The sequence below is a fragment of the Miniopterus natalensis genome, chromosome 10 (genome assembly GCF_054644295.1).
Source record: "Miniopterus natalensis isolate mMinNat1 chromosome 10, mMinNat1.hap1, whole genome shotgun sequence".
Classification (NCBI taxonomy): domain Eukaryota; kingdom Metazoa; phylum Chordata; class Mammalia; order Chiroptera; family Miniopteridae; genus Miniopterus; species Miniopterus natalensis.
In genome coordinates, this window is record NC_142090.1 from 11,774,751 (window position 1) to 11,835,814 (window position 61,064).

Consider the following 61,064-nt stretch of genomic DNA (forward strand, 5'->3'; position numbering starts at 1 on the left):
CTATTTCCAAATAAAATCACTTTCATGGGAACTAGGGGTTAGGACTTCAAAATATCTTCTTGGGGGACCAATTTTAATCTATAAAAAGTAGTAACAGCCTCCCACCGTGGCTAGTCCCTGGATTAGTCCCTTAACCCTTTCACTCCTTGATAAATAGTCCCTTCATTAGATTCCTTCCAATTCCTTTTTAGAATGTGCCACCTGTTTCCCGCTGGGACCTTGGCCAAGAGCCCTGCCACCTGGCTGCCTTGCTGGTAGAGCACTACTAAATGCCAGAAGGTACTAACTAGCACAGCTCCTGCTTTCACGGGGCTTGCAGTCTACAGTTTAATCAAAATATCACAAAGTTAAGTGGCAAGTGGGATGAGCTACAGAGGATAAGTGCACAGTGCTATGCACACGCTTAATTGGGGGAATCTCTCTAGTCAGGGGGACCATGAAAAGGAACATCTGAGCCAGAATGTGAAGGATGAATGAAGTCAACCAGATAAAGAAGAATCTGAAGGCCCCCTCTGGACTAAGGGATAGGACCCAGAAGAGCTAAGTCACAATGTCCTCCAAGGGGGTATCTGTTTTCATTCCTATCCCAACCCATCCATGAGTGATGCTTCTCTCCAGAAGCAACTGACACCATCTCCCATCCCCACAGCTGCAGATCACAGCAGAGAACCCAAATCAAAGCAATCAAATTTGAGAACAAGAAGCCGTCCCCAGGCCATCTAGTAAAGAGAAGTAGCAGGTGACAGAGGGCACGGCAGGGAGCAAGTGAGACAGAACCCGGGGAACAGCGACAACTGGCACACACCTCAGGCCCAATACCTCCAGCACTGAAGTCACAATGTCCATGAACCCAGCGCCTCCTCTTCTGTGCTCGGTCCTGATGGCAAGCCTCCCTGACTCCCTCTTCCCAGTGGGGTGTGGTCTAAGCGTGGCCCACAGGCTCTCCATGACTGGCCCTGCCTCCCACCACTGCCCGGCTCTGCCCGGCTCACCCTCGACCTTCTCATAGGACCAGACCCCTTTTCCTTCCTCATGCCCACCAGGTCGCCTCTCCCCTCTGTACCATTTTTCACCCTACCTTCTCCCAGGATCTAATGAAATACCACTCATCCCTAAAAGCTTAACGCAGGTGCCAACCCCTCTGAGAAGCCTTCCCCAATACCCCTCCCCTCTCATTTCCTACATAGGATCCCCATCATTAAATCTAACACGCACTCTAAGCATGTGTGGAGGCGCTATGTCCCCATTCGAATGATGATTCTTGATGGCAGGAGCTGTGTCTTATTTGGCTTTAATATACCTATTGCCTGGCACAGAGAAGATGCCCAAAAACTAGCTGAATGGATGAGCAGAGGACACACAAATGGGTGTTGACTATACCACTTCTGTGCTGGGGCCTCAGAATGAGCAGAATGTCCCCCACGCCTATTGCTATTAAGAATCTTCCCCCCGTGACTATTACGTGGGGCCAGCCCAGCGCTCCTTCGCTCCTTCTGTGTCAGGCTCGCAGTGTATAGAACAGGCTCTATTGTTCTGGTTGCGTCTCAGCCCCTGCTAGGCAGTCCGTGGATGTGTTTACCACTTAGGAGGTAGTTATCCTTTCTAAGCTTCTGTTGGCCACATGGAAAGTGGACTCTGTTATGGTATCTGCTGAACAAAATTGCTGTGAAAATTGAATGAAATAAAGTAAGGTCAGAACTCAGTAAATGGTAGATGTGTCTCAGCTGGAAAATGACTGGCTCTGACGAGAGATACACACGTAGGCGCTGTGGGAGTTCAGAGGTGGAAGTGAACTTGACAACTGCTGCCTTAAGTAGCACATCCCTGCTAAAGTATTCTTTAAATAAGCAGGAGATCTGGGAAGCTCCACAGTCATGGTTTTGCTGTGATCTGTTACAAAAGACAGTGCTTTCCATTTGCTTGCCAGTCTTCAACCAGAGTGTGTAAAATGTCAGCAAGAACAAAAAAAAAAAACATGGGGAAAGGGAGACGGAAAGGGAGGGAGGGAGGGAGGGGGAGGGGGAGGGAGGGGGAGGGGGAGGGGGAGGGGGGAGGGGAGGGGGAGGAGGAGGGGGAGGGGAGAGGGAGAGGGAGAGGGAAAATATATATATCAGCGCACCAGGCCAGGGTTTCCCAAGACTCCTTGAGAACTGTAGGCATCTGCCTCTGCCTGCCAAGCTGCAGTGGTGGCTTATTAGCTTATGATATGAAATTAGTTACAAACACATTTGTTCCCAACCCAAATTCAGAAGCTAGTTGGCGTCCCAGCTTAGTATTTAGTAGGTGACAGTTTGGTGATTTGAGCCTGCAGATGAAAAGTCCAGGACTGGCAGCCAAGACTGTAACTTCTGGTCCTGGTTTCCCGTGGCCGGGCAAGTCAGGTCTCTCTTCCCCTCTTAGCTCCTCCCTCCCTCACTGGAGTTTTAGCAAAAGAGCAGGGAATCGGGAGCTTTCTCAGCGTCAGCACCAATCAACAAATGTCCAGTGGGCAACTACAGGGCACCCAGTCACCTTCCAGGTCCTCTGGGCAATCCTTGCAGGTTTAAACTAGAAGTACACTGCACAGCAGAGGCAATGAAATGAAAAGGCAGCCTACAGAATGGGAGAAAATATTTGCAAATCATATCTGATAAGGGATTCATTTCCAGAAGATATAAAGAACTCATATAACCCAATAGCAAAAATACAATCATTTGAAAAACGGGCAGAGAAACTGAACAGACATTTTTCCAAGGAAGATGTACAGATGGCCAACATGTACATGAAAAGGTGCTCAACATCGCTAGTCATCAGGGAAATGCAAACTAAAACCACAATGAGATTTCACTTCCCATCTGTTGGAATGACTGTCATCAAAATGACAAGAGATAAGAGTTGGCAAGAGCGTGGAGAAAAGGGAACCCTTGTGCACTGTTGGTGTGAATGTAAATTGATGCGGCCACTACAGAAAACAGTACGGAGGTCCCTCGAGAAATTAAAAATAGAACTACCATATGATCCAGCAATTCTACTTTGGGGCATAAATCCAAAGGAATCAAAATCACTGTCCAGAAGACACACCTGCCCCCATGTTCCTTGCAGCATTATTTACTATAGCCAAGATATGGAAACAACCTCAGTGCCCAGCAATGGATGAGTGGATTTTAAAAATGTGATAGTCCGGCCAGGTGCGGCTCAGCGACTGAGGCCTCAGTTCGATTCCCGGTCAGGGCACATGCCCGGGTTGCGGGCTCGATCCCCAGTCAGGGGCGTACAGGAGGCAGCCGATCAATGACTCTCTCATCACTGGTGTTTCTCTCTCTCTCCTTCTCCCTTCCTCTCTCTGAAATCAATAAATATATTTTTTAAATGTGATAAATATGTACACACATACACACATACACTGGAATATTAGTCAGCCATAAAAAAGAAGGAAATTTTGCCATTAGGGACAACATGGATGAAACTGGAGGACATTATACTAAATCAAATAAGTCAGAGAAAGACAAATACTGTACGACCTCACTTACATGTAGAACCAAAAACAAAACAAAACACCAAACTCATCCAAACAGAGACCAGATTGGTGGTTGCCAGGGGCAGGAGATGGGGGTAACGGGTAAAGGTGGTCAAAGGATACAAACTCCCAGTTATAAGATAAGTAACTTCTGTGGATGTAATGCGCAGCACGGTGACTATAGTTAATAATACTGTATGTACATTTGAAGGTTGCTAAGAGAATAGAACTTAAAAGCTCTCATCACAGGAAAAAAATGTATAACTGTATGAGGTGATGGATGTTAACTAGACTTATTGTGGTGATCGTTTCACAATATGCACCATGTATCAAATCATTATATTATATATCAATTATATCTGAGTAGAACTGGAAAAAATAATAAAGAATTAAAATGTTTAAAAATATTTTTTAAAAAAGAGAGAATACAGCAGAAGCAGAGGAGTGGTGAGAGCCTGCGGAACTGACCTGTAAGGGGAGTGGTGCACTGGACCAGCTCATCTGGGCTTCCAGAGAGCCAACTATTATTTAGAAAGTTTGCAAACCATTTCTTAAACCATCAGTAGCTTGAAATCAGCCATGGTGGGAGTATTTTCACCAGGAAAATTGGCAAATGCTACAAATCAGGGTTTCCCCCACCCCTCCAGAACTGGTTTACCAGCACTCTGCTAAGGGGTTCAGATGTAAAGCTTCAAGGCAGGCTAAGGGAGCAGGCCTGTAGGCTATAGAACCACACAGACCTAGATTAAAATCCCAGCTCCATCATTTCCTAGCTGGGCGCCCTTGGGCAGATTACTCAACCCCTCTGAGCCCACCTCTTTGCCTGTATGTAGCACACATGTACGGGCCAGATATAGTTCTCAGCACTTCATACATATTAATCCATTGATTCCTCACAACGGCCCTATGAAGAAGAAACTGTTATTAGTCCCATTCTATAGATGAGGAAAATTCAGGCAAAAAGAGATTAAGGAATTCAGCCACGACCCCACAGCTAGTAAGGGGCAGAGCCAGGCTACGAGACAGGCAGTCTGGCCTCAGAGCCTGCCCTCTCACCTTCCAGCCCTGCGCGGCCCACACGGCAGCCACTGGCCACATGTGGCGACCAAGTACTCGAAAGTGACTGGTCTGAACTGAGCTGTGCTCTAAGGTGAAATACATACTGATTTCAAAGACTTAGCATAAAAAAAGAATAGAAAATATCTCATTAATACTTAAACTGATCACATGGAGAAATGATAATGTTTTGGGTATATTGGGCTGAATCAAATATATTACTACAATTAATTTACCTGTTGCTTTTTACTTTTTTAACGTGGCTACTAGAAAACTTTAAATTACATTTGTGACTCACGTTATCCTTCTGCTGGAGAGTACTGCCCTATACTGATCTCATAGCTTGGTGTGAGTATTAAATCAATTAACACAAGGAGAGCGCCAAACACGGTGCCTGGAAAAATTAACACCCACTAGTTATTATTAATATTAGTGATATCAATGGCTTTCAATTTTTTTAAATATATTTTCTTGATTTCAGAGAGAAGAAAGGAAAGAGAGAGTGAGAGAGAGAAGCATCAATGATGAGAGTCATTGATCGGCTGCCTCCTGCACGCCCCCTGCTGGGGATCGAGCCTGAAACCCGGGCCTGTGCCCTGACCAGGAATCGAACCTCGATCTCCTGCATCATAGGCTGATGCTCAACCACTGAGCCACACCAGCCTGGCAGTTTTCAAATTTTATAGTCACTTTTTTTTCAAGCAACTTCTTGTAACAGATGAAAGAGGAGTGGCCTATTCACACTGGCCACCACTTCCACAGGTTCGAAACCCACCAGGTCCATCAGCTGCAAATGCCCTTCAAGCTTTAGCATCACATCCATAACTTCAGAGGGGGTGAGGAAGCGGTATCGGACAAAATCATGGTGTCTGTGACAGTACTTTGAAAATGATCATAGATCTTAAATGTTGTTACCTCAAAAAAGAAGAAATGACAATTCTGTGGTGTGACACAGGTGTTCACTAACACGACACTGGTGAGCACACTGCAAATATACACATGTACCAAACCAACACATTGTGCACCTTGACCTCGCACAATCTTATATGTCAATTACATCTCCATAAAAATAATTTGTTGATTAATTAAATACCCAAAACAAAATTATCACAGAAAAACACTACATTTTGCTTGGGAGAATCAAAGTGGTTTGGTCCCAGGTCTAGACAGTCCAGCAAGCAGGGTGTCATGAATGTGAAGGGGGAAAGGGGGTCACCTGTGGGCACCTGCACAGACAATACCACTTCTGCTCCTCGCAACCTACCAACTGCCATCCCTGCAGGCCCTGGGGAAGGCTCTAGCCCCGGCTGAGGGTGCCAATATCCCTAAGTCTAGCTCCAGAGAAGGACATGACACTCAGCCCAGACACTGCAATGACTTTGCTGTCCTCAAGGCAACTCTGGGCTCCACCAGCCGGGCGTCTGCGAGCCAAGCCCCAGCTCCCCCCGCGGCCCTCGCCTGGCTCTGGTGTGTGTGCACAGGGCCAGCAGCCAGCCCTTCGCCGGGCTCTCTAACAAGTTCCACGAGTCTGTTTGTTAAAGAAAAATTCCAGTGGGCGCATCCAACACATGGAACTCAAGTACAGAATTTATATTTATCCACCCCACTGCCAAGGAGATCACATGCCCCGTGAGTCACTCCAGATGTGCTCAAAAACAGAGTCTCTCTGTGGCAGCCCAGTCCCCCAATCCCAGAGAGAGTCGCAAGAAGACGGGTCCCCACTCCCGTGCCCCCAGGAGGCAGCCTCTGCCTCCACCTCCCGAGGCGGGACAGGGCGTCTGCTCCCGGGGAAGGGAAGGGTGGGAAGAGCTGTACCTACTCCCAGGGGCACCGGGACGGGCACACCTGGGGCTCCTGGGGTCCCGCCGGGGCTGAGGGCAGCTTCTCCCCTTGGTGGAGGAGAAGATGTGCTGGAAGACGCTGCTGCTGCTGCTGCTGTGCTACGATGCTCAGGCCACTGTGTCCCGCAGGTGGAGCAGGGGTGAGTTGCTTTTTATTTATTCGTCTGATGTTCATCATTCTTTCTTAAGTACAATTAGGAATTGGGGGGCGGGGGGGAGAGGAAATTAGAAGCCCAAAGCCCTCCTTTAATCTCATCTCTGCAGATTGCTTCATGCTCCTTGGCACATTAGAAGGTGCTAGAAGGTGACAGGGAAAATGCCACTGGAAAAAAATCAAAGCAGCTAAGGGGACTTGAGCAAGGTGGGGCACGCAGAGGGCACCCCTCTCTGACACGCCAGAACGAGGTCACCTTTGCTTCACAGAATGTGGACACACTCCCCGCAGTTCCCTCCCCCAGGCTTCTGCAGCTGGGCCCGGCGTGCGCAGAGCAGGTGCCCAGGTCCGATGCCAACAGGATGGGAGTGTGGGCACCCAGGTGCTACCTGGAGAGCCTGTCCGGGGGTGGACACGTCTTTCCAGCCTGGCAGAGCAGGCCCAGTGGCAGGAGAGGAAGGGTGATTCTTCAGCATCCTCGAGTCTACCTGCCAGCTGCCCCCACTGGCCACCAGTCCCCCTCTTCAAGGGATGAGCCAGCATGGTCTTGACCCTCATGGTCAACTTCCTTGCCCTCGTGGTGCAGTTCCTCAGAGCTGGCATGTCATCTTTTCTCTGTGCCCCAGACCAGCTCCAGGTGGCAGACGGTGACAGCACCTCCAGCCTGTTAGAGTTTATCACCGTCAGGAAGTGAGGGACCAAGAGTGCTGACCACTCGTGCCAATCTGAACCGGAATCTTCCCGCCCACCACCTAAAGTCAACTGAGGTCTCTCTCTCCGGGAAAGAACTGGAAAGAGAAGCCAGGCTCATAGGTGTTTCTGGAGATCAGAACTAGACTGAAGACTGGCACAGGGGCGGAAGGATGAGCCTCCTGGGTCCCAAGGAGAGTGTCAGGGATGAAGGACCAGCCGGTGGGAACAAAGGGCACAGGGCAGATGGAGCTGAGATGGAGGAGGGTTGGGCACTGTGCTTATTTGGGATTTTAGTCCCTCATTTTTAAGCCTGAGCTTAGGGACTTGCCAGTTCTCTGAGATGAGCTGTGAAATGATTATTGCCCTGGGGCAAATAATTAATGTATAGCATTTTCCTTTATTTCTGGAAAGACCACCATCTCACACACACACCTCCCTACTCAACATGTGCACAAACTTTAGGGGCCACACTTGGAAGCAGAGAGCAAAGAGACATGGGAGTTATGTCTTGCCACTTACCCTGTGTGACACTGGGGGCCTTACTTATTTAGCCTATAAAGAAGAGATGATAAAATCCGCTGTTCCTAACGCACAGGCTGTTAGAAAGCCAGATGAGATGATTTGGTTTGTAACAAGGCTTGTAAACACGACCACAGCATCACGAGCTACGCTGCAAGGAACTCAAAGATTTGAGTTCTGCCTCTAATGGGGCTGTGTGACCTCTGACAAGTCTCTTAACCTCTCTGAGCTTTAGTTCACTAACAAATACCATATTAACAATACTAAAACTTACCTTCGCTGTGCTGTTGTGAGGGTCAGATTAAAAATGTAAATAAAATGCTTTGTAAATGATGAAGCACTATATAAATGTTAGCCACTTAAAAAATGAAATAATTTCATTAAAGAGAGTTTGAGATTCTCAACAGCCGGTCCTATAGCAACACCCTGGGAGCAACTGCTCTGGCCCCACGGGGTCCTCACGGGGGAAGGTCTGCCCCCAACAACAGTAACAACCAGGACGCACTCGGCTGAACCCGAGGCCTGGGTGCGGCAGCGAGTGTTAAGCTAGATTCGTGGTTCACGTCAGTGTGGAGTCAACAAACAATACGGAGTCCTTCCAGCCACCATCGGAAGTCCTCTGCATAGTGGATCCTTTCTCACTTTTAACATTTTTTTTTTTTTTTTTCTAATTATAAAAGGACTACTCAATTGCCATCTTTCCTTAAAGATGGCTGGGCGTCACACCCAAATAAAAACAGTTTTTCCAAATGTATTTACTGTTCCTTTCATCTTCATTCTTATCCCATCCCCACCCCAAACCCAGGCCTAATTTTGGAGAATTCCCTTTGGAAACAGTGTCAGGGTGACCACCCCCAAGAGTTCCTCTTTCTCCAAACCTCACCCCCCCCTCCCTCCACCACCACTGGCCTCCACCCTCCCCCACCCAGTCCTGCGCCCACACATAGAAATGTAGAGAGAAACCCAACGGCAACACACCCTGTTGTCGGGCCATCCCTTTTCCTACCGGTAATATTCTCCCTAAGAGGCGCTGTCTAGGATTCTGCCCTGGGAGGTAGCTTTCCCCAGGCCAGGATCACTGTTCCAGCCCCGCCAGCCTGATTAAGGCCAAATGACTCCCCTGTGGTTAGGTGGCCACACCTGGCTCACGTCCCAGCGGGCCCAGCTCCTGCCAGGGCAGTGCTAGGGGGCCTGGAGGGAAAGAGCCGGTCTTGAGAAAAAACATCGATGCATTAACTACTATATAATAGCTGTTTTTATTAAATACACACAAATTATTTCTTTTGAAAGCAATGTAATAGGGAAGGCAATTCAAGTGGAACTAAAGTGGAATTTAAGTCATTTTCAGGTGTCCATTTCAGTGTTATGTGAGTTTTCAGTCGTAAGTGAAGCAAAGGGCCATCGGTCAGTAAAGTGCTAAGGGACTAGGAGGAGCATTCCTGAGGACACCTCGTTTACTCTAGTCACTCCAGGAGGCAGATGCTATTCTGACGACATACAGGTAAGAAAGCTGGAGTGAGGCAAAGAGGGAATGTGTCCCAAATCACTCAGCAGCAAGGACAGAACTGGATTTTGACCCCCACCCCAGGTCCCTGGCAGCAGAGCCTCCCTGTCATTCACCCCTCTCCATTCCTCCCAGCAGCCGGGAGCTTCCCCTGGGTGGTGGGACCATCTGGCCAAGGGGAGCCGACTCACAGAAGCCCTTCCAGAAGCACTCCCATTGGACCCCAGCGCCCAGGCCAAGATCCTGGCTCGCTCAGAATATCACTGTGTTTCTAAAGGGCTGGCCCAGGAGCAGAAAAGTTAATGACATCAGTAGGATCTGGCAAAAGATCTTTTATAAACCAGAGCGTTTCCTTTCCACACCCACTGGCCTTTTCCATAGAGCTGCTTCAACTGATTCATTAAAAATATGGTTGTGTTTTGGCTCGAAGCGGCCTGCAGTCGGAATCCTTTCCAACAAGCTCTTTGGTGCAGACGCTGCTCGCAGCTCAGTGGAAACCGTGGTGAGCCTCGGTGCTGCTCTGTTATATTGAACCTCCTGGCGGAGGGGAGGGGAGAAGGGGTGGTTTTTATCCCAGATTATAAAAACTCAAAGGAAAGAAAGGCTCCTTCATTCAGAGAGCCTTCTACCTATACGTCTGAGCAAGAGAACTTGGACGGACTGAGGGCTGGAGCAGACAGGTGCCAGCCTTGACCGAGATCATTAAAAGTAGCCTCTCCCAGGCCAGAATAGGGGCTCCTCAGAGATAAAGACAGAGCATGGCAGACAGGAGACAACATCTACTTTCTGACGATTAACCAGGTCCTAGGACTGCGAATAAGTTCTAAAATCACCCTGTTTAGAAAGAGAAAGATTTAGTGAAGCACTCTGTTTGGAAAGAACAGAGCTTAGTGACAAAGGTAGTTAATGTGTTTCTATGGAATCGTTCATTCCTTTAACAAACAGCCCTGGGCAGGATGCTAGGCACTGGGAATACAGTAGTGACCAAAAGGGACAGCATCCCACGCCTTCGTGGAGCTGACATTCTAGGGAGGGGAAATGGACAACAAACATATAGAAACAACGCATCTGGTTTGTCGGATGGCAATACAGTCAGGACAGGTTAGAGGGTATCAAGGATTATGATTTTCAATAAGGTAATCAGGGAGGGCCTCCCTGAGGTGGTGACTAAAGACCTGAAGGAAACGGGTATTCCAGGCAGAAGGAACAGAAGGACAAAAGCCTGCGGTGGAAGCATGTGTGGTGTGCCCAAGGAACAGCGAGAAGGCCTGTGGCTGGGGAAGCATGCGCCAGGGGAAGAGCAGATGAGTTCAGATGGAGCGAGAAGTCTAGTTGTGTAGTTCCTGGCGGCCATCTGAAGAACTCTGGCTTTTACTAAGTGAGACGGAAAGCCATCGAGGGCTCTGGGCAGAGGAATGACATCATCTGACCTGTGTTTGCACAGAATCACTTTAGTTTCTGTAAGAAGAGAATAGGGGCAGGAGCCCAGGATGGGAGCAGAGACACCATCAGAGAGGGGCTCAAGGCTTGGACCAGGGAGCTAGCAAGGATGTGGCAGGAAGTAGCCAGAGTCCAGTTCTATTTTGAAGGTACAGCCAACAAGACTGACCGGTTAGTTGGATGTGGAATGAGAAAAAGTCAAGGATGGCTCCCAGGTTTGGGGCCCGAGCAACTGAGAGAGATGGGAAGACAGTTAGAGAAGTAGATCTGTGCGTGCATGTGTGTGTGCGTTGGGGCTTGGGACTGGGCTGGGGATCAGGAGAGATCACTGCTCCATGTCCGCAAGGAGACTCCTGTAGGCAGCTGGATATAAAAGTCTGGCCTGGAAATAAAAAGCTGAAAACCAGTAGGGAAGTGAGGAGGGCAGGAGAGAGGAGACAGCCCAAGATGAGGCCAGAACTGTGCAATCTGAAGGCGGGGGGGGGGGGGGGGAGCAGACAGGGAGGAGGGATTTTTTTTAATAGAAGAAGTGACATGTTTTCATGTTGATGTGAACGATCCAGTGGAGAGGGGGAAAGTAGCCACATAGGAGAGAAGGTGGAGAGGTGAGCCGCATTTTTCTTGGAGACTTCACATACCTGGGACAGTCGGCTGTAGACAGGGGCATGCACAGTGACAGGAGTCGGTATCTGGGCAGGAGGCGGTGACTGGCTTAGGGAGGAAGCAGAGGGGCTAAAGTCATCGTCTGTTCCACAGAGAAATAGAGAGGAACTGGGAAATAAGGGGAAGGGTCGGGCAGCATGTAAGGGCCGCGTGAGAATAACGACCTGAATTTCCAGTGAGACAACAGCTGTGTTTTGCTCCAGCCACACTCGGGTGCGCAGGTGCAGCTGCGGGTCGGGAAGGAGGCGGTGGGACTTCATGCCAAGTGACTGCACAGGAGCAGAGGGAGCAAAGGGGGTGAGGATCTGTGTAAGAGCGAGCATTGGGTTGTAGTCATACGACCTTTTATATCACATTATAAATCAAAGTTAGAGATCTTTTAAAATACATGTGCTCCATTTAAGAATATGTTTTAGACCATATCCATTCATCCATTCACAATTAACATTTTCCTTCCTATAGTTATTCATAACTGAGGAACATCCAGACTTTGGGCGGCTGTGCCTACAAAAAGATAGCATTGTTCACCCTGTTGGCGAGGGTGGGTTTGGAGTCTGTGAGATCTGGGTTTTAATCTCAGCCCTATAGCAAGCAAATCGGATGGCCCAGGACAAGTTTCTTAACCTCCACGTTTCTGCATCTCTAACATGGGATAGGAATACTTACCTCACAAGGTGCACCTGGAAAGCACAAAGCACGTTGCTGGGCACACAGTGGGCTCCTGAGCCGCTGTTACACCTGAGCTCCGCAATTTAACGACTTGGGTCTGAGGTCTAAACGTGTCTTTCAACAGGAGACATGGACAGAACATGCTGGGACACGTGGTTCCTGCATGTCCGGGTCCAATTTCTGCACTAACTCAGTACACGCGGCATGACCTTCGGCAAGTGAATCGTTTGTTCTGGTCTGTGCTGGTTTGTCCAACAGAATCGTAAACACTCAATTTCTCCCCAAGGCTCATCTGTCGGCGAGTGCAGGGAGAGCTCACAGCTCCCTGCCCCAAAGCCAGCCCGTGCAGCAGACTGGCATACAAGGACACTGGGAGTCTCTCTTGTCCCCTTACACTGAGTGGCCCTCGTGGCTCATTTACACCCTAAAGAAATAGCTGGAGAGTGAGCTGGGTGTGGAGCATTGAGTGAAACACATTGGCCCAGTTTTACACCAAAAAAGTACACAAGGTCAGCGATTTTGACAAAACTGTGCCAGCAGTCTTCTTGCCCAAAGCTCAGTGCTCAGGTGGTGCCGAGGCGGGTGCGGGGTCCTTCTGCCAGTCAGTCCCTGGTCTCCCCAGCCCATGCCCCTCTCCCTCCTCCCTCAGAGGTGCCCTTGCTAATGGCAGTCCAGGAGGAGCACTCAGGTCTCTTCCGATCAGCCCTGCAAAGACTGTGCTGCCCAATGGCTGGCAGTGAGGCGGGAGCTGAACTTAAAATGACCTCCATAAATTTGGGAGATGGGACGGAAGGGAAAGGAAGAAAGCCCAGCAAAGCCTGAGTGGGAGAGTCTCCAGGGATGTTCTGTTTTGTTGTTCTTTTTTATTTTTAACAGCTGTTTGGGTTTTTATACTATCACTCCAAAATATAGGCACTGGGCCTGCACTCAGCGCCCAGCTTCACGCAGGCACTGAGGTCAAGCAGAGCAAGTGTGGAGCCCATTTCTGCCCTGGGAGCTGGGTAGCGGGCAAGATGTGAGCTGTGTGGGGGGGATGCAGAAGCCACAGGACAGAGAGGGGACCACAGTGTGCGGCAGGCTCCCGGGGAAGGCTTCCTGGGGGAACAGGGCTGGCTTTCTCACCAAGTGGGAGCAAGTCTAGTTTCAAGCTTTGCACACATACCTCTGGAAGCCCTTGTTTTGGGCACTTACATTTCTTGCAGGGTCCAGACTTCACCTTTATGGACAAAAACATCTGGAGTGACTGTATGGAGCAGACATAACATGCAGCATCTCCATTCATGCAGAGTGAGGCCTGGGCAGCCGCTGAGATGCAGGCCCAGAGCTGGATGCTCCCCTCCTTTCCGCTTCGCCTGCAGGGGGGTGAATGTTTTTAAGGCAACCAGTACCTTTAATTTCATAATAAGAGAGAAATTCTGGAAGAAGAATTAGAGAAGTAAAGTTGCTCTCAGATCCTAGCCCGAGAAGAGGGTTCATCTACACTTTCATAGGAACAGGTCACACCTTAGTCTAGGGCCAGGTCTGGCCCTGGTGTCATCTCCCACCAAGGAGAAAGCAGTCAAAGCACACACCCTCTTTGTGTCTCTACTCGTTTGCCTTGGCCTCCAGATGATCCTGTAAGGCCTCAGGTGGGAGTGAGCTTTGCACTTTGGTGCCGTGTGCTTGGCTGTGGATCTGGATGCCCAGTGGTTATCAACCCTGCCTGCCCGTTATAGTCACCTGGGCGCCATAAAAAGTTCTGATGCCTTCATCCACCCCAGAGGTGCCCAGGAACTGGCCTGGGAGTGGCCTTGGGCATTTGGGTTTTTTTAACTCCCAGGTGATTCTCATGTATAGTCAAGGTTGAGAGCCACTGGGCCAACCTGAGAGAGGCCGTATGGCCGAGGGAGCATCTTCTCCACAACCGTGGTCACGCACCCTCTGGTCCTCAGCCCTGGCTGCCATTAGAGGCACCTAGGAAGCTTCTAAAAATCTTACTGCCTCAGTTGCACCCTACTTCGATTAAGTCAGAACCTCTGGACCTGGGACCCAGGCACCAGTATTTTGTTGTTGTTAATCCTCAGCTGAGGATATTTTTTCATTGATTTTTTTTTTTTTTTAGAGGTGGGTTGGAGAGAGAGAAACATCAGTTGGTTGCCTCCCATATGTGCCCCAACCAGGGCCGGGGATCAAACCTGCAACCCAGCCCGGCCGGGTGTGGCTCAGCGGTTGAGCATCGCCCTAGGATCCAGGCGATCGGGGTTCGATTCCCTGTCAGGGCACATGCCCGGGTTGTGGGTTCGACCCCCAGTCAGGGGCATGCAGGGGAGAGCCTATCGATGACTCGCTCATCATTAATGTTTCTATCTCTCTCTCCCTCTTCCTTCCTCTCTCTGAAATCAATCAAGATATATTAAAAACAACAACAACAGAAAACCCTGCAACCCAGGTATGTGCCCTTGACCAGGAATCCAACCTGCGACCCTTCGGTGCACGGGCCAGCGCTCTAACCACTGAGAACCCCGGCCAGGGAAGGCACCAGCATTTGTTAAAGCCCCTGGGGTGATGCTAATGTGCAGTCAAGGTTTTGTGAACTGAGGAGCAGGAGACGCGTCACTCTCCTGAGCTCCACCGAAAACTACAGGCAGAGGCAATGAGCGAACAGAGAGGCCCCAAAACCTCTGATTCTGTGGGAAATTGGCACTTCTCTGGCAAAGAAAACAAATTCTGCTAAAGCGCTAGGCTAGGAAACATTGCTCTGGAGCTCGCAGGCCCCTTCCCACCGTGGCCTGGGGAAGCAGAGGTCACTGCCTGCCAAGGTCTCCCCCAGGGCAGGGTTTGGTGAGCCTACGGCGGCACCTAGGGCTCGGCCCAGAAGCCTGCCAGGATCTGCTGGGGCCAGAAACCTAAAACCATATTTATCCCAACCCCAGAGGAACTTGTGGTATAGATAATAAATAAGTAGAGAGAAAGCAATATTACAGCAATACTCCACCCAACCTGCTATTTCCAGGCAGTGGGAGATTCCTACCAGTGAGCTTTTCAGGAAACGTCTTTATAGCAAAGATGTTTTGTTTCTATCACGTTGCACTGCATTTTTTCTAAAATGCCCATGCAGCTCCTGCCGTCTTTAACACGGTACACTGGACGTCGCGGGCCCTTTCTTGATGGCCCCAGGCCACCTTTACCACGAAGCGGAGCTGTCATGCATGGTTATGCACACTGTGCTTCGCACAACTTCAGGGGGCGCTACCTACCTCAGAGTCTCAGGTTTTTTAGTTAGTTACCCAGTTTTCTGGGAGACTACAACCCCGTGTCGAAGAAACTGTACATTTTTCATTCTTTTTTTAAATGGCGTGCTTTATGTTAAGTACTTCTAAGACATAACTTCCTCAAGTGGTACAATGTGTTCATTTACTGCTTCTGGACTCAAGGTACCAGCCAAATAGAGACTCTTACTTTCTCATTTATGCCTTTGGGAGCATCTCCCAGAATATGAAGTTTACCCAAAATCTCCCTAGGCAATTATTTATGTTTTGCTTTTAATTGCTGTGTTGGTGGTTCATGCCCAGTCAGGGCTTGAACAACTGTTTTGAAAGGCAGCATATTGCAGCAGAAAGAAGGGTCGTCTAAGATCAAGGGGGTCTGACTTAGGATTGAACATCTGACATATCCCCCTGCCCAGTTACCTTAGGTGCAAGAGGCTGTACCCTTTTCTCTCAGCCGGCAGCAGGCTTGCCAATCCTGTCTGCTCTGCGCCCTGGTGCACCCAGGGGCCTCGGGGTGGGCAGGGCTGACTGCTCCCAGCCTGACGCCACCCAGAGAACTGCACTTTATAAAGATTATTCCCACACTCTGTAACATTGTCTTCCCCTTCACTTGTCCTCAGTGAGGTCCTAACTCTCGTTACTCTGTCTGCCTTCTCTACCCATAGCCGCCCATCCATCTCCCTCCAGCTACTGTTCCTGAACGCACCCACAAAGAAACAGTGGAACAGCATTAGCAAGTAATTGACTTTGTCCCAAATGCATTTCTAAGCCAGCTGGCCTTTGCTGGGAACCCTGAGCCTGGCTCCACACACCCCTAGAGCCGCCTGTCAGGGTCTTGGGGCGGCTCTCTTCCTTTCCTTTGTCACCTGTGTCCAGATTCTTGGCAGCTGTATTTCAGAGGGCTGGGGAATGGCCAGAAGTCAGATCCTCTGATGAAAAGGGTTGTCAGTAAATATAAACCAGGACTTCATATTGCTCAAGTGCTGAAATGGGCACTACTGCTGTAGAACAGTACAATTAGGGAACTCATTTGTTGAATTTGAAGGGGTTTGCCATTTGCTCATTTCTGTTTTATTTTAACATAAGTTCCCTTGACATATAGGGGTGGGCAAAAGCGGGTTTACGGTTGTGAGTCCTTGAAACACAGTTAATAAAGCTACTGTAATAATTATAACCACACAAACAACTATAAACCTACTTTTGCCCACCCCTGGTCACTACATTTTCAAAGCTTTCAGGGATGACTCTGATAAGCAGCCAGGTCTGAAGTCACCGGCCTGAAATAGTGACATCTGACATGCCTGGGAGCTCTCTCTCTCTCTGGGACACACCAGCGTTGTCCGTCATCTCCACGACCATCACAGCTTCGAGTCGGTCACTTTCAAGACCGGCAGGCTGACCTCAAGGTTACGGAGGGGGGAGGCCAAGTGCCACAGCCCGTGGAGCTCATTCTTTCGTTTCTTGCAGCCGTGCTGTTCCCTGCTGCCCATCGGCCCAAGAGATCGTCCTCAATGCCCTTGAATCCCATCCTGCAGAGCTCCCTGGAGGAGGTAGAACTGCTCTACGAGGTAGGCAGGGGTGCAAGTGGCCACGTTCTCCCCAACGGCATTGCAACTTTTCTGTGTTTTGGAGAAGTGACCCGAGCCCCTGAAAATGACTGGCCTCTGCTGCCTTAGGGACTAGGCTGGACTCACTATGGGGGCCATCAAATCCTCGTAGTCCCTGTATCTCCTTCCCTTTCCCACTTGCCAGAACAGGGAATGATGGCATTAGGAGGTCACTGGAGGCAAAATTAGAGATTTAGGTTTGGCCCCAAGGTGCCACTCCCAGCACCCAAGCAGCAGAGTGGGGCAAGAGTCTCAGGCAGAGGCTGGGAGGCAGGACTCTTCCTTGGGTTCAGGCAATGCCCGGCCGCTTGTCTCGGTGGAGCCCTGTCTCAGGTAGCTGCCAACTGTGACAGCCCAGCTTCTGACCGTCTGGCCCACCCTGAAGGCTCCCTTCCTCTGCCTCTCACACTCCGCCACTCAGACCCCACTTCTCCAAACCGCAGGGAGACTTCCCAAGGCCGCTTTATTTGGTTCGGCGGTAAAATTCCAGGCTCTAGATCTGAGCTTTAGTTCTGGTTCTGCCCCCCCCCCCCCCCGCCCCCATCGGCTATGTAACCTTGCAGAAGCCACTGTGTCTCTCTGGGCCTGGATCTCCTCAGCTGTTAAATGAGGGACTACAGTGATCTCCAAGTCTACACCCCCCTCCTGCCCTGACATCCTCCATGTTCCAGAATTATCTGGCTATGGAAGAGACAGCCTAGCCTGCTGCAGCCAAGGGATGCATGTGGCAGACCCCACCCCTGCCCTTAAAGAGCAGGGGGAAGTGAGGACAAGTCTCTGTATCCCACTTCATTCCTAGCATAATTCTTTGCCTCCTTCAATCCCCAGCCCCTGATTTAAAGTGTTCTGAAATAGTCGGTTCATGGCTTAGAAGATCTTCAGTGGGTGGGAGGGAGAAAGGGAAGAATGGATTAATCTGGGACACTAGAAATAATAGTCATTAAATAGTGGCTTTGTACCAGGGACAGTGTTAGATGGTGTCCATGTTTGTCTTATTGATTCCCCACAATAGCCCTGTAAAGTATTTTTGCTCCTAATCATGTCACAGGGGAGGAAAGCGAGGCTCAGAGAAGTTAAGTGGCTCGTCCAAGGTTACACGGTTGGCGGGAATGTCAGAACTGGAACCCAGGTCCCTTGCACTCCAAGGCCCTTTCCGCAGCTGCCTCCCCAAATGAACGCAGGGGAGAAGAAATCTGTGGGGTCCTCAGCAGTGCAAGCGCTTCATGTCTTTCCGCCTCTCGTGTCTCTCGCCAGTTCCTGCTAGCTGAACTCGAGATCGGCCCAGACCTGGAGATCTCCATCAGGGACGAAGAGCTCGCCTCCTTGCGCAAGGCACAGGCCTTCCGCACCGTCTGCAACGCTGTGATCCCCAAACGCATCCCCGACATCCGCCGCCTCAGTGCCAGCCTCTCCAGCCACCCGGGCATCCTCAAGAAAGAGGACTTCGAAAGGACAGCGCTGACCCTGGCCTACGCGGCCTACCGGACCGCCCTGTCCCAAGGGCACCAGAAGGACATCTGGGCCCAGTCCCTGCTTAGCCTTTTCCAGGCCCTCAGGCAGGACCTGCTGCGGTCCTCAGGCTCCAGAGTGTCTGCCTGAGACACTGGCCCGCACCGGGACCCGGAGCGGGGCCCAGCACACACAGTAATCCAGAAATTCTTCATTCTCCCCTCCACTTACACAGACCAGCAGCACAACACATGCCACCAGCTCAGAGTAGCAGAGATAAAATGATTCGGCCCCATGCTCTTTACCTGTTGTAGCTTCCTGACAGGCGCATCTGATTCATGTCACAGTGTGACCTGGGCCGGAAGAAAGGGCTGGAGGGGGTCATTCAAGGTGCCTCCAGAGGCCGAATGGTTCGCCTGGTGACATGCAGAGTCTAGGATCCGCTTCAACACTGAGTGGCTGCCTCAAACACCCACGAGAGAGGACACAGCTGGAGGAGACGTCATAGAGGTTTGAGCAGGGGGGGAAGATGGGGGACAGATTTCTTTGGCCCTAAGAGATCAGGGTGCTGGGTTGAATGCACAGCCTTCTGAAGGTTCTGTAGTAAGATACAAAGAAGGGAGAGCTACAGCCAATAAATACGTTAGCCAAGGGTAGACTCCTCAACTTTTCTAAAGTCACCGAGACGAGTCAGAACATCGGGAATTGTCTGAGCGGGATGTTTTGACTTTTCTCACCTGAAGGCTGGTCTGCCACAGACCGGCAGGCCTTTTCTTTAGAACAGAGAAGCCAAGCCAATGCAGAGAGGGTCATCCTAACCAAGGGGGGCACCAGCGGCCTTCCCTTTCCATCCTAATGCTCAAATGCCTTAGCATCGTCAGAGAACTCAGTGCTCCAAGCAAGGCTGGTTTTCAGACGACGGAACTTTACTCTTTCAAATGCTGATTTTTCATTTTAGTGATATCGACTTCGTAATTCCAAAACTACGCAGATGAAATGCCTTAAGCTTTTAGTATCTCTGAAACATTCTAATGAAGGGGTTGGATAACATAATCGCTAAGACTCTTGGACTTCTGAAATTTCCACAATCATTTCATTAACCCTGAGATAGCACACCCGGACCTGAGGGGTCTGCCGGGCTGTTACACCAACCCCGGGGGGTCCCGGGCTGCGCTAACTCTGTATCCCGGCAAGTTTTCCTGCTGACTTCCTCGCTGTCGGGCTAGAAGCCTGCGCTCTTATCTGTCACCAACATCACTTGTCCTTTGCATTTTGTTTTCTTAGTTGCCATCGCCTAAAAATAAGATAGCTAGGCTTGTTATAATTATGTGGTAATGAGTTAATGGATGAAGGCCCCTGCCTGGAGTGAAGGGCCTGGGTTCCAGTAAAGATTCCTCCCTCGCTCGGAGCTCTCTCTGGCTTCTCCCGGGTTTACAGCCTGGTCCTGGAGGCTCACATCACGAACAGTCTGATCTTTGAACGAGTGAGGTTTCCTTGGGCTAAATTTGCCTTTGAAACGGGTATTTACCAACTGTTATTTGATGAGGGCAACAGCTGGTCTGGATGTCTTTAAAATCGTTGAGCACGTGAGTTCTGCCTGGCAGCACCAGCTGTGTGATCTTTTTGGAGAAATACTAGAATGTGGGAGGAAGGTACCAGAGCAAAACACGGCTTTGCGTCCTGATGGTCTCAGGCTCAGCAGGCTAATAGCTCACGCCCTCTCCTTCTTCTTCCCTAATCACACTGCTCGCTTACCCCCCTCAAATGCGGACTGATAGGTGCTTTTTGGCTCAGTTTTCCTCTCTAATATTACCTGCTCTCTTTGACATGGCCACTCTGCTCACCTCTCTTTTTTTTTTTTTAATTTTAGTCTCTCTGCAGGGCTCTCCTTGGGCCTGGTTCTGATTATCTTTGCCCCCATTTCTGGAAGCAGCTCCGGGCGCCCTGGGGCGACATCTGTGTACTATCTCCCTGCCCGCATCCATACCCTGAGCTCAGTGGCCTGCGGTCTCCTTTGGGTCCCGCTGTCTGATGAAACAAAGGGCAAAGTGGAGACGGGGGTGGGACTGCCCACAGGCAGGTTAGCCTCACAATCTACCTTCACTTCGCACTTTTCCTTGATGTGGGGTGACGAGGGGGGAGCAGAGGCCTCGGTCCCTAGACACTGTGCAGTCATTGCCCTGACCGGCAGCCCTGCTTCCCACTCTGGGGCTCCACCCCGTCGGAAGGGGTCTGGGAGCCTTCAGTCACCAGCTGGGAAGACCCACCCTGTGGTCCCCAGTTACCATGTCAGGATATAGGTGGCTGCTCCCAGGGTGGGGATCCGTGAATGGGAGGATGGGTCCCAGACCAGGGACAGCGGTGGGTGGTGGTTCATTCACCCTGGAACAAAATAGTAAAGACGCTTCTGTGTCCATAAATCAGGGCCCACGTTTATGTGGCGATACATGACAGAAAAAAACAAACAAGAAAGGCATGGCCTTTTTTAGACCAACGAACCTTTCATTTTCAGTAACTAGATACTTAAACACTATTTCAGTCTGAATACAAATTAATTGTTTACCCACAAAAAGCTTTCTAACCATGACTTCATTTCCATACAAAACCACCGCCACCCTGAAACCCGCCTCTCTGCCCAATGAACAAGAAAGAAGTCTGGCCCTGGCCCATGTGGCTCAGTGGTTAGAGCACCATCCCATGCACGGAAGGGTCTCAGGTTCAATTCCCGGTCAAGGGCACATACCTGGGTTGCAGGTTTGATCCCCAGCCAGGGTATGCATGGGAGGCAACCGATCAATGTGTCTCTCATCGGTGTTTCTCTCTCTCTCCCCCTCCCTCCCTTCCACTCCCTCTAAAAATCAATGGAAAAAAATATCCTCAGGTGAAGGTTAATAACAACAACAACAGAAAAGCAGACAACTGGACAGAAGGGGAATCTTCCTTTTTGCCTCATTAATGCCACACTGTACACACCACAGCCACAACCAACTCACATTTTGTCACATTTACTCATAAACGGGATAACTGGGGGGGGTGATGTTTGTAGTGGAAACTTGCCTGTAACTTATGGAAGCAATTCTGCTGTTTCTATATTGCTGGGAAATTTGAGGATCTAGAAATTCTGGAGGTTCCTTCCATAGTTGCCCTCATGGCTACCTCTGGTGTCACTCAAGAGACTTTGAAAAACATCTGTGTGCTGGAACTTTCATTGCTCTCTGGGCTCACCTTGAATCCAAACTGAAGGAGAATCTCCTAAGTGGTGAACCAGTAAGAAGGTGTTTCCACAGGTAACCTGGTCTAAGATCAAATGCTTGTTAAATGACTTTACACGGCACCCCTTATTTTCCAAACCATTTTCATGTATTTTTTTTTATTGTAAAAAAAACCAGACAACATGAATTTACCATCCGAACCATATTTTCGTGTATGGTGATGTTAACTACATGCTCTTGTTCTGTGACAGCTCTCTAGAGCTCTTCCAATCTGGAAAAATGGTATCTATGGAACAACAACTCCCCTTTCCCTGTCCCCCAGCCCCTGGCGATTACCATTCCACATTCCATTTCTAAGAGTTTGACTACTTTCCATACCTCATATAAGTGGTATTTGTCTTACATTTCTTACTGTCATATTCTGAAAAATGTTCTCTTCATCTGAAAAGTGGGTAGAGTTCTGAAGAACGACTGGCCATACTGTGTCACTCGCCTTACCTAATTTTATTTAACGAATATTCGCTAGTGGTAATAAATATGTCATGATGGAGCTCTTAGGCTCAGTGGCGTCCTTGTTGTCTCAGCCCATCTCACTCAGGAATTTGAAGTGGTCCGTGGGTTTAACAGCAATGTTGATTTCCACGGCTATTTATTATTGTCCAGCCTCTTTAATATTTGCCACCAAAACATCACACGTGTGGCACTGTCCAGTCTGAGTTTTGAAATCCTCACGAAAATAAGGTCCGAATGTAGCAAATACCATCGTCTTTAACATGCATTTAAAGAGATAAGTCATCACAGCCCATCCTGTAAGAGCAAGGTAGTTTCTCAGGGGACCTGGGCTGTCCACGGTTGCACCAGCCTTAGTAGTCAAGAAGAACTGGTTTTCTGGAGCCAGTTTTCCAGTCACTTTAACTTTAGCCTGGGGATCATTCCCAACTGGCATAGCTATAGATCTCGGAGCACCATTCCTTACATTCCGTGAATCCAAGAACGTGGGTTTCATAACCCTTGACTCTGCTCAGCATCTCTCAGATCAGGGCCGTGCTGCTGAGGACCACCCCTTGCAGAACGCTTGGGTTTTCTTTCTTTTTTCCTTTCTCTCTCTCTCTTTCTTTCCTTCTTTATTTTTTCTTTTCTTCCTTGCCCCATGTCCTTTCTGAGAAAGGCTAACAGCTTCTCCCGATCTGTAAGCAGCAAAAGTCCAGAGTCCACCTGCTGCAAAGGCCCTGTCCCTGAGCTTGTCAACTTCCCTGTCCTCCCACCTCTTCCGTGAAGCCCAGCCAAAGGAAGCCTTCTGCTTCTTTTTTGGTAAAAAGCCTCAGAGAGGAGCATTGGAGCACCTACTCCAGCCAGAAAGACCTCTGCCATCCAGGCACCCAGGGCCTCTGAAATGACACTGGCATCTAGACTTCTCCAGAGAGGCAGCTGTCCTTCCAGTTCTCCCTACAAAGATCCGGTCTTCCTTGCAGGCCCACACCCTCTGCTGACTCGGATGCTTTATTGGATGCTCTTTGTCACCAGAGAAGTCTGCAAGGTTTAACGCTGTATACTCTGGGGCAAATGGTCTCCAGAATTAATATTTCCTTTTCTCCTTGCCACCAGATACATACTCCTCCTAAGGACTAGGTCAGCAGTGGCCCTCCCAGAGCCAGTTCTGTGTCCTAGGGTCTCTTACGACAAAGCAGTGCTTGGAGGGAAGCAGGGTTATGTTTACAATGTTGGTCATCACTCCAGCCCCTGGGATGCCTGAGAAACAAAAATAAGCTTTGCAAGTTGCCTAAGTTCTGCAGAATCAGCAGGCCCCTGCTGGGTCCAATGGAGGAGAGAGCCTTTGGAATTGCTACTGACTCCTCATTTCGGACGCTCTGATTGGCTGCGGGAGTGGGCCTCTGCCTGGCTTCCCATAGGTGAATGGAAGTTAAGGTGGGCCTCCAGCTAGATTTTGTCCCGTGACAACCAGGAATGTCTGGGGACTTTTTTTTTTTCTTCCTGCTCGGGAGGCCCAGGCTCAAGGCAAATCATAAGTGGGAAATCAATTTGAAGGAAGGAAATTTGAACTCAGGGAAGGTGCCAGGCCCTGGGAGAGAAGCCCAGCCCCAACTGAACTCTGCATCTTCTGCTGACAAACTCAGGGGGCTGGATTTAAGGAAAGGGGGTGCTAGATTTTATTTAAAGGAAGGGGGTACATGAGCACAGGTAGGAAGTGAAACTGGTGCTGCCCAAGACAGGCCATCGGAGAGAGAGAAACTGACAGAGGGTACCGTGTACTCTTGGGATCTTGAATTGTTTTTAAGCCTTTAAATGACTTCTTCAAGGACAAACAGCTACAGCAGAGGTGGAATTGGAATTTTCACCGATTAAGGGGACTTTTGCTGGCCCTAAAATGAAATTACTCTACTACTAACCCCGCAAAGAGGGAACCCGCTATGCCCCGGCTTCCCATCCTTTCCCAGTTCCTTCTGGCCGGGCATGAAACCATGCTCACCGATCCCACCCACAGCAGGAGCAAGGAGCCCGGCCTCCTGGGCGAGCAGGGGCTGTAACTGCCCTCCCGTTCTGCCCCACGACGACACAGGACGCGTGGAAGCCGAGGGGGGCTTAAGAAGTCTCTCCGGACCGAGTGCACCGTGAGGAGCGAAGGCGTTTGTCTGGCCGGCCGGGCGGCTCCGAGGCCCAGAGCGCACAGCGGTCCGGGATGGGTTTGCTGAAGGGCCTGCTCCGGGCCAGGAAGCTGCTGCTGTCCATCCTGGTGCCGATCCTGCTTCTGCCTCTGCCCACGCTCCACCCCAGCAGCGTGAGTGCCTCCTGTCCCCTCCGAGGGCCCTGGGGCAGGGGGAGGCCAAGCGGGGGGGCGGGGGGAAGGGGGTGCCTGTGCCGCCCCTCGGCTGCTTTTCCGTTGGGTGGAAGACGTGGACGTGTTTTTCTGGAGGAGGCTAGAATACTTTCTTCCTAAAAGCTGCCGGTCCCCTTTCCCAGAGCCCCAGCCAGGAGTGAGATGAGAGGGGGGGCTGCTGGGCTGGCGGGAGTGTGTCACACAAATCAGTGGGCCTTCCCTGGCCGCAGGGCCAGGCCGTGTGCCGATAAGGACACCCCTGTCCCGTAGATGTCAGGGCTCAACATGTGACCATCAGTATGGGGGAGCAACTGGAGATGTAGGAAGATGTCTTGATGACACTGAGGATGGGGGAGGGATACAGGCCTGGGGTGGGGTGGGGTGGGGCGGGATATGGCCCCGAGCGGGCTTTTGTGCACCCCGCATGGATCTGAGGGCCAGTCATGGGCTCTGATGACCAGGATTTAAAACTTCATCTCCAAAGACCCCTTTGAACTTTGGATGGAAAGCAGAGCTCAGCATCTTGCCCCGGTCCCCTGTGACCACCCTTGCGTCGTTTGTATCGTGTTTTCTTCTCTGTATTCTCGAAGGAGAAACATCAGATGACATGATAAAAAAGAAACGAGAGGCCCCAACTCTAGGCCATGACCTAGTTTTTGACCGTTGGTGTGAGCAGAGGAGCGTAGCTTTGGCTCTGCACTGGGCTTGCTTCTCAGACCATCGCGTGGCCCCCTCCCCTTCCTTCCCTCTCCTCCTGCCCCTCCTCCCCCTCCCCTTCCTCCCTCTCTCCTTGTCCCCCTCCTCCCCCCAGTGGCTTTAACCCTGGCTCCCCTCTACCCCTGAGACTCGAGGGGAAATAAGCTGAGAGGTTAATCGTGTCTGTGGGAGGGAAGAGCGCCCACCATGCAGCTCCCGGAGTGACTTGGTAACCAAGATTAAGCTGTCAAGTTAAGCAGAGGGGATTAAGATGCTTCTTCTTAAAAACAAACTGGCTTAAATCTTTAGTAGAATAAATACCCCCGAGTGCCCGGGAGACGCCCGTTAGAGCCGGGCTGGGATTAGCAGACAGCGATTACTGCCGACAGCTTTCTTGGCCCGTACACTAGTCAGTTCTCTGCCGCGTCCAAGTGAGCTGACTCTCCTTGTCAAGTTTTCTTTTTTTTTTTTTTACTCAAGATCAAATGGACTTAAGGGAATGCTATCCAGAGACTCATTGCCCTCTGCTTCTCCACAGCAGCGTCAGGCGCCCAGTGTCCCCTGAAGTCAGCCCCATCCTTGGGGACCCTCACTGTAGGATGCGGTGTTCCCCACATTTCATCCTGAGACCCCATGTTGGAGCTTCTTAGTTACCAATGACTAGTAAGAAGTATCCACAAAAAGAAAAAAAAGGAAAGAAATTATCCCTGGTCTCTACCAATTAGGTGCCAGTCACTCACACGGCCCCGCCCCCCATATGACAGCAGGCAGTGCTTTCAGGTATTACCAAAGATCCCCTTTCGGGGGGGGGAGGACATAGCCCCCCCATTGAGAATGACCAGTGCCTTAAGAAAATAGAAATATTCTACCTCAGCGTAGACTATTCCAGTCAGTGCACGTGGGTTAGAGGAGGGCAGGTGTTTTGACGCCCAGAGCCCTCGGGATGATAGATGGAGCCTGGGGTGGCCGATGCCCTGAGAACCGGACGCAGCCTGCTTGCCACCCACCCCAACGTAACCCGCAAAGATGACTTCTCTGTGCCACAGGGTCAACAAGGGCCCTGCTCTTCTTCCTTTACGATGACAGAAAAGCACCTCGAGGTCACCATCCTTCGTACCTGGCATCCAACTGTTAGATTCTGATGTTGAGTCCTTAAGACCCCCAGCTGGACTTGTTTGCTCTGGGCCGGAGCTGAGAGAAGGGGCCTGGGTAGCCGCGCCTCACCTGTGGTCCTGATGGTTCTTCGAAGTGACATTTTAGGAAGGGTTAGAATGACCTTCTCCCTTTCTCCTGCCCAGCTCTCTAAAACCAGGGGCCCAGACTCAGTGACCATGTTACGTAAGAGGAGGGTACAAGAGGGGCGTTCCATAACTAAGCCCTGCTTCGGGGTCCCCGGGGGGAATAAAAGGTATATAACTCCCAAGGTAGATTTCAAAAAGGCCTCCCAGTCACTGACGGCAGCAAATACACAGGCCACGAGCCCCTCCCAGTGAGGTTTGGGTGGGATGTCCCTGGGGTGTCGATATCACTGCATGAAAAGGGAGTGAGGCCACCATCCGGGGGTAGCAGAGTCAGGAAACATCTGATGGGGGAAATCCCACCTTTGCACCCCCTCTCTTATTTGTAAACAGGAGCAAAAAGAAAACCACTGACAACACTGTCCCTTAAAAGCACTGCCTGCATACGCACCGCCCTACTCACCTGCTGGCCAGAGCCCTGATAAGAGGCCGGGGGTTCTCAGAATGAATATTTTCCCTGGTAGATAACAGAGGAATGCTGGTCAACAGAGGAGCCCGGTTCAGTTCAATCAATATTGATTGAGCTATGGGCCAGATGTGGGGGCTCAGGACCCTTGTAATCAAACTTCAGACTATACGGGGATATCTGAGTATCAGCTTATCTATGCATTTTGAGGAGGTTGAGAAGGGGCAAAAGGAAGTCTATGTAAATTCCACGGGTGAACCGAGTGAGGAATATATGGAAAGGCCCTGGGAAGGTGGTCTCTTGGTCTTTCTCCCGCTCTAAGGAAAGTCCAGGTAACGATGATGGCAGTTTATCCTGTTCTTAATACTGCTGGGTGAAGGGGGCTTGGTGACTCTCTCCAGGAACCTATTCTAATGATTAACAACCGTTACAACCACAAGCTTACCTTGGCACACGCAAATTCTCCTGCTTCAAAGCAAAGTGGTACCTGGTACAAGGAAAGTTTCTGTCTCTCGTTTTCAATCTGTCTCCCCTTCTCCCCTCCCTTGACTTGTGACCCTGTAATGAGCAGGACAAAAAAGACTGAAGGTTCTCAGGAAGGAATAAGCACGTCTCAGTGAGGGACAGACATCCTGTCCCCTTCACCTTCAACTGGAGTTAAGAGCTGCCGTTCGGTCCCCTTCCTAGGAACAAGACAGGCATAAGTGGTTTTAAGGGAGCTAAAGGGCTTTGAACTCCTTTGGGTCGTTTTATATCTGCAACAAAGGGGTTATTTCTCTAAGTTGCATTCTTTCCCAAATGGAGCCTTTTTTGTTTTTCCACTATCGATTCTGTTGTCTTATCAGCACTTCCAAAAGATTTTAACTTCTCTGTGATCTTTTGGCCCCAGAGGAATTCTCAGTGGGAGCTACAGTCAACAATAGTTGGGGTCAGTTCCCATTTCCCAAGCCCCAATCCTATAATCCCTGCATATCCGGAGGGAGCCAGCACCCATCCAGCCAAGCTGGGCTAATCACTCCGGGAGACCCTCACTGATCACAGCGACCTTTTGTAACTTTTGTGCATGAGTGTGAGGACACTTGTTCCGAACCCAAGGGAGAGATAAACAGAACAAGATTTGTCAGGTTCCTTGATCACCAGCCAGCCTCAGACCTGAGCCCAGATGGTTTCGAACTGTGTATAATTTGAGGAACCCACAGTCAGCTTGGATCCTTCACACAGCAGCCCTCCGAGTCCGTTGGTAAGGCCCTCAGACGGTGGCCTCTTCCAACTGTAAGCCAGTGACCATGAATCGGAGCCATTTCGGGCAGCCAGCGTCACTGGAGGCCAAGGTGAAGGAGGGCTAATGTTTTATAAGAATGTTGGATTGATTTATTCTTTGCACCCAGAGGTGGTGCGACCAGCAAAGTGAGTGGGCTGGGGACAGCGCTGGTACATTTCCAGGCCTCCCCTTCCGGTCCTAGCGCTCTGTTTCCTTTGTCAGACGGATGCCTCCCTGTGCGTCCAGCAGGTGGAATGGAGTCGCAGAGCCATGAGAACCAGACACTGCTTAGGGCACTGGTTCTCCACTAGGGACAATCCCCCCCCCCCCAAGTGACATTTGGCAATGTCTAGAGACATTTTTGGCTGTCACAAATGGGGAGGTGCTACTGACATCTAGTGGGTAGAGGCCAAGGATCCTCCTAAACATCTCACCAGGCACAGGACAGTGCCCCACAGCAAGGACTTAACCTGCCCCACACGGGCCAATCCCAGAGCTCACAGGTGAACCAACCACGCAGATTGATCACTGCCTTCAACTACCCCCAAGAAGCTCTAGTGTCCCATCAACCTGACACCGAAATACCCTGCCCCATCCAAGGTCCTGGGAACTCCACCTCTATATACATGACCTGGGCTCTGAGCACTGCCGTTGGTTTTGGTCCCTACCCCGCAGTTTGAGGGCCAGCAGAGCTGTGATGTCCTAACAGCCCAGTGGCCACCCTGTTGCGAGTCAGTGCAAACCTCATGGCAGGTGTCTGCTCCCCCCGAGGAGCAGCCATCACTTCACACCAATCACGGGTCCCCTGTGCTTCCACCACACTCCCCTGCAGGGCTGTGTCCCAGTGCCCACATCTGAGCCCAGTGCCCGCCGCCTCTGCCCTGGGTCCGGTCTGGATTCTCAGGGCCAGTGGCTGTCCCCATGACCGGCGGCCCACTCTCTCCCCTCCCAGGAGGCTGCGTGTGCGTACGTGCTGATCGTGACGGCCGTGTACTGGGTGTCCGAGGCCGTGCCCCTCGGCGCTGCAGCCCTGGTGCCCGCCTTCCTCTACCCATTCTTCGGAGTCCTGCGATCCAGCGAGGTGAGAGCCCCTGCGGCCCAGCCCCTGCTCCGGGCAGCGCCAGGCCAGTGAAAGAGGGAGGGTTCAAGGCGAAGGGAGATGCACAGAGCACTTGAGGAGAAGGCTTGTGCACCCTCGGGAACACCTCTTAGCACCAAACCTTTGCACATGCTGTTCCAGACTTGAGTTCCTCTCCCTCCACCCGTGAACTTCATTTCCCTCCGACGGCCCCTTTCAGGGGTTTGCGAGGGAACGTGACCTTGCCAGGAGGAAAAGAAGACCGGGGGTGAAGGGTTAGGTGTCGGTATTGCTGGGGCTGGAGATGGACAACACTGGGGGAGCCAAAGGGCAAGTTTTATTATTTGAGCTGTGGCTGCCAGTGATATTTAGCAACTGGGCTACAGAGAGCAGAATAGTCTGTTTAATTGGATTTCAAACTCAGATTATAAGAAAATGCCAATAAGAGAGAGGACACGGGTTATTGCTCTTTGTGAAGCAGGTAACTTTGAGCCACAGCCACCAGCCATCCCCCACACACACACACACCAGCATATGCTACGGCTTCCCAGGAAAAGCTAGCCTGGGCATTAGCAGGAGGCCCCTATTCCAGACGAATCATCTACTTGTCACTACCCAAAACCACCTTGTGCCTGCCCAGCCCCTTGCCATGACCAGGCCATTCTCCCACTTTGAAAAGTTCTTTTTGATTACTTCAACCTTTAAAATCCTACCCAATTACCCTCTTCAGTGAAGCTTTCCCAAAGACCTTGGTTAAAAGGCGTTGCCCTCCCTTGGAGCCTATCTGATGTCTTCAGCCTTTAAATGGTACATGAGATACACCTGATGTCAACTTTCTGCAGACTTGTCCTCTGCCCACCAAAATTCCCGCCCTCTAGGATGTATGACGTCTGTGGCCTATGGGGCCCTCAGTGAATGTTTCTTGATTACGATGTTCTTGATGATGTATCAGTTGTGTCCTCCCCATGTGAAGGCAGGCATGCGGATAAAAGGATCCGTGTGACTCTGGGACTGTGGCTTTTGTCTCCATGTTGTTCACTCAACATTCAGAAAAGTCTTTTCTGAGTTTTGTAACTACCATGTGCAATATAGGCCGTTACAGGTACCTTGAGGGTGACACGAATGAGACACACAATTTCTGCCCTCTGAACTCTCACAGCTGACGCTTCTGAGCTTCCCGCTGTTGGCTCGATGTGTGCCTGGACGTGGTTAATTTTTATGGTGACTTGTTGGTTGGCAGGTATTAAGAGTGTGTTGTGTGCAAAGCTTAGATTGCCTTCTCTCTGCAGAACTCAGGTGCTGAAAAAAGACATGAAATGATAGAAATGACTCCTGACCTTGAGCAATTTCTATCCTGGCAGAGAGGAAGTATAAACCACATGGAAAAACATGGAAGGCCCTATGCAACAATGCCTCATTTTCTAGCACTGCAGAGGGTTTACATAATTCCCTGTGAAGGAATGTTGTAGATAAATGAAATTTACCCTGTCAAGTGCCCAAAGTTTATGTTGACCATATTTTGTTTGAAGTCTTTCTAAAAGACTTTATAATTTCCCTGTTTTTTTGTAACAGAAGTTGTTGAACATAAATTAACTTTTTCTTTGGAGCCTTCACAATTTCCAGAGGGGTGGAAGGGACTCTCAATCAGGGGGAGTCAATGTGGGCTGGATCATAGCACAGCTGAGTAATTTGAAGGCTGGTTGACCAGCTGAACCTAAAGAATCCTGAGTAGCATATTGGCATTGGACTGGAGAGAGCTCAAATGAAAATATAAAAGGCGTGTTATTGGATTTGCACATGACTCAGAGATGGATGAGCTAGCTACTGTGTGGTGACAGGATCAATTTGACAGAATGAGACAATGGACTAAAACAGACAAAATGAAGTTTAATAAGGATAAATGTTAGCAGTTCGTGTGAGAAAGACCCTTGGCTCTGGTTGAATACAAACTCAGCATGAGTCATCTATCAGTACTATGTGGCTGCCAAGATTTCCAGCATTTACCATATGCCAGGCACTATGGGAGGTCCTTCACACCATTCTATCACTTAATCCTCAGTAAAGCGGCTAGTAATTTTATCTTCACTCTACAGAGAAGGAAACTGAAGTTCAGAGAGGTTAAGTAACTTACTGGAGGCTACACAGCTAGTAAGTTGTGAAGCTTGAACCCAGGATTGTATGATCCCAACACTTTGCTCTTAACCATTGGCCAAAATGTATTGAAATCTGCTGAATTGATAAACATGTGTGTCCAGAGCACCAGGTTCTGAATAGGGGTTCATTCAGAAGCAGGTAGCCAAGATACCAAAAATCTAGAATGTGAGTCACATGAGAAATGGAGAAAGCTCAAGGGAGGGGGCGGGGCATGATTTCGGGGGGGGGGGGGGGGTGGCATGATTTCTGGCTTCTACAGCTCAACACACCAGGCTCACAGGTCAAAGCAGAACCAAGGAATCAAAGCACCGTAAGGGAGATCCTGCTGTGTGGGAGGGAAGACTGAGAGAGGGGCTGCTCCTGTAGTCCTGGCGTTCCTGTCCCCAGAAGAGCAAGCAGATGACCATGTCAGGGATGCTAGAGGAAGACTTTGTGCCTTGGGAGAGGGGTTGGACTCCAAGGGCCCTCTGACCTTAGGATTCTGTGATCTTCCTGTGGGCATCCGGCCAGTACTTCTCTCTGCTGGTGTACAGAGCTCGGACCTGTATTTTTAGGTTTTTGTTTTGTTTTGTTTTGCCTCTATTGTGACTCTCACTGCTGTCGTTTTATCTGCTCCTTAAGTCCTCTAAGGCCTTCTAATGGGACAGTACCTGTGTCCATCAAGCTAGCCAAGATTTACTGTTTATAGGAGACTGGCATAGAGGTGGGGCAAAGGGACTCTGGGGGAGCAAACAGCCTGGTTTGGATGCTGGGACAGTCGCCAGGATGCCCAGGGTCAGGAGCTACCTCTGCTCTTTCTCCCCCCTCGCCAGTGCACGCACAGACACACACACCCTCCGCTGCCTCAGTGGCCCTTCACTGCAGGCCGCCAGCAAGTCTTGTTCAGATTCCAAAACCTGCAAGGTCAAGAGAAGCAGAGAGGCAGTTCCGGCTGGGATAACAAAACAGCCATAGCAGCCAAGTGATGTGTGAGCCTGGTGTCATGAATCTGCTTCCCTGTTTGTTCCTGAACTTTCTGACCCGCCAGATTCCTGACCAGTGCCTAGACTCCAGCTTTCTCTGTTTGTTTAAACCTGGGAGCACTTGCTGCACCAATCTCCACTCTGCCTTCTGGCCTCTGTCACCACAGAGGCTGACCCTGCACGCAGGCCTGTGCAGATGTAGGCCGAGCATCTGGGCCCGGCCACCTGCCTAACTCCAGGCTGCCTGCCGCCCACAGCCATCCAGACACAGCCTGGGCAGAGCTCCTCACCCAGGCCTGACGAGGGACTGGAACCAGGAACCTCTAGATCTCGCAGCCTTTGGAGGCCAAGCTAATGTTTCTGCGGGGAGACCTGCTCCCTAAACATGAGCCAGCCCTTTGCCTCTGGGCTCAGAGCCCAGCCCAGTTTCCTCCACTGGGGCAGCTCATACAGTCCCGAAAGAGCTGGGGGCTCTTATGTCAGCATTTCCATCTACGCAGGAGCTGGATCAACTTCTGGGCCAGGTCAGCACCCATCTGGGCTCTCTGCTTGACAGTTCTCTAGGGTACTGTTTGCAAAAATGTTTTCTTAAGCAACAAAACCTTTTCTTTAATCCAAATCTTAGGAGACCCAATACATACAATGGATGGGAGAGGAAGTCCTACTTAAATTGGGGGTGGGGACCCAGAGCCCAGGCTGCTAGGGCCCTTCCCACAGGCAGTGAGTGTGATTCGAAAGCCTCTGTCCTCAAATCAGGTGACTTAGGTGATTAAGAGGAGCCCACATACATGCACCGGCAGAAACAGCATCCTGTCCGGGAAAGGCTGATAGCCAGTCACCCTGTACTCGGCTGCATTGCTAGGGAACCGGCTGGAACGGTGTGGTGGGGCTCCCGCTTTCATGGGGAACGGTCCAGGCATCCCCTCCTGGGGTTTTCAGGATTTCACTGCAAAATTGTTCAAATGAACCAAAAAAACCAAAGGTCCACTGTCAGAGGCCACCGCTGGTCTCCGGAGGGGTTGCCACATGCCTGCCATTTGCAGAGGCCCCCTGCCAGCTGACTTGCAAAGAGAGCCGAGGCCTGTGAGGCCAGCAGCAGGGCGCTGAAGGGCTGCATTTCTCGGGGGACCCACCCAGTGCCACCAAATGCCTGGTCAGGAGAACAGAAACAGTCAGGTCCACACACTCTGCTGGGCCCTGTCTGCCACCGCCACGAGCAAGGAGAATGGCCACGCGGAAAGGGCCGGGACCACGTTGTGAGCAGGACAGAGCTGAGCGGGAATCAGTTTTGTCACTGACTCTACCCCGCCATGACTCGTCTGAAAGCTGGGAATGACAGACCTTCCTGCCTCGTGGGGAGCCGTGAGGATGGCAGACTGTGCTGAGTGAGAATGTGAGGTTAATGGCCACCAGGTTTCCGTTCTCAGGCTCCTAGGAATAGAGCCATCACTCCCCCTCCCCTTTTAAAAACAATTTTTAAAAAATTGAAAACCTAGCTAGAGAGCAGTGCATAAATGTGTCCAAAGAAAGTAACTTTTTAAAAATATATATATCTTTATTGACTTCAGGGAGAGGAAGGGAGAGGAAGAGAGAGAGAAACATCAACGATGAGAGTCATTGACCGGCTGCCTCCTGCACGCTCCCTGCTGGGGAATCGAGCCCGCAACCTGGGCATGTGCCCGGGAATCGAACCCTGATCGCCTAGATCCTAGGTCGATGCTCAACCGCTGAGCCATACCCAGCAGGGGAAAGAAAGTAATTTTTATTTTATTTCATCTTTATTGTTGAAGGTATCATAGATGTCCCCATTTTCCCCCCATTGACTCCCTCCACCCCACTCCTGCCCACCCCAGGCCTGCCCCACACCATTGTCTGTGTCCATGGGCTCTGCACATGTGCATATAAGTTCTCTGGTTAATCTCTTCCTGTCCCCCCTCCCTCTGAAATACGTCCGTCTGTTGCCCGTATCAGTGTCTCTCGCCTGTTTTGTTTGTCAATTTATTTTGTTCATTAGCTGCTTCGTAAAGAAGACCCTTCAACATTTCATGTGATACTGGTTTGGTGGCAATGATCTCTTTTAGGAAAGTAATGTCTTTAAAAGCTTGTCACTAACAGATGTCACCTGCAATTCGCTAACAATGAACTGGTTAGTTAGTGGGCTACATTCATCCGCATTTCTGTCCTGTGCCTCTCATCTGGGCCGCATCACAAAGCTCTGGCGATGCACTTGCCCGTCACTTAGGACAATTTGGAGGAATCCTTGTCTTTCGGGTCCTCCTTGCTCCTTATTTCACTTCTTTCTCTCGTTCCTGCATTTGATCCTGCTGGCACGCCTGCTTCCCAACCCTCCATCCCATCTGGAAGTATTTTGTCTTTTCTCACTGCTTTTATGATCATAACAAACATTTATTGAGCACTGCATGGCAGGCACTGTTCTCAGAGCCCACCTTCATGATCATACCGAAGGCCCATGTCACAGTGGAGTAGGTGAGCCACGTGTCATTGTCACCACTGAAGTGACGAGTCACAGGGCTGGGCAGTCTGTCCAACAGCACACAACTCGTTAGCCAGTCAAGCAGCCCTTTAAACGCAGGCAGCCTGCAGTCCAGACCCAAGCTTTTCATTGCTGTGCTATGCTCCGCCTTTTCAAAGCAGCTTCCCTGAGCCCATCCCTTCCAAAACACAGCCCAGAAACACCTCTGCTCTCCAACCCCAGTGGCTTGGCGCACAGAGAAAAACCACAGGGCAGAAAAGGCAATAAAACCACCACCGAGAATGTCACAAACCCGCACAATCTACTTGTGGGGGGAGCTCTCATTTCAAAATCTCTTTTCTCTGTGCAAATAATTCTAACAAGCTTCATCATCCAATTTCCCAACTCGCAGAATATTAATCTTGGAAATTAGATAGTGGGGGGAAAGAATGCTTAGTGCAAACTGAACACAGCACATTTTAGAAAATGATTAAGATAATCCTCAAGAATGCTAGAGTTCTGGTGCTCCCTGAGGGCTTCCAAATAACCAAGGTTTTGTTGTAAAAGAAACTCGATGAGCTAGACAGCTAACAAACACCACCACTGGGTGGGATTTTCGTTTATAAAAGCGAAAGGCAATCTTGTGCCTTTGTGCGAATGGCCTCAGACCAGGTCAGCCTCTGTGTGGCCCACTTAGTAACAGGAAGCACCGCCAGGAATCCTGGTTGTCAACGTGGTGGCCATGCTAGCTGGTGTGCATGTGTCATTTAACCATCGCATAATCCTCATTTGTTTTTAGATGAAAAAAATTAAGCCCAGAGAGTTTGCATAACTTGTCCGAGGTCACACATCAAGTCCTGGGTGGCTTGACTACATTGCTCCCTAATCATAAACTATAGCCAGTCTCATCGCCCAGGCACATGGCATCACTTACAAGGGGGCGGGAAGGGCAGGTGAGTAGACCTGAGCCCACCAGAAAAAATCAGAAAACAGCACAGATGCAGCATCCTGCTAAAGCTGGTCCTGGGCCCAGGACTTTAGGGCCAGTGTCAGGATTTCCCTCCTTAGTAGACAGAGGAAATTAAAACACTGATTCCACTCAGTTACCCCCTAGATATCCTGGAAGGAAAGGGTGCAGTGAGAAAGGTCCGAGGCCCCCAGCTCCCTCAGGCATCCCTGCCTGCTTCCACCTCCGGCTACGGAGCAGCATCTCCACCCATGGGCCTGGCCCAGTGGCTTTCCCACCCTCAGCATCTCCACCCGTGTGCCTGGCCCAGTGGCTTTCCCACCCTCAGCATCTCCACCCGTGTGCCTGGCCCAGTGGCTTTCCCACCCTTCACAGCGAGAGTCAAAGCCCCGCAGAGCAGGGGGCCTTCTCTGCCCTCTGGGAGCACAATGACAGTGTTAGTGACGATTGGGGTTGACAACAAGAACTAGATTAACCTGAAGCAGAGGGCTCTTCCGCCAGGAAATGGTCACAGAGAGGGCAGACGTCTCCTCTCCTACACAAAGCTCATCAACCAGACACAACAAAATCACTGGGACAGGAGAGAGGAGGGGGACTGGGAGCCGGTTGCCCTTATTTTGACTTCTGTGTTATCCAAGTGTCCCCTGCAGAGTTCAAAGATCAAAAGATGCTGAAAAGCTCACAATGAAACACCAGCCCTTTCCTTCCCCACCTCTCCCCCTGCACCACCACTAAGTTCCACCTGCTCCCACCCTGGGTCAGTAACTTTTAAACTTGTTAACTATTCCTTCTGGTAGTAAGCTCCACATTCCTATATGTATTCTGCTTTTAACTCTTGAGTTATCACTTTTAGACAGTGTTAGTTGACTCCCTATGACAGCAGATGCTTTCCTTCCCTTACGTCCCCTGATCCCCCTCACTCCCTCCCCCCCACAGGGGTATATCACAGTCTTTGTCATTCAATAATCAGCGTTTCGCAGTGTGATTATGTAAAAACCGTTTACTTCAAACACTATAAAGTTTACTATACATTTCCTTTTCTGTTCAACTTCTATTTTTCCCACAGTTAAAAATGTTCTTGTTTTAAACTTCCCTGTATATCTTTTACTCCGTCTCTGTCACGGTTCCATTGTTGGAAACAATTCTCACGTGTGTGACAAATATTTATTGGGCATCTACCTTTGTATGTTTTTCTACCAGGTGTTAAGAGATACAGAAAGAAACACAGTATAGAAAGAAGCATGGACCTTGGCCTTCTGCAGACTAAAATTTGATTGACAAAGAGAGGTTCACGTAAAAAGAAAAAAATAAACAGTACAGGCCTGAAGCAACAGTTGAAGCATTGCCCTAAGTGCTCGGTGATGTGTGGAATTAATGGAGCCTGGAGGAAATGTTCTGGAGTCAGAGAGGCTAGAGTGGAAAGGAAGGTTTTCTGGAGGGCACGGGGCAGGAATTGGGCTTGGAAGTCTGATCAGTATGTGCGAGCAGAGAGGGGAAGGGAGTGTGCCAGGGGAGGGAGGGAATCAGGGCAGAGCTGGGCCGTGGGCCCCGAACATGTGAAGCATCTTTTCAGCAGGCCTCGGCCTCAGTTTCCTCATCACTACAAAGTGGGAAGGAGCTGATAGCTGGTCCTGCGGTTGAGTGAGAAAAATACCCCTATTCTTAGGAAATATACACTGAAGCATTCGGGGGTAAAGGGCCAAAGTGTATGTGGCTTACCCCCAAGGGGTTCAAAACTAAACAACTACATAGATAGACAGGTAGTGCGTGGGTATTAGTGCATGGTAATGGTACAGGGATTATTTAGGGTTATTTAAATTGGAGGGGGAGAATTTAAGGTTTAAGGCTAGTTATAAAGACACCTTAAGAACTCACCCTAAGGAAATAATCACACTTATGTAAGCTTAACAATTTAAGTATTTGTAGTAGCAAAAAAGAAAAAAAGAAAACTAAATTAAATATTCAATATATAGAAGTGGTCAAATAAATTTTATGGTACATTACGCTGCCATTAACATAAATTTTTCCCAATAAATGTAAATCTCGAGAAAATGACCAGGGTGCGATGTAATGTAAAAGGGCAGGATATAAAACTGTACATATTGTATAAATCCAATTACGTATCAATATAGACATCACAAAATTAAAGACCGTACACCAAGGTATTAACAGTGGTAGGATTCAGGGTCATTTTATCCTTAAATTTTTATATTCTGAAGTTTTCCATATATTGGTTTTCTAATAAAAATAAACATAATTTTCTCAAAAGCTAAAGAAAGATGAGACTTGGGGACAAACCCAGGGTTATTTAAATCATTTTTAGGGATTAAGGGAAAATTATAAGTATGTTTATTCTTTGAAATCATATCCATGGTGTTTTTATTTTATTTTATTTATTTGTTTATTTTTAATATATCTTTATTGATTTCAGAGAGAGGAAAGGAGAGGGAGAGAGAGAGAGAGAAACATCAATGATGAGAGAGTCATTGATAGAGCCTGCAACGGGGCATGTGCCCTGCCCAGGAATCAAACCCCGATCGCCTGGATCCCAGGTCAACGCTCAACCGCTGAGCCACGCCTGGCCGGGCTCCATGGTGTTTTTATATCTTTAAAAAAGTGAAGACGAGCCCTGGCCGGTGTGGCTCGGTCAGTCAGACGGTTCCCCAGAGCACCGAAAGGTTGTGGGTTTGATTCCCGGGCAGGCCTCAGAGCACCGAAAGGTCGTGGGTTTGATTCCCGGGCAGGGCACATAAGTAAAGCAAAGAAAGAGAGTATGGACCTGATGGGGTTACTGGCAGGATCAAATGAGATCATCTTTGTAAAGTTCTTAGCATAGTGCCTGCCCAAGGTAGTATGTATGTATATATAATTTTTTTAAATTTATATATATACACATAACAGTTGACTTTTAATGACCCTCAATTTCCTGCTTCTCTTTGCCAGTCTCTGGTTGAGGATGAGTTTTGTTCGGCAAGGTCCATGCTGGGGTGGGGGGTGGAGGAGCGGGCGGGGAAGGGGGGGCGGGGGGGGGGGGCCTGGACAGGATTGGGGTGACCTCGCTCGCCCCCTGCAGGTGGCAGCGGAGTACTTCAAGAACACCACGCTGCTGCTGGTGGGCGTCATCTGCGTGGCAGCCGCCGTGGAGAAGTGGAACCTGCACAAGCGCATTGCTCTGCGCATGGTCATGATGGCCGGGGCCAAGCCGGGCATGTGAGTGGCACTTGGGGCGTCCAGCCAGCAGTGGGCCACCGGGGCATGTCCACCGCAGGTTGTGTACCTAAAGGTGGGGCTGGGATGACACAGCAGGGCCATGGGGCTCCCACCTCCCAGTGCAACCGCAGGGCCTGTAACCACGGAGATTTGAGTGTGTGGCTCTGGTGTCACCTACTGTCACAGTCTAAGTAACTTATGGGAGTGACCCACACTGCAAGGGCAGGGGCTCGTTAGGCAGGGCCCAACCTTTTCTGATGTATGTGGCGGCTTCTCCGCCATTTAAGGAGATGTGACGGTTTGCTCCCATCCGCCCTGATCTTTTGTTGTCATTGACCAGACCACAGGCAGGCTGCCCTGTCGCATTTGACCCACACCTGCCGCACACCGCATGCCCTCGGCGTCTTCCTCTTTCCTCGCTGCTTCAAGAAGTTGGGGAGAGATTCGCGGCCTTGGGGAATGCGCGGGAAAGTCAGGGTTGACACTCTGGGGTTAACCTCCCCCCTGCCCCTGTCTTGCCTTAGGAGAAGCTTCTACCTCCTCCTAGGGCACAGCTTTCTGGCTACATTTTATGTAACCCGCCCTGACTCCTTTGGGAGTCAGACAATCCCTTTGGGGTCTAAACAGATAATATGGGATTCGTTTTCAACATTAGTCATTAGGTGAATGCAGGTTTTGCATATAAGGGTGTTCCTGTCGCCCGCTTAACTGCAGCTTAACTCGCCCCCTCGCCAGTAACAATCACGCAGCCTCTTGGGCGCACTGTGGCATTTCCTCCCATCATCTTGGGACTCTGAGGCCTTTTAAAACCTCTGTGTACTATCTTCAGGAATTTATATCCCATCCAGTTTCCACTGGTCTCTATTTACCTCAATCCCCACAGTTTCCACCCCCTGTGGTGCTCTCTGCTTGCACATCCAGGGCAGGCAAATCACGTAGCTGGCCGCCTAAACAAAAACACCATCAGGACCCAGACGGGAGCCACGCGAGAGATGTGCGGGCCCTGGGTGTGCAAAGTCAATGGCTCCACCCAAAGTAATAAACACGGTCGTCTTTACGTTGGCTCATCTTAGAAAATGAGAACTGCGTCTGCTCAAACACAACTGCGTGTTTTCAAAGCCAAAGAGAAATAACTGGAGATCTGTCTTGCGTTTTCCTCCAAGCATTGACTCTTTAAGATACAAGCTGGGAAAGTGCACACAGTGATATGGACACTTCTGTGACTCAGCAGGTTGACAGTGGGACAGGAACAGGCAGAACAGTAAGGTTCATGTTTTGGTCACTAATAACTATGGTGACTTGGCTGCGGAGCAAGGAATGCCGTGGTGCTCATAGAGCTGCTAGCTGCAAGGGCAAAAATAGAATTCTTTCTACACAAAAATCAGACATCATCCCCAAGCTAATATCCACGGAGAGAGGAGCAATCAGTAAGTCTGTGCCCTCTGACCCCACTACCAACGCTATTCTTTGCTTAAGTAAGGGCTGTTTGCTGGCCGAGGCCACCAGCCCAGGAAGTGTGCTTCATTCATTCAACAAGTGTTTATTTACTGTTTACTCTGTGCCAAGCCCTGGGAGTACAAAGCCAATGAAAGACATAAAAAACCAATTTTCTGGATAAATCCAGCCATGGTTCTCTAGGCCAGCGCCAGCAGGTGGATTGGGGCCCCCCAGGAGCCCTGTGAGACGGGCATCTGGGGCCCCGGGCGATGCTCTCCCTCCCTGCAGGCTGCTGCTGTGCTTCATGAGCTGCACCACCCTGCTGTCCATGTGGCTCTCCAACACGTCCACCACCGCCATGGTGATGCCCATCGTGGAGGCCGTGCTGCAGGAGCTGGTCAGCGCCGACGAGGAGCAGCTCGTGGCCAGCGGCTCCAGCACCGAAGAGGCCGAGCCCACCAGTACAGTTTCCCGGAGTCCACCTGCCCTTTGCCCCTCTGCCTTCCTCCCGTGCTACCTCCCAGCCCTCATCTGCTGCTTCCCCTTCCCTCCCCTGCTTCCCACACCAGCCCTTGTGGCCTGAAGCTTTCCTGAGGACCCCCCCCATTGCCAGATCTTCCTTCTTCTCCCACTGACAGGAGCCACTGCTCCTTTCCCCCAAACGCTCAAGGGTCAGGACAAGCCACAAGTCCCACCACGCCTCAGAGGGGAGGAGAGGGGACTCATGCACCACGCCCCAGGGAAAGCCTTTATGCCCTATTTCCCCACCTGGCCCTGAGCCCCTGAGCCCCTGAGCCCCTGGGGCCTGCCCTCTGGGGGCAGCTCCAGCCTCCACATCTCACTTCTGCTTTCCTTTGCAGCCCTAGGCCTTGATATAAACAATAGCCAACCCTCTCTGGAGCTCATTTTTGTCAATGAAGGGTGAGTATGACTGCCCTCCTCCCAGGCAGAGCCTCTCCAGGTCCATTCGAGGTGGGGAAAGCCGGACCTGAGCCTGTAAACAGCTCTTTTAGACGTACGGGCCACACGCACATCTTACGCCACCACCTCCCGCTGCCCAGATTTCCTCTCCATACCTGGGAGCCACTTGCCAAGACCTTGAAGGGCACACCCTTAACCTACTAATGAAAAAATCTACTAATGAAAAAAGACTCGCACAATGGATGCCACTGGAGATTCTTAGAGGATCACAAAGTTTTATAGATGGGGTCTTACTAGGTTTGGCCTGTTAGATGCCGCAAAGAAAACTAGGTGGCGGGTAGGGGATTAGAGGGCAGTGGTGAGAGCCCTACGATGATGAAAAGAAGGAACTAGAAAAGCATAGTCTCAAAGGACCATTAATGGCTGAGTTCTTTTGGAGACTCGATATCAAAATGTGGCCTTCAGAGTATTCCGTGATGAGTACCACACTTTAAAAGTCAGATTCGTACTAGAGCTCAGGTTGGCAATGTGCTCTTTTCATAAAAAATGGAAAACTGCATATGGAGCGAAACCAGCATATGGAATGGGGTAGACTCCCCATCAGGGCATGTTGGGGTCTCCTGCCCTGAGCCTTGATGTCTCAGGCAAATCCCACAGCTCTCTGGCTTCCACCAGATAGTAGAACCACCTCATGTCCACATGTTCAGCAGTCTGGTCCAGGCTCATCTGAAAACCCCCACCTGTCAGCCAGGGCTTCTCCCTACCTCTCCTCTCGCCTCCTTCAGCCCAGGTCTGCAGAACAAGAAATCAGAGCGAGCTGGGGAGAGAGTTGACTCTCCTCTCTCTCTCCATCCAACCTCTCTTCTCCTCTCTCCTCCCCCAACTCACTCTGCTGCTCTGACCTCTCCAGAGTGCAGGGGAGAAAAGGCGGCAAAGTGGTCTGGGCTGGAGGTGTCCTAGGAGTGTCCCCTGGGGCCACCTCTGCATAGCCCTGGGCTGACAGCAGGGAGGGCTCTGGACACCCACTCATGCTCCCCTGTTCTGTGTTCTGGTGGCTCACTCCCCACAGTCCCTTTGTTCTGGGGTGACCCCTGCCTTTTTAAGATGGTTGCAGCCCAGCTACCTTCCGTGTGTGCCCCCCGCCCAAGACCTTTGAGCAGTGAAAGCACAGGCTGGGGTGGTTCTCACTCTGGCCTCTCAGGCAGCACCCACCAGCCTCCTGCCTTTGTTCAAGCTCATATTGTCCGTAAAACTCTGGGGTAAGGATGCTTCTCTCGGGCCAGCACCTCCCATGCCATCTGAGGGGTCCCTTCACCGCCTTTGTTACCCAATTTGGGAAGGAAGGAGAGGAACCCTCACCACACTCCTGGCAGGCTAACGCCTCTCTCCAAAGAACGCTCCCCTCCAAACCCCCACAGACCCCTTATCCCTCCCCAAAATAGTCTGGAGATGAGTGATGACCACAGGACCCCAAGTCCTGCACGTGGGCTCAGCACCTCTCAATTGTCTTCACAGTGGGTGAAGTCACAGCACCCACTGCTCTCAGAACCAAGACAAACCAGAAATGTCATTTAGTACTGAGTGTAAATCGGTAATGCTGACAGTTTCATTCTCACCTTCCCCTCTACTCAAGGCAAAGGCTGGGGACCAACAGGTGTGCCAGGGACTCAGCATGTGCAGATGACTGCCACCCCCAGAGGTGCAGGTGCCATCAGAAACTCTCCCCCATCTCCTGGCTCTCACGTGCCTTTCACCATGTGCAGTGCGGGCCTCCCTGTTCCTGTCATCACAGATAAGCCTTCCAGGTTTCTCTTTCTAAATAGTGACCTCCAGAGTCAGGCAGCGAGAAGCAGGTGGTCGGAGCCCAGGCTCTCCAGTCAGGCCCCGCAGCACCTTAGCACCTGCTGCCCTCAGGAAGTTCGTGACTCTCTCTGCCTATCTGCTGCTCTGTAAATGCAGGTAGTAATGCGAGGATCAACAATGTCGTGAGGGTTAGGGTCTGTCTCTGAGTACTCAGCACCTACCCAGTATTCCATGGTAGCTATTACTAGGAGTGTCAGTTTCACGTCTAAGAAAATGCCCTGCCCCCGATGTGACAGCATCTCTGGAAGGTAAGGAAGACTAGGACGAGACTAGGCTTCTTTGTAGCCTAGAAAAGCAAAGTCTAGAGGGTTCACCCATACCAATCAGGATGTGAGGGGAGAATTCCATCGCGTGAAGCCTGGTCCGCTGATCTTCCCACTTCCCTCACTTTGTTCCAGCACCTCGACTACCGACTTCATTTCTCTGATGCAGAACAAGGTATGGCTTTGGGTTTTTGGGTTTTTGCCCCTGTGCTTTGAGATACTTTAAAGTCCCTGAAGATAACTCAGGGACGGAGATGCCTGACAGCTTGTCCTAGAGCCCCGTGGCCTCCACGGATATGAGAACAGAGAGGTGCTCCCTGAGCCTGGACAGGCTACCAGCAAGGGCCTGCCCGGTTCCAAACCCCAGCCCTAGTGCTGGGTTTAGCCATGTATATAGTACACATTCACCTTGTTTCATGGAAACCCATCCAGGCTTTCAAGAGCCACAGGTTCATCCCTAGGATTTCTTTCAGGGGTGATTCCATTTACAAAAATCTTATTACAGAAAGGGGCACATTTATAGGAAAAACAAAGTTACCTGTGCACTGTTGCTCGGCCTCATCTGCTCCCCCAAAGCTGGTTTTACATCTCTTCTTACATCAGTCCAAATGGACGAACTTTGATCTGTCTAAACTGTAGGCTTTGTTGTGGTACAATTTTTTTTTTCATTTTGTGTTAAAGAAAAATGAAGGATTCTTCATTAGCTAATGAAGTTTCAGAAAGCCAAGCTCTCCTATAAAGACAGAGCCAGCCCGGCCAGTATGGCCCAGTGGTTGAGTGTCAGCCCATGAACCAGGAGGTCACAGTTCGAGTCCCCATCAGGCCACATACCTGGGTTTAGGACTCAATCCCCAGTAGGGGGCGTGCAAGAGGCAGCGGATCAATGACTCTCATGGTTGATATTTCTCTCTCTCCCTCTCCCCTCCTCTCTCTCTGAAATCAAATAAATAAATACAGAGCCATATTCTGTCAAATTTCAAAAGCCTCTTCAAATGGGGTGCTGGATGCCCGGCTGGACGAAACCTGGGATGGAGGCAGGCATGGTTGGGGTGGCTTTCCACTGCATGCTCTCCCTGGCCTCCAGTCTCCATAGTGCCGAGGTGTGGGTGCCCCTGGGAAGATGAGTGGTACTTCTAAAGGCCCATGGCACCCCCTTCCTGATAGTGTAATGGTTTTTGTCCCAACAGAACCTGAATGGTGCTCCCACAATCACCAACCCCGTTAAAACAGCAAACCACCAAGACAAGCAGCACCCATCCCAGGTAATTAAATTGCACCTCCTGACCCTGTTGTCTCATGAAATGCCTTGACCTTCTGAAAGGGCCACAGGTCTTGAAGATGTGAGGGCATCAAGCTAGTGAGCTGTCACCACATCCCTGTGTGGCCTGTGTGTGCCATGGAGATAACATATCTAACTCACTGGTGGCTGGGCAAGTCACTGTACTGTCTGAGTCCCTGTTTCTTCAAGTATAAAAGTTGAGGATTGATCCAGATCAGGTGTCCAAACTATTCCTCAAAGGTGCTTGAGGGACATTGCAAATACTTTATTTGAACATCCAGAGATTTTAAGGCGACTGTTTTTTTGTGAGAATAGGGTTTTCCTGGTACTATACCACTGAAACAAAATGCAGAAGTAAAGTAGATGTTGACGCTGGTATAAAATTGCAACTGCCACTTCTAACCCTTGATTCAAATTTGTATGTCATCAAAATGATCTCAATTAACTTAACATCCATCACCATCATAAATAAATGCCACCATTTATTAAACACTTATTATGCTAAGCATTTTCTCTCTTGTCTTGGCTCAACGAGGGAGGAATTTCGAACCCCCATTTTGAAATGAAGCAGAGAGAGGAAATCATGTACCCCAGTCCTCTAACTAATGAGGGGAGTACCTTGATTCAAATCCAGGTTTCCCTGACCGCATGTGTACATACTTGGTTATAAAATAGATGTATGCGAATTAAATGCTACATTTACATTTTATATTTTGGAGGTCCATATACATAAAATTTCCTTAGAACGATCCTGGCAAACCACTGGATTAGAGAATCTAGGAGGTCTCTTCCAGCTCTGACAATCCATGAATCTTTCAGGAAGGTTTGGAAAGGTCCAGACCTACCTGGGCCCTCCTAGGAAGACAGGGAAGTAGTTAAGGGCTTTGAGAAATGTGGCAAGGTGGCCTCTTCCCCATGGTTGTCCTATGACCTGGCCTGACTTTTGCACTAGGCCGTTGCTAGTCTCATGAAGACTCATGAGGGGTAGCCGGGCCTGGAGGGCGATGGGGACACTTCTGTAGTTCACACTGGAGACCAGAGGTCCAGCAACCTCTGACCCTGAACAGCCATCATCTGGACCAAGCAGGGCCTAAGAGGACCACAGCAAGGCTGAGGCTTACATGCAAGGAGGAGGGGAACGTGGGGATGAAAACCCAGTAGGCAGGAAGGAGAAATGAGCGGAAGAAAAGGAGAGTCGCACCCTTCGATCCTCTGCCCAATCTGTCATCTCCCAATCAGGGCTGTCATTCTAACTCCACACAGGTCAACCCTCTTCCATTTGTTATTCAGACACAAAGTGGAGAGCGACCAATTTTATTGGAGTTCAAAATAATAATAGCTTATAATCTATTCAGTGCCAGGAAGTATGCTAAGTGCTTTCTATATATTACTGCATCTACTCGCCACAACAATCTAACAGAGAAAACAGGATTTTCCCCATTTTACCGAAGAAAGTGCAATTCAGAGGGGCTGCTGGGTTGGGAAATGGTAGGACTGACATTGGGATTTGTCTCTCTGACACCCCAGTTCAAAGCCTTGTCCACTGCACCTTGGTGCCCCTGTTTTTCATGCTTTATGCGCCAGGCAGCCCGAGCTGGGTTGGAGAGATTCACTGATTTTCCTTTGTAGGAAAAGCCACCAGGTCTGACGCCCAGCCCGAGGAACCAGGAGCCCAACAGGAAGTACAAGTCCCAACACGACCAAATGATCTGCAAGTGCCTGTCTCTGAGCATATCTTACGCCGCTACCATTGGGGGCCTGACCACCATCATTGGCACCTCCACCAGCCTCATTTTCTTGGAACACTTCAACAAGTAAGCGATGCACTTGGGCAACGAACATCTGCCAGCCACCCATGTGTCAGGAACGTGACGAGGTACTAAGGACACGGCAGAAAATGGGACCAGAACAGTTTCTGTACCAAGAGGGGAGAGATGACCAAGTCGTTACAGTCGAATGTGACTGAAGAAGGGCAGGATTCTGCTGGGAGAGCCCCGCTGGGGGAGGTCGCCCAGTCCCAATGCCTCCCCGAAGAGGCGACGATGAAAGTCGGAGACCTGAAGCATAAGCTGGAGTAGGCTGGATGAAGGGAGATTTTCCAGCCAAAGCAAACAGTGTAGGAGAGCTCAGCAAGAGAGCAGGGCCCATAAACTAGAATGAGAGACGGCGAAAGGAGGCCAGGGAGGTGGGCAGGCAGGTCATGAAGGCCCTCGCAAGGCCCGCGCAAGGCCCTCTAAGGAACTTGGACTTCATTCCAAAGGCCATGAGAACTTTGAAGTGGCTTGAAGTGAGGTGATGAGATTTATAGTGTTGAAGGCTCATTTGGGTTTTTTTTAAAAATGGAGAGTGGCTTGGAAAGGAGAAAGGCCACAGGAAGACAATGCAGGACGCTGCTGCAGATGCCCAGGAGAGAGCGGATGGTGGCCTGGATGACAGTGGCAGTGGGAGGACAATGGTTAGATTGGAAAGGTATTCAGAGGTAGACCTGACGGACCTTGATAGAGTTAGAAAGAGCCTGAGAGAGAGAAAGGCCAAGTCTACTTGTCAGGCTCATGGCTTCAGCAGCTGGGGGAGCAGAGTTGTCCTCAACCTAAATGCAGGGAAAGATGAAGAAATGGTGATGTGGATGAGATGTCCAGCCAGGAGACACAGCTCTGAATCTCAGGAGGAATTTTGAGGCTAAAGGCATAGATGTGGTTAGGTTTCGGCATAGACTTGCCGTGGCCTGGGCAGCTGTCTCCATGGGTGTGCAACTTGTGTCGCCACAGGGCCGCCATTCTCAGAAGGGCCCCATGCTTGGCTTAATGCTCTGCTGTTCCCGTCTGGAAATTTCTAATAGTTTTTGAACGAGGGGTCCCACATTTGCATTTTGTACTGAGCCCCACAACTTAGACGGTAGTCGGTCCTGGTGCTATGCCTGTGGAAATCGAAGCCGTGAGCACGAAGGCGATTTCTCAGGGAGACCACGTAGAGTGAGTAGAGCAGGGACATAACTGTTCAACTGGAGCATTTAAAGTAGACAACAGAAGAGAAAGTAAAACGGTATCAGACAGGAAAGAGGAGAACTGGTGTCATCCTACCCAAGGGAAGGAGGTGTCTCAAGGAGGAAGGAATGTCCGTACTTTCAAGTTGCCTAAATGATCAAGCAAAATAAGGGCAAGGTTGTATCCATCTGATTTGGTGACATGGAGGTTACTGGTGACGGAGGCAAGAGCAGTTTGGTCCAGTGGTTGGAAGAGAAGCCCAGTCTCAATGAGTTGGGGAGTAAGAGGAGGTGAGTCTGTGAAGGGTGGAGAGCTGTGGGGTGACAACAAAGGAAGAGTGAAGTAGGGTCTGGAAGGGGTTTTTAAGATGGAAAACATTTAAGTGCTGACAGGGGAGGTCCAGAGGGGAGGAAAAGGAAAGTTCCGGGAGAGAGGGGATGAACAGTGAGGTCACTGGGCAAACAAGGAGGGACGGGATCCAGAGCAGAGTGAAGCAATCCATCATGGACAAGAGGAGAAACACATCTCATTTTAGGAGAAAGGGGAAGAAATGAAGGAAGGAAAATGGACAGAGGAGGGAGGAGGAAGGACCGATGAAAGTTGAAGACCTGGTCCCCAGGATCTGAGCTTCATGGACCCCTCACACCGTCTTACTCTATCCAGGCTCTGAATTTTAGCTCTTTAATTTCTGGCTCACTTTGTGATTGGGCCAATTCATATGCCCTTAGGCTACTTCTTGGGTGGTAAGTGGTAGATTTAGTCATAACTGTGGCTTACCTGGACAAGAGGGAATCTATGAAAGGAAGGTAGGCTCCCTGGGTCCCCCCTGGTCGAAAGCGCCACTGTGTTTTCTTGGCATTGGTGAACACACCACCCCCAGAGTTCACTTTGGCTATGTTTCAAAAACCTACAAATTAGCTGTTATACTCATTCTATGTATTCTCACCTTTTAAAATGCTTTGATTTATCCACGAGTCTATTTAATCTATTGTGAAAGTCCATTCCCTTTCCTGGGTCCAGGAGCAGGGCCTGGGCTTCTGCTAGCCCAGGGCAGTGAGTCACAGAATGACGTATGTCCTCAGGCATCTTTCTAGATCCAAAAGCCCTCTTCCCAATGCCCACCCTCAGTGACCCACTCTGGCCTTTAGGGAGGACACACGCTGTCATAATTTCTCCAAGAGGCACACAGTTATTAGTAAAGGTAGGTCCAGGGCCCACCCACAGTGCAAAAGAGTGGACGTCCCTGTGATGACAGAGGAGATTACACACTTACATCCTGGGCTTCCATTGTATTCTCTCTGTGAGGGAGCCTGCTCTTGGCCTTTCTCTCTTTTTCCATGCAGTCCTAGCATGAAGAGGGTCTCAGTGTGCTCCCACCTTAGAGGAGCTCTATGCCCAGCCCCAGCAAGAAGGGCCCAGGGTAAAGAAACACAGGCGTTGCTAGGCTAAAGGCGTGGCTCACATGTGGTCCATCCTGGCTTCCCAGGAAACACCATCGGAGCTGGGGGCCACAGCTCTGCCCCATGATGAATGAGGAGTCCTGGGCCACCTCCTGGCATCCAGACAGCAGCACGTATAGGGTTAATAAAGGATTTGGAGATTCCAAGTCTTGGCTCTCCACTGAGTACAGTTAACACCTGGAACCTTCATGAGGCACTGGAGTCCAAAGTTCTGCAGAATCGATGCTTTGTATCCCCCAATCAAAACTCCAGAAGGATACCCGACTGCCCTCTCCATTTGTTGTCTTGAAAACCAGATGAGGAAACTTATCAGAATCTTTATGTAAATCAAGAGCAAACCACCCCTGTGCAGTTCTCCTGAGTGCAAAGTATATACACTTCAGTGATAACCAATTTTGGCTGCTTAGATGCCATTTTTAACTTAATCATAATTCCTGGCTGGGCTCTATACTGTTGCAACTGTCCAATAAGTGAGTTCTCGGTCACATTTTCCCATATTATCATTATCTCTACGTTAGTTCTGCTGTCTTCTTAAGGAGCATTTAGCATTATGACTCCCCCAAAATGCCTCATGGAAATCCACCTTTTCTAATCGCTGACCTGGTTCTTTCCCCTGCAGCCAGTATCCAGCCGCAGAGGTGGTCAACTTTGGCACCTGGTTCCTCTTCAGCTTCCCCATCTCCCTCATCATGCTGGTGGTCAGCTGGTTCTGGATGCACTGGCTGTTCCTGGGCTGCAAGTGAGTCCCAGGGCCCTGCCAGCAAGGCAGAGGCTCTCCTGTCCATCCAAGGTCACAGCGCAAGCCCTGGAGGGCGCCGATCAATGGGGAGCTGCCGGGGAACCACAGAGAGAGCCCCTAGGAGAACCCCTAGGAACTCCTAGAACTGTGGCCTAGATGGGGAGCCGGGCACCGTCTGTCCTCGATGCCTAAATATACATGAGGCCTGCACTTCACTATGAGCTCTACCGCGAAATGTCTTAGTTACAACTCACTGGTTAGGGAAACTGTCGATTTCTAGAAAGTCTGAGTTGAAGAGTGTTTAATGTCATTTCTTTGCTCTCAAAACAGAGAGCAGTTTCAACTCACTTCTAAAGAAATACAATTCCGAGTAGAAGTTGCCTTAGGCTCAATTTTGTAGATATGAGTGATTTATATTTAGAAGTTGTATGGAATATGCGCATTTCCCTCAAAATAGCAAGTTGGACATGCGTCTTGCAATATTATTGCTAAAAGTAATCTGCTTAGTGAGCCTCTCTTCACAACCTGTAGTCTGCTCCACCTGTGACCAGCTTCAGGCACACAAAGGGAAGATATATGTGGAGTTTTGCTATTAGCCCATGGAATCCAATGCTCCCATTGGCCAGGGAGTGCTCTCTGAGCCGATTTACGTCATTACTCAGAGACTGTTGTCAAATCAGTGACAGCCGACTACTTCTATACCTCCAGCGTTGCAAACAGAAAAGCAACATTCACTTTCACCCCGGACGAGTCTTGTCCCTAGGCAGATACGCACACACACAAGTATACAAACATCTGCATACATGTGCCACATCACATCAATTATGCAAAAGACAAGCATGTAGAAACATCCCATAAATACACCTGCGTAAGTCCGTCAGACAGTACTTCACATTGATTAAATTCCACATGGATGACCCAAAGGCTAGGGCAGAAGGCTGGCGAGAGGCTGTGTACCTTGGCAAACGAGAGTCGTATGCCTGGGGAGGCTGGTGGGCTGGGCGTGTGGGTGGGGAGGAGAGTGGGCCGAGCCGGCCGGTAGTTTAGGACATGCCCAGTACTTGCCCTCCTGCGGGCCTCAGCTGTCATTCTTCCTTCTCAGTTTTAAAGAGACCTGCTCTCTGAGCAAGAAGAATAAGACCAAAAGGGAAGAAGTTTCAGAGAAGAGGATCCGAGAGGAGTATGAAAAGCTGGGAGCCATCAGGTAAGAGTCAGCCATTCAGTCCAGCTGGTGTGGCTCAGCAGTTGAGCATTGCCCTAGGATCCAGGAGATCGAGGTTCGATTCCCGGTCAGGGCACATGACCGGGTTGTGGGCTCGATCCCCAGCAGGGGGCAGGCAGGAGGCAGCCGATCAATGACTCTCTCATCATTAATGTTTCTCTCTCTCTCTCCCTCTGCTTTTCTCTCTGAAATCAATAAAGATTTTTTTTTTTTTTTTTAAGAATCAGCGATTCTCCTTCTCCGGGAGGGAAAGTATAGCCGGGGAGGGAGCCCAGAGCAGCCTTGTTCCTGATGTTCCCTTGAACCAGGGAGGTTCTCAGAACCATGAACCCCGACATTTAGAGATGCTACTCACTGCCTGAGTCTAGCTGGCTCGGATTCCAGGCGGCCACCCTTCCCTTCACTATAGGCCCAGATTAAGGTGTCACCAGGACATGGGCATGTCGTAGGTGGGGCAGCCAGGGGACAAGGAACAGCGCTAGACAGCACAGCCACCCTCTTGGCTGAATTCTCTAAAGTCAGGACTCCTCGCATTGCTCAGAAAGGGCCACCACGGGCCCAGGGACCACTCCCAAGGAGCTGGGGCTTCGTCCTGTATTTAGAGAGCATCAGGCAGCATTAAATACAGACTTGAAGACAGGGGGTCTGAGAATTCACTCGCCTGCCCTCAGCCATTTCATTTTTATTTCCTTATTTCACATTTTAGCTCCTTTGGAGCCATTTCTATCAGCTTTCCCACAGCCACCCGACATCGTGTTCCGCACTGTTTCTCCTTTTATGGCAACTGGCATGTACAACTTCGGGTGAGAGGATTCAGATGTAAGCTGTATTTTTAAAAACCTTGATTTCTGAAAGGAATACATGTTCACTATAGAGCGCTTAGAAAATACAGGGAAGTACAAAGAAAAAGTTAACACTGACTTGTATTCCCTGCATCCTGCTGCTGTCAACTGTTCACATGACTGACTGTTCCTTCCCTGCCTTTTTTGAGCAAAGTCCTATGTATTTTTGGTAAAACCCAGTCCATACTAAACAGTGCTATATCTTGCCTTTTTTCATTTAGCATTAGACGGTCATTATGTCCCCAGGTCAGTGACTCTGCTGTGGAAACACCACTATTAGACGCATCTCAGTTTAACAAACAGTTAAGCTGAACTGTATATTCAAGGCCATGGAGCATCACTGCATAAGCAGGTTGTTTCCCTTTTTTAATGTCTTTAGTAGGTAATGCTTCGATGTGCACTTCTGGTTATTTTCTTAGCTAAAAGGAATGACCGAATCGAAGGCTCCTGAGATATGGTCAGATCGCCTCAAAAAGGTCGTGGCGATTCCTGCTCCGACCAGCAGTGTCTCAGGCTGTGTTTTAAGTTATCTGGTAAATGGGCGATGCTGGGTTCTTTCCCTCCCCGCCTGAAGCTAGTGAACTAGTCAACACGGTTAACATTCCCTGGGCTCCTCGCAGCCTCGCCCCAGCGTGCAGGGTGGTTAAGCACTAACCGTGCTTCTGCCTCCAGCTCTGAACGCGGGAGCATCGTGGAGCGAGTGGCAGGGCTCCCGCAGCTCCCCATTCCTGAGCAGGCCCCCCATTTCATTTCACAGCTACCCCGAAATGGTGACCGGGTTCTTCTTCATCCTGATGACCGTGCTGTGGTTCACCCGGGAGCCTGGCTTCGTTCCCGGCTGGGATTCTTTCTTTGAAAAGTAAGTGGTGTGGCCCCCTCCTTAAGATCAACCCCTCACATACCCTCTTCTGGCAGTTTCCCCGGCGCCCCTCCTAGGCTCCCAGGACACAGGGACGTGAAGCCAGGAGGGCGCTCTGTCCCCGGGAAAGCCCCTCTGAGGACAGCTGCAGCTGCAGTCGGGAGGCGGGTCTGTGGAGGCTGAGTCACTTACCCAGCTGTGGGAACTTGGCCTTGTTACTCCAGCCCTTGGAACCTCAGCTGTCTCATAGGGTGTTATGAGTGTTAAAGGGGAAAATGTCCATAAAGTAAGATACCAACCGTGGAGGGAAAGGCAGACATAGGCTCCTGTCCCAGCCCTGCGTCTTCCCCTGAGGGCCAGGGCCACAGGCCTCAAGCTCTCCCAACACGGGTTCTCATTTGACAAGACACAAGTGGAGGGGTGACCCTCGCAGGATAGGGGACCCAACCTCGTCTGGTCTCCTTCATCTGAGCGACTTCTCATCACTCCTTCTAGGACTTGGCCCATAAATTCTAAGTCACCTACCCTGGCCAGGCCCCGCTTCTAGACGTTCACCACTGCCCATTACATCCACCGCTGCACGGCCAGCAAAACTGGCAAGGAGGAGGGGTACTGTCCCCTCTGGACTGTCCTACAAACAGGACAGGCAGCCCGTCCTGAGACACGGTGCTGCCCGGGGCCTCCAGACCGTCCCCTCCAGCTTGCTTGTCCCTTTGGCAGGAAAGGCTACCGCACCGATGCCACGGTCTCCGTCTTCCTCGGCTTCCTCCTCTTCCTCATTCCCGCGAAGAAGCCTTGCTTTGGGAAACAGGACGGTGAGAGAGGCCACGGGGAGGCGATGGGGCTGGCTCCAGCCAAGTAATACCCGAGTGAGACTCGCAGGAGGAGCCTGACCCAGGGCCTCTCATTGGGCGCAGACACAGCAGAGCAGCCCCCCAAGCCCTCGGGCTCCCCCTGGGCCCCCTCCCCACAAATCACACCCAGCACGGTTCATCGGCTCCGACTCCCTGTCTCCCTGTGATCCAGGGGACGACCGGGAGCCCTCGCTGAGGATGGAGCCCATCATCACGTGGAAGGACTTCCAGAAGACCATGCCCTGGGAGATCGTCATTCTGGTGGGCGGAGGCTACGCTCTGGCGTCTGGCAGCAAGGTAGCTCCTGAGTTCCCTTCTCCCTGGGCTAGATGTTTTCCCAGCTACTTTACCAGCCAAATCATTCTGGTGCTGGGCGGGAAGATTCACAGGAGCTGAGGGAGAGATGAACATTCACCCGAGTCACTGGGAAGGGACGCAGCACAGCCAATAACAGATATCCTGTCCCCGCTGAGCTTCTAAGCTGCGCTCCTGGGACCAGGGTTATAGGTCAGCTGGGCCACGGGGCCATGGCCTGCGGCACCCGCACCTCACTGACAGGCCCGCGCTGTCACAAGCAAAAGGTTTACTGGATTCTGTAGCCATCTCCTGTGGCTTTGACAGTGGTGACAGGAGATGTGTCTGTAAGGGCCCAGAGATGCCCCCAATGACACCCTGCAGATTGTCCCTCGGCCAGTCCATATGCATGATACTGAGCCCCTCTGGAGAATCGATGCTAAAGCTGATGCAGATGCCCCCTGGTTTCCCGACTGGGAGGATTTGGGTCTGGCGGGAAATAGCTGAATTCCTAAAGTGCTGGCCCTTTAAAATAGAAAATGACCCTAGGAGTGGGTCAGGCTAAGGGTCACACCGTTTCTGCCTCCAGCCTGTCTGTACTCATTAACCCATTCTAAACTGGGCTCACTGGGGCTGCCCACTCATTGTGGGCCACTGCCACCTGCATGTTATTGCGTCACAGTTCTACACTTAGAAGGAAACTTGAAGGACACTGAGTCCCATCTCCCACCCAGTGTGAGATTTCCTTCTGTGACACGCTGGCTCGAACACCTCCCGTGAGCGACAGGGCCCCCCTTGAGCAGGAACAAAGAGCAGGTGTCCTCTACTTTCAGCTCAGTCTTCTGTGTATGTCTTCCACTGACTGCTCTGGCTCTGCTCTCTGGAACCCTCTCCCAGGGGATAATCATTAAAATAACATTTATTAATCCCCCTAGATCTTTTTTTTCCCACCTAAAACTCCTTAGTCCTTTACTATTCCTCACAGGAGTACTGACTGACCCCTTCCCATGCTGGTTCTCTTCTCAGGATGCGTTAGTTTGCTCTTGGCCTTTTTCAAACATGGTCCAGAGATGGTGAAAATAACACAGTTACGTTACCCAGGCCCCGTCTCTCATGTCTGATCCACAGACCATTCGGCATTTGTATGGAAGCTTCAGGGCTCTCAGGTCGACACTGACGCTGGCATTGCAGCAAACTTAAACCCTTCATCTTTTCATTGTAAGCCACTATTAAGCCTCATGTCCTCCAACCAGTGCCATATATATGCTGTCAATATTTCTAATTCCAGTTCAGGATGTCATATTTATATCTTTACTGAATTCAGTTGCTAGTTTTGGCCTCTGGGCCCAGCCTGGCAAGATCTTTTCCTTTTTAACCAAAACTGTGCGTGTATGACAGATAGTACAGTTGATAACCCTGAATCTACTCATTTTAATATCATTCAGACACAATATGTGATTCCTACTGAGTTTGAAATTAATTTTTTTTAAATATATCTTTATTGATTTCAGAGAGAGAAAGGGAGAGGGAGAGAGAGATAGAAACATCAATGATGAGAGAGTCATTGATCGACTGCCTCCTGCATGCCCCCGACTGGGGATCAAGCCCACAACCCGGGCATATGCCCTGACCTGGAATTCAACCTCGATTTCCTGGATCCTAGGTCGATGCCCAACCGCTGAGCCACGCCCATCTGGGCTAATTTCAGTCTTGACATCAGTGAGGAAAATCCAATGTAAAATGTTTTTATACCAAGGTTTAAACAATTAAGACTTCCTTTGTTGTGCTTTCTTCTAACTTTGCAGTCCAATTTATCAATTTACCTCAAATTATAGTATAAAATCGTTCTTCTAGGGGAAAATAACTGCCATTAAATTACTTCACTTTACTTACAAGTGCTATTTGGATACCGTGATCAGTAAAACACTATTTCTTTTTTTTAAAATCCTCACCCAAGGATATTTGTCCATTGATTTTTAGAGAGAACAGAAGGAAGGGAGGAGTGGGGGGGGGGGGGGGAGAGAATGAAACCTCGTGCACAGGCCGATGCTCTAACCACTGAGCCAAACCGGCTAGGGCTAAAATTTTATTTCTTTATAAAAATGGACAGCTTCCACTCAGCTAACTGTGCTCCCTCCTGTCTTTGTCCAGTGATCAAGGTTTAATGTGCTACAGGAGATAACAATTAAGAGTTCCTGTAGGCCTCAAAGCTCTGTACCAACCATTCAACGACTAGTCCCCACCTACTGGATTTGCAACCATCAGTCAGTTGAGGGGCAAGAGGAGGTGTCCCACGGTAAAAAGGCTACAACAGAGCCTTCTGCAGGCTCTGGTCATTGGTGTCTACGCGCTTGCCATGAGGTGACCAGGGTGCCGTGGAGATCAAATGAGCTTTTGATGAATTTGGAGACGGGGAAAAGTAGCCTGCTGACCACATAGAGAGGCTGTCCTTAACTGTAAAAGGAGATGTCCCACCTTGCTCTCCGCCCTACTCCTCCTTTCTTTACGGCAGAGAAATCAGAGCACAGCAACCACAGAAGGGAGAGGAGGGGCAGAGGGCGGGAGATTGCGCATGGCAACCTGGGGTTTTTAGTACAAAAACCAAACAGTGCTCTTCATTTTTTAGGGGAGGGGGAGAGTCCTCACCAGATGAACAGCTTCCATCCCAGTGAATTATTCCAAATGGGAATATGCATTTCTTGGAGTGGATATGTGTAAATGTTGCTAATCGTTCAAGAGTGACAATATGCTTTCATATCTGTGTCATCAGAACGCGCTGACAGATCATAGATCCTGATGTCAGCCATGATGGGCTCTGAATGCCTACGCTTATACCTTCCTGACTGAATGGAGACAGACTTGTAATCCCTCTCTCTTTCATTACTCATGTAAAACTTCCAATGCTAGCTTTGCCTGCTCACTCCCCCTCAAAACACAGGGAAGGCTACTATCTAAAGATGTGCATAGTTTTTTCCCTTTCTCAGGTGATGAGAAATATTTCAAAAGCGGAAGGAACGATTACACTTGGCAGTCTGTGTACAGGGCACTACTGATTGGATGCAAAGAGTGAGAGTGTCAGGGGCTGGAGAAAGAGTAATGAGATTGAAGTTGAGGAGCTGATCACCCCAAAGATCTTTACCCCCTGCCAAGCCATCTTGGCATAATCCTAAGAAGGATCCTGGCATCAGGATGGGTGGCTCTCCATTCCCGTGACGGCAACAACCAGGAAACCCTACAACTGCATGTTGTACAATCATAAAAAATAATTTTCTGGGCTACAGAAATGATCTAATTGTAAAAATCACGAATGCCGCTGGGTCCAGTCTGCCTGAAAATAGGGAGGAAATTAGATGACTCCTGTGGCCCCTCCAGCCCCCGACATCCCTGATGTCCTAGAGTCCAAGAGTTTCCCTGGGAATGCGCTCCTCCTCCTTCCTTCTAACTGCGTCCCTTGGCCTGCAGAGCTCTGGCCTCTCCACATGGATTGGGCACCAGATGTTGTCCCTGAGCAGCCTCCCACCGTGGGCTGTCACCCTGCTGGCATGCATCCTGGTGTCCATCGTCACAGAGTTTGTGAGCAACCCAGCCACCATCACCATCTTCCTGCCCATCCTGTGCAGCCTGGTGAGTAAAGCAGGGCTCCCAGCTGTCCTGCAGTGGCAGGCCTGGGTCATGGAGCAGCTTCCACGCTGTCCTCTCTCCCATGGTCATTTTCACATGGGCGTTCAAACCACAGTTTGAAAAATTAAGTTTTCCAAAGGGCAAATGATAAGTGGATAAATTAATAAGCCACAGCAAGGGTTCTAGGAACCCTTTCTCAAAAGACTAGGGTTCATTTAGGAGCAGCCCTAAATGAAAACGAGAATGAACAAAATAACCTTACTACCCTAGGATTCCAATTCCCCATAATCATCATCAACCTCTCTCTCCTGAGATAAGACCTAATAGCAGGGCGGGAGGAGTAACTACAGAAAATGGAGACAAAATGCTCCCAAAAGTGCACTCAGCCCAAGGACCAATACCACAGCTCTACCCAATTTCAGTATCTGGAAGGTTCTGAGAACCAGGAGCAAGGCCAGCTCATTGCACGACCTCAGAACAATTTGTTATTAATGGAACAGGGCACAGGAGCAGCTGCCAGATCTTAGCCTGGCTAGGCAGCCCCAAAGGTAATGCACCAGACACAACCTGAAATGAAGGCTCCTTCTCATCCCCAACAAAACAATGTCCTCCTGCTTTTTAATTCCAAACTCTTTGCCTGTTGCCTCCCTCCCACCCCAGCCTTCCAGCATCCCGTTAGTGCGAGCACAGGCGTGCACTTAATTAAAACCGTGAGGGCCAGCCGATGGGTTCACATCCATATAGAGCAGGAAGCTCACCTAGAAAAAAGGCCCCTTAGTTCTGTACCCCAAGGGTAAGAGATCTCTCCCACAATCAAAGCAGCTGATTCATGAGATGTGTGATTGAAGAAAGAATCTCTCAGCTAAAGAATAAAATTTAAAAACCACTTTCTTAGGCCAGAGCTCCAAGAAACGAAGCGTCCCTCCTAGGAGTAACTCAGAGCCCGTTTCCATGGAGAGTGAGCAGCATGAGCACATTTGGCATGGGCAGCACTGCGTGCCCTTGAGGGCAGATTTTTAACTGTCCCTGCGCAAGGTGTCCGGCCAAGGCTGCTCAGCCCCAAGCCATCATTTAAGCAGGTGTGTGATGTTAAGCACAGAAATGCAAGCCTAACGTCAATACTAATGCTCCTGTGAATTCTCTCTTCTTCTAGTCCGAAACACTGCACATTAATCCACTCTACACCCTGATCCCAGTCACCATGTGCATCTCCTTCGCAGTGATGCTGCCTGTGGGCAACCCCCCCAACGCCATCGTCTTCAGCTACGGACACTGCCAGATCAAAGACATGGTGAGTCATGGGGGGCTCTTCCTGCCAGGCCCAGCTGCCAGGAGGACGGGGGTGACGAGGTTATCTATATGGTCCCCCTCAGCTCTAAATGGCCTTAATTCAGCTCCTTTAGAACCTGCCCCCTCACCTGCTAGGAAGCATAGGCGGTTCTCCACCTTGGTGCCAGATGATTAATACATCCAGGGCTTGTGCCAGAAAGCAGAGATGGGACACGTCCACTCATTTGCTTGGAACAATTTCCTAGCATTCATTTTTCCCTTGCAACATTCCCAACTTAATGCCAGCTAGTGGGCTTGCTGTGGCTACACGCTGTGCTTGGTTACACCCTGGCAGGGCGCCAGCTAGCCTTACTGGACATTTTTCCATCTGCCCTGGCCGTGCCATCCATCATGCCTCACATCTCCTCACCTGTGAGAGTCCAGGCCGAGGCAGAAATGGAAGGGGTCAGAGTCACTGAGGTGACATTCCCTCAGGAGAAAGAAGCAAAGCTAGGTAGCCTGTGACACCTTCCCGTGGAAGGCCTGGGAGAGGCAGCTGACCCGTTCCCCAGGATGAACCCAAGATATACAACTTCTGTGAGCTGGTTCTTGAGAAAAATAAAAAGAGCAACAGTGATAAAGGCTCCATGGAATATAGCCACTCCTACAAGCCCCCCATACCTGTTAGCACATTAAAGGCTCTGAGAAGTCCCTGCCTTAAAGAAACCTGGGTATTTTTGTTTAACACATTTCCCTATCATGTAGCCACAGAACCCTTTTTTAGTTTAACTCTTAAAGTTCAAATCTCTGGTGCTCTGAGTACATACCTTAGGGCCTCCTGACGGTGGGTGTGCTACAGGTGGAGAGGATTCTCACAGGCTTCTCCCAGCCCCAGGCCCCGCCCTTCCTGTCCTTCCACAGTCCTGTGCTGCCTACAAGGCAACACCAGAGCACCTGAGGTGGCGCCGAGGACAAAGCAGGGTCAAGCGAGTGGCTGTGGCCGTGGCAGGACAAGGCTTAGGCGAGGGCACAGATAGGAGGACTCAGGGTTCTGTGCCACAGCCTATTCAGAGTGACTAGGGTATGCTGGTTTGTGTCCTGTAGGTGAAAGCTGGCCTGGGGGTCAATGTCATCGGCCTGGTGATAGTGATGGTGGCTATCAATACATGGGGAGTCAGCCTCTTCGACCTGGACACTTTTCCAGTCTGGGCTAAGGTCAGTAACATCACTGATCAGGCCTAACACAAGTGCCCACAGGAGGTGCCAGCACCCAACAGAATCTGACCATCAAACAGGCCAAGAAAAGCACCAGGAGCTCACAAGCCCACCAGAAGAGTCTGCCATCTACCACCTCAAGTGCAGTGCACAACGCCTCCCACAGCCAAAGCTCAAGAAAACCTACCACTTTCTCCCTTCTTTGTATCTAGTCTCTGCCATCAGTCCTTCCAGAAGACGGCAGGAGAAACCCTGCCCCAGCTGCCGCTCAGAGGCTAAGCCTCACACACTGACCAGCTCACTCGCTTGATGTCATTCTTAACTTCTTAGTCCCTTTTTAGGAGTGGAAGGAGAAATCGAAATCTCCTACCTGTGCAAAGATAATGAAACCAGTGACATCTCTTTCATAGGAAAATCTCACCTAGAACCTGAGAGCTTACATCAGCTCCTTTCTCTTAAGACTTTCTGTCCTAAGTTCTCTCCACAAAAAGGCAATTCTTAGTAAGCCCTCTTTGTGGCAGTCAGAGCCCTTTTGTCACTGCTCTAATTCCCTTTTAAGCATCTCTCTTCAATGGCTTCTCTTTACCTTGACACCAAATTCCTATAAAGAAACAGTGTACCCCTTTCAAAAAAGGCTGGTGCCGTTCTCTGTCGAAGGAAAAGGAAGCAGAGAAAGAAGACACTGCGATCAGCATCTCTCTCTTCGTTCATTATAAGCCATCGGTACCACTGTGTTGGTTAAGTGCTGGGAGGGAGGAAACATTTTCATCCCTGTCTGACTAAGGAGGCCCAAACTATCACTAAGACCACAGCACTCTTGATGGTATGTGACTGACTTTCTTCTGGATGTAACGAGGAGTTCGCTCCTGAGGAGACTGGCTCAGAAAGGCCCAAACTCATCAGTGACTTTCTGCAAGTAGATGAGCCCTTTGAGGGGAGAGATGTCTTATGTCTCTGAAAGTCCCCAGCTACTTATACAATATAGTAAACTGAAACTGCTCAATAAATGTTTCCCTTGAGAAAATCACTCTGGAAATCACAGCCTCCTTT

At 50.2% G+C, this 61,064-nt stretch overlaps 2 protein-coding genes across 2 annotated transcripts; both read left to right on the forward strand.

The window, feature by feature from the left end:
• Nucleotides 1-6,457: 6,457 nt before the first annotated feature.
• On the forward strand, nt 6,458-18,489 carry FAM180A (family with sequence similarity 180 member A). Its single transcript, XM_087821381.1, has 3 exons — nt 6,458-6,533; nt 16,751-16,851; nt 18,145-18,489. Exons 1-3 carry the CDS (start codon nt 6,458-6,460, stop codon nt 18,487-18,489), a joined length of 522 nt encoding a protein of 173 aa, XP_087677507.1.
• Nucleotides 18,490-24,249: 5,760 nt separating this feature from the next.
• Nucleotides 24,250-60,590, forward strand: SLC13A4 (solute carrier family 13 member 4). The gene is made up of 16 exons (XM_087821325.1): nt 24,250-24,348; nt 29,001-29,129; nt 38,756-38,892; nt 40,618-40,790; nt 41,196-41,250; nt 43,512-43,551; nt 44,564-44,638; nt 46,285-46,469; nt 49,719-49,838; nt 50,941-51,042; nt 52,660-52,761; nt 53,482-53,585; nt 53,788-53,912; nt 57,372-57,533; nt 58,684-58,821; nt 59,904-60,590. The coding sequence occupies exons 1-16, from the start codon at nt 24,250-24,252 to the stop codon at nt 60,039-60,041; spliced, it is 1,884 nt and encodes a 627-aa protein (XP_087677451.1). The 3' UTR covers nt 60,042-60,590.
• Nucleotides 60,591-61,064: the final 474 nt, after the last annotated feature.

Excerpts from the sequence above, each read along its gene's own strand:
- FAM180A (XM_087821381.1), top strand. The coding sequence starts at position 6,458 with ATGTGCTGGAAGACGCTGCTGCTGCTGCTGCTGTGCTACGATGCTCAG. Across the intron at positions 6,534-16,750 it reads GTCCCGCAGGTGGAGCAGGG|CCGTGCTGTTCCCTGCTGCC; the intron begins GTGAGTTGCTTT and ends CGTTTCTTGCAG. Across the intron at positions 16,852-18,144 it reads AGGTAGAACTGCTCTACGAG|TTCCTGCTAGCTGAACTCGA; the intron begins GTAGGCAGGGGT and ends GTCTCTCGCCAG.
- SLC13A4 (XM_087821325.1), top strand. The coding sequence starts at position 24,250 with ATGGGTTTGCTGAAGGGCCTGCTCCGGGCCAGGAAGCTGCTGCTGTCC. Across the intron at positions 38,893-40,617 it reads GCCGGGGCCAAGCCGGGCAT|GCTGCTGCTGTGCTTCATGA; the intron begins GTGAGTGGCACT and ends CCCTCCCTGCAG. Across the intron at positions 40,791-41,195 it reads CGAAGAGGCCGAGCCCACCA|GCCTTGATATAAACAATAGC; the intron begins GTACAGTTTCCC and ends TTGCAGCCCTAG.